The sequence below is a fragment of the Trachypithecus francoisi genome, unplaced genomic scaffold (assembly GCF_009764315.1).
Source record: "Trachypithecus francoisi isolate TF-2019V2 unplaced genomic scaffold, Tfra_2.0 Lachesis_group16, whole genome shotgun sequence".
Lineage (NCBI taxonomy): Eukaryota > Metazoa > Chordata > Mammalia > Primates > Cercopithecidae > Trachypithecus > Trachypithecus francoisi.
Window position 1 is genome coordinate 17,787,674 of NW_022681461.1, and position 72,089 is coordinate 17,859,762.

The window sequence follows — 72,089 nt, forward strand, 5'->3', positions numbered from 1 at the left end:
TTCCTCCTCACTGTGCTCTCCACTTTGCCCCTGAAGTTCCTACCCACCGAATGCTACAAATGTTCCTAAGTACGGAAAATTAGTAATTCTAAGGATTGGCAGGAAACTTTGAATCATCTAACCCAGAGGTGTCCACACAGAACCAGGGGATTAGAGGAATGTCAAAGGGGTCAGGTTTTATTTTCCCCCCTCACTCCTGCCTCCTCTCACATACACAGCAGTATTTGTGTTCTATATAATATTTTATTGGGGAAAAATAGTTTTAATTATAAAGGATACACTCATTTGGCAGAGGAAGAGGCAGCATTCAGCCATTCTACAACTCAGGACTCTTTGGGTAGCAATGAGAGGAATGCAAGTCAAACTGCCTTGAGGGGAAAATAAAGTGGAGGGATTTACCAGCTTCTTAAGGAAAACCAGAGGGCCCCCAGGAATCACTGGCTTCAGGCAAGGCTGGATCAGGGACTCACAGAGGGTTCTTAGTACTGGATCTCTCTCCATCTTGTGGTTCAGTTTTCTCTGTATTGGCTTCATTCTTGGTCTGACCATTCTCTGTGGTTCCAAGACAGCTGCAGCAAGCCCCAGACATTCATCCTCTCACCTTAGCAAACAGAGATCCTATAACTGTGCAATAGTTCCAGATTAAGTCCTGAAATGGAATCTCATTGTCCAGGGCTCTGTCATATGTGCATTCTTGAGCCAATCATTGTGAGCATGGAACATACTGATTGGCCAGACCTGAAGAACATGCCCACTGGAGCTGGAGCCGAAGATCAGCTCCATCTGAACTGTGAGAAGTAAATGTGAAGGGTGAGTGTTTTCTCAGAGTAAAGTCAGGGTACAGTTAGCAAAGACTATGAAACTGAGTGCTCTGAATAAACAAGTATTCAAGAACTGGACCCTACTGCAAATGGGAGGCTAAGTGATATGCCCAAGGTCAAATATAATTCAGGAGTGACAGAAACAAGACAAAACCCTGTATTTCTTTATTTCCAATCCAGCTGAGTATATGAGTTTGTTAGGACTGCCATAACAAAGTACTACAGACTGTGTGGCTTAAACAACAGAAATGTATTTTCCCACAGTCCTGGACACCATAAATCTGACATGACAGTGTTGGCAGGGCTGGTTTCTTCAGGAGCCCCTCTCTTTGGCTTGGAGACAGCCATCTTCTCCCTGTGTCTTCACGTGGTCTTCCCTCTATGTCTCTGCCTTAATTTCTTCTTCTTAGATGGACACCAGTCACATTGGATTGGAGCCCAAACATATGGCCTCATTTTAACTTAATCACCTCTTTAAGACCCTATCTTCAAATATGGTCACATTCTGAAGAACTAGGAGATAGCCTTCAGCACATGAATTTGAGAGGAACACAATTCAACACATAATGGTGGATTTTATTATACCAAGAGGGTAGTTTATGTAAATGAATGAACATATACACATAGAAAGAGGCCATGCACATAGATAAGGGTACAAATGCATACGCTGCCCTGGCAATATGTGCACAGAGGAACATACATGTGCCATCCAGATACCTGGGTGCATACACATACCCCAAAGATAACCAAAATGGATCAACTGCCATTTTCCCTCACAAATTTCACAAATTAAAGATTACATAAACCCGACTTGCCATAAATCTAACATTTTTTCTAAGTAAACTACAAAGTAGCAAGTTCTTATATTAAATTTTTATTAAATAAGATAAATTTTTATACTGTTTATACAAATGTCAGTATCAACATTATCTTTTTCACACTCCTTATGCACAGGGCAATAAGGAATGGAAAGTACAGAGATTAATTTAGGTAACAATTACCATAATTCACAATTGCATTAGCACCTATTAAGGTTCATTGTTCTGTGGAAATTTTAATGATACATTCCTGAGTGAATAAAAGCAGAAGATGATTGGAAATAAAATTGTTTCTATGTATGCTGACAGGACTGCTGAGTGTAATTATATATTTCGGAGGCGACCTGTTTGGAGTTTACTCCATAATTTTATGTAAATGTTAAATAACTTCACGTGTTCTTCCTCCTGGGTTAAATGCTAATTTGTGCTATTTCAACAAGGGGAGTGCTTCAGGATTATTAACGGACTTACTCTGCCAATGAAGCCAAAGTAGCTCCACATTCTTCTGAAAATAGCTCCCCCTTCTTAAAATTTGTAGCAAAAACCTCAAAAGTGAGAATTTTTTCTCCTAAATTTTTTCTCCTCAAGCTCATTCACAATGCTGGTTTGCATTGACTGCTTCCATCCAAAAGAAAACAGGTAGATAGAAGACCTTGAAATACTCTTCGGTACAACAATTTTAATATATGTAGGTACAGATGGTTCAGTATGTCTCCCAGTTCCTAGAGACTAAAATGAAACCAGCACATAGTAGGTGTTCTTAAGTATGCATTGACTATATATAGGAACCCCCCCACCTTTTCAAACCCTCTTTAAACAAATGAGAATTAAGCCTGCTGAAGCATAATAGATCTGCTCTGTTTCTGTAGAAATGTTCACCCTTATTACCCTCATGTATATTTCCCCAAGTCAACAAGGAACCAGAACAGGCATAAATGGAGAAGGAGTAGGACAGAAAAAAACCACGCATCCATTTAAGAGAGATGAAAAACTAATTGTAATTTCTCCTAAAATTTCATTATCACATTATCACTGAAATTTCATTGTCATTATCATCAGTGCATCGTAGAAATTGCACTGATGCCTTTTCCAACATTATATGTAAACACAACTATATTGTTCAACATCGTGATAATCTAGACTATGATTTTTTTTTTTATTCGTTTGCACAATTTTTAGTCTCACAAATCTCTGGAGATCGATATCCTACACTTCACTATTGCTTAGTCAGATCAATTATTTTTCTTTTGGATATCTGTCAATACCTAAGGTGTCAGGGAGAAAATGTTGATTTTTCTATTGGTATAACAGTTTGTCAGGTCAAAGCCCCACTTTGAAAAACGTTCCCCAAATAGAATATCATCATGAATGTCATCATCAAAATCACCATCAGCAAACATTAACTGACTTCCTCCATGAGGCGAAGGCTTTATTCCAAAAGGTGGCCGGGCGCGGTGGCTCAAGCCTGTAATCCCAGCACTTTGGGAGGCCGAGACGGGCGGATCACGAGGTCAGGAGATCGAGACCATCCTGGCTAACACGGTGAAACCCCGTCTCTACTAAAAATACAAAAACTAGCCGGGCGTGGTGGTGGGCGCCTGTAGTCCCAGCTACTCGGGAGGCTGAGGCAGGAGAATGGCGTAAACCCGGGAGGCGGAGCTTGCAGTGAGCTGAGATCTGGCCACTGCACTCCAGTACGGGCGACAGAGCGAGACTCCGCCTCAAAAAAAAAAAAAAAAAAAAAAAAAAAAACAAAAGGAGCTTAAGTCACTAGAAACCATAAGCCATAGTAGGTCTATAGTTGTCCAAACTGCAAGGTTGTTGCCTACATTGCATTGAAGTTCTCTACTTGCATTCTACTTTCCTTTGTGAGATCCTAGTTCTCCAATATCGCCTTCTCTGTTCTTTCTATTCCAAATGTGCTTATGCCTCCTGTTCTACTAATGCAAAACATGTTTCATAGATAGTTTCCTCTGTCTCAAGTTTTGCCAACTTTATCCCAGTTTCACAAACACATATACAGAGATGTCACATGTAGTGATAACATGGCCCAGAGTAAGATAAAACATAAGCCAATAGTGGATAAATTTTAAAACAAGGCACTATTTTGGTGATTCAGATAACAGATGTCAACTCAGAATATATAGTGACACATATCAGGAGGCAACTGCTGCTGAGAATTTAGAAACTACAAATAACTATTGAATCATTTCCCAAACAACTCACCATGCTAAGGGAAAAATCAAAAATAGAAGTACATTCAGTGCTTCGGTTTGTCTCCAAAGTTAGGGGTATTGATATATTTTTATTCTTAAACGCTCTTTTACTAATAAGAGTTAAATCTGTACTTCCTCGCCACAAGAACTAAAAGTGTCCTTCTTGTCAATATCTGTCTTCTTACACAGTTACATTTTCCAAGAAAGTACTTAAATTCTTGAAAATGTAATGTCAAGTTATTTTTTAATGTATCTGTCTTTCTCACTAGAACCAAGCTGAATGGCAGCAGGAACTGTCTTTATCTTATTTATTGCTATAGCTTCAGGACTAGAAGAGTCTCTGGCATAGAGTAGTTACTTGATAATTTTTTTTGAAAGAGTAACTGAACCGTGTGTGGTATTTGGTGGCAAGAGGGTTACTTAGATATCTGATCACCTGCAGCCATCTGGAATCACCAGCCTGTAGAAGGCAGAGGTTTGGGGGATCAAGTAGTGATACCATAGAACATTTTGGTAGAAATAAGGACCATAATGGGATTGGTTAGTTGCTTCTAAGTAAGATAGAGAACTTAGGGAAAGAAAACAATGAAGTTGGGGCTTTGAATTCCCAGCTCAAGGTCTGCATAAGGGAGTAGAATGCTTCAGTGAATACCTTTTTTTCTCCTGTAGACATAGGGCCAAGATTTCTGAAAAACAGATTCAAAATCTGATCTGTTGGCTGAATTACAAGGCAAATTGAACTCATGTTGAAGTTGGTACGTTGACTAAGAGTGGGACTCTCTCTAACAATTAAAAGGGGACACATGGACAAATTCCAGTGAAGCTGGAGACCACGAATCTCTAAATTCTTCAGAGCCCCTTTTGCAGATGGAAACCCTTCCTCCAAGACTAACGTTAGTATTCTTTGCCTAAAGATTGTAATAACTTCCTTCAAGGTAACTGCCTTGCAAAGGATTGCTAACCTTCCTGAAAACCCTCAGTGCCTCTTGTTTCTACATTTGTAACCAGATTCAAGTCTCCCCAGGCCCCAGAGTGTGAGTTTCAAGTTACTTGAATGAGAGTTTCAAGTAACTTGCATGAGAAGATGCAAGTTACACCAAAATATTGCAAGAGTTTATCAATTTATATAGACAGAAACCTAAGGAACACACATGGAAATAGATCCTAAGGGTCTGATCAGGAGGAAAGGAATATAATATTGGACAAGGATGAAATCAACGATATAGAAACTTTAAGCCAAGATTCTAGATTCAATGTGTCCTTTTGAGTGGCTCTAAGAGTTTGCTTGGTTAATTGACTAAAATCTGGTGACCTAGACTAAATACAGGTGAAATGCCAGAACTCCATTGGTATGTTGCAGAAGGTCTACAGGGCCCAAGGAAACCGAAATGCTAGAGTAGATTTCTCATCTAAGAACCACTTGCCTACCCCCTAAACTACATCCAAGTAGAGTCCAAAAGACCCTTTACCAAGGCAGTGAGAAATATAATTGTAAAGGGAGCCACAGCATCCTGAAAGGGATCATCAGTGGCTCTTCTCTGTACACCAGTAATGACAGTTAGAACAGTTGCAACAGAACTAAAACTCCCAGAATCCAGTTGTCTGGGTTGCAGGGTGGTTGGAGCTATAGGCAGTGAGCTGAGGCAGTCATCGGATGGCTTTACCTATGGAGATTTTTGTTGCTGGCTAATATATTATATATTCTTAGAACTGGTTTGATTAAGAAAAAAAGCTGTTGGTGTGGTGACTGGAAGTCTAACAACAATCACCACAATAGATATCTGTGGTCCCTGAACCACTTTTCAGGCTTGAATCTCTTTTACTTTTCTTCTTTCTTTCTTATTGTGTGTCTCCAAGTCCTCAGTCTACTGGGGTTATGTAGAAAAAAGTTTTAAACACTTTTTGGGAAATAATTGCAAAGTTACAGCTAAATTATAAGAAAAAAAGAAGAGTTCTATACATTTTCACCCAGGTTCTCAAATTTTTAAAATTGTGTCAGATTTGTTTTCTATATATACATATAATTATCAATATTTTTCCTTAAGCTTTGAGAATAAGTTGTATACAACATGGTCCTTCTCTAAGTACTTCAGAGTATAGTCATTCACAAAGTAGATACTTCGGTATGTACAGAGGTTATCAACTTCAGCAAATTTAACATTACTAAAGAAATTTTATTGAATCTTCTTTCTGCATGTCAATTCTGTCAGTTTACCTAGTAATGTCCTTTATAGCACTGTCGTCGCTGGAGTACTGGTCTACCATAAGACCACATGCCATAATCAGATAGTATGTCTCTATAGTCGCCTTTAACATTTGAAATTTTTCAGCAACTTTTTGCCTTTTAGAATACTGATTTGTTTTTTAGAAATATACTTCAGGCCATTTGTAGACCCTATTTTCTCACATGGAACTTCTCTCTCTAGATCTTACCTATGTTCAAACTTTGAAGGGTATTTTTAGATCTAAGAGATCTGGGTCTTTAAAGTCAGTCTGGGCCAGAATCAGGCTGCAAATGCCAAAGCGAGAGATGTCAGAAATGAGTTGCGGGTCTTTGCCAAACAGAGCATCCTCTGGCAGCGAAAGGAGAGCAGAAGAGGGGATTTCGAAGTGTAAGTCCTTTGATGGGGAGGGATTATGAACAAGCTGTCTTGCCAGAGAAAACAAACAAAAAGGGAGATACCAACTCTTGTGAGGTTTCATCACATGGGAGGAAAAAGTTTTGGCTGTGGTTGATTTATTAGAATTATCATGAGACTTGAGGAAATTAATGAGGAAATGATATGATGCTTGCTTCCACCAGGGTGGGATCTTAATAATGTAGTAGTGAGCATCAAACACTGTGAAACGGTGGGATGCTCACTCTTTTTAAAATGTACCATTGCTGGTATTCCATGGTGTAAATAGTCCACCACTCGATTGATAATTTCAAGATACCAACATGACAGCACTGCTACAGGGCACTGAGAAGGTGTGCGCAGTGGCTTTCAGGACCCAGCACACCAATGAATGGCAATGCTTTTTAAGCTACGCTAATCAAATCTATTAATATGAGGATATAAAATATGGGAGCAGTCGGGCGCGGTGGCTCATGCCTGTAATCCCAGCACTTTGGGAGGCCAAAGCGGGCAGATGACCTGAGGTCAGGAGTTTGAGACCAGCCTGGCCAACATGATGAAACCCCGTCTCTAGTGAAAACGCAAAGATTAGCCAGGCGTGATGGTGGGCGCCTGTAATTCCAGCTACTGGGGAGGCTGAGGCAGGGATTTCAGAATCACTTAAGCCTGGGAGGTGGAGGTTGTAGTAAGCCAAGATCGCGCCACTGCACTCCAGCCTGGGCAAGAGCAAGACTACGTCTCAAATATAAATAAATAAATAAAATATGGGAGCACGTGTGTGTATGGCATATGTATGTGCGTGTGCATACGTATGTGTATGTGTGTGTATACGTACACTCACATACATACACCTCATAAAACAACCCTTCATAGGGAAACAACCACTGATGTGATTCAAAACAAAACAAAAACATGGGGCTTTATATCACTGCAACTTCTCTCTTAAGTTATACCAAATAGAAGGCCTCCTATCTGTACTTCAAATCTAGATGGCTTTAGAACGTGCAGGTAGGCATAGGGACTCCTGGGAGCTGGCTTGCTCTGTATAAAAATGGAAAAATATTTTAGATTGTTGGGAGAGAGGGAGAGACCCTGAGCAAGGGGAGGAGGACGCTGGCAGGTTGGGACCACATGGGTACACGTGAGAGGGCTGAGAGCCCTCAAGGGCCAAGCAGTGCAAAAGGGACTTTAAAAGGAAATTATCACTCAGAGACAGTTTTAAATTTGGGGCTACAGTGCTCAGTGCTCCCTCCTCCTCTGTCGCTCTGATAAAGGCCCCTTTGCTCACTGATGCTTCTCTGTAGATGCAGATTTGGGGGCAATTGTGGAAGTAAACTGGGTGGCTGGGTTCAGCTTTCTCAGAACTCTGGGAAATAGCCCAAGGAGCTTCAATGGAGTGAAAGCTCAAGCAGCACAAAAGCAGCTTAAAAACAACAAGGCAGCTTTGCTGTGTGTTTCCTTGCCCTCACCCCCACTCTCTTTCTGCTTGGTGAGGGTCTTGAAGAAGGTGGCCAGGTTCCCAGGATGGGACCCTGGTCCTTGGTTCCCAAGGGAGCAGAGAACAACCTGTCTCATAGAATTGTGTATGTTTGTTCTAACCTGTCTGGGGGTTACCTGAAGGACAGACACAAGGCCGTTGCCTTTGTTTTACCTAACTCAGAACTCATTCAGAGCAGAAAATCTGTGGCAATGGTCTAGTCAAGATGTGGGAGGATGCGAACTTTGCCAGCGTCCTGTCCTGGGAGTGCTCCTGGCTGTAGTCAGTACCACCTGTCTCCTGCAGCCATCTGGGAAAGCTCCTGTTGAAAGTAGCCTTGTGCAAACTCCATCAAGATCTCTGCAGACAGAGGTGCTGCAAACCAGCTAGGGGAGCAGGACATCCTGTCGTGAGAGCTGGTGGAGGACGCTACTCCCTCTGTGTCCCCCTGGGATGACATAGCTTCCCTGTTAGAGTCCTTGCTAACCTTGGCCTTTTCATCTCTTGCTATCCACCCTCCCACATGACCCAGCCACCCCATCACTGTCCTTTCCTTCCCTTTATCATGGAGTTTCTTTGTGCCCTGGCCTTCAATCTGTTAATGGTCTAGTTCTCACGTCTAGGTAATAATGTTTTCTTTTTAACTCCAAGGCACAGTCAGACACTGGATTCTATTGCCCGTCCAAACCTCTTTTGGTCTCTGACCCAAGCTCCCCATGTGACCCACTTTCTGTCAGAATACCAATCTTTCACCTACTTTAACTCATACCAGGAGTCACACTGATTCACTGGACTGGGATCTGCACCTACCACCCTCTCTGCTCCTCCTTAGGCAAATTCTGCTTTAACTCTGACTCATGGGACTCAGTCGCAATCTTTGTTTTTTGTTTTGTTTTGTATTTTTTTTTTGTTTTTTTGTTTGTTTTGAGAAGGAGTCCTGCTCTGTCACCAGGAGGGAGTTCAGTGCTGTGATCTCAGCTCACTGTACTGCAACCTCTGCCTCCTGGGTTCAAACAATTCTCCTGTCTCAGCCTCCCGAGTAGCTGGTATTATAGGTGTGCACCACCACACCCAGCTAATTTGTTTTTGTATTTTCAGTAGATAGGGGGTTTCACCATGTTGACCAGGATGGTCTCGATCTCATGATCCACCCACTGTGCCCTGTCCTGAGTGCTGCTCTCTAGTGAGCCCTGGCTGGGTCGTCCCTTCCTCCCTGAAGTCTCAGGCAAAAAGCACCCAGCCTACCCCTTGCCCTGACACAAATGTGTTCCACCCCCTTCTCCCTCTCCATTCTCTTGCAAGAGCTCATTTCTAGCCACCTGCCAGAAGCCTGTCTCTGGGAGGCCCTGCAAGCAGGCATGTGGAAGCTGCTAGACTCCCCCTCTGTGTTGTCCAGGAGCACCTGGAGAGAAGTTACCCGGAAAGGGGATGTCTGGATTTGGGGGGACACAAAAAGGGGGAATCATTTCCAAAACTCCTGAGGTCAGGCTGTCAAGTGAAGACTCGAAACACCTGAGAGTCAGTTGTTGGTAAGCAGGACACCGCAAGTGTCCAAACTTTCAGGAGCAACGGACAATGAGAGCAGCAGCACAGGCCATAGTGGCCTCTGCACCCCACTGCCATGGGGCACCCTGTGCGGCAGGTGTGGCGCCAGCTCTTCAGGGTGTCCTCTGCCTGCACAGTGAGACTTAGGGCTGATTCTCCCCATCTCTGGTAGCTCTTCCCCACTAGGGTCCCCTCTGTCTTATGCAGGACAGCTCATGCACCCTCAGTCCTAAAGCAGGCTAAGTGGTCCCCACCCACTCCTTCCTCTCCCCAGAGCCTTCCCCACCCCACAGCTGTGCCACAGCTCTAGGTTGAAGCCCTGCCAGTTACCACCCCACATCCGGCCCTGGTACAGCCTCAGGCCCCACTTCCACCCCGATCCTATCTTGTGCATTACAGATTAGAGCCTGCACTAGTTTTCAATGCAGAGTTCCTACACATATTTTATGTTTATTACTAGGTATTCAATGTTTTTGATAATGTTTTTAAATTTTATTTTCTACTTATTTATTGCTAATATATAGAAATAAAACAATTTTATTCATTCAACTTGTGTTCTATAATATTGCTACATCCAAGTATTAGTTCTAGTAATTTTCTTTTAGATTCCATAAGAATTTCTAGCTACAAAATTATGTCATCTGCAGATAGCTTTCCTTTTCCTTTCAAATATTCATCCCTCTCATTCTAGTTTTTGTACTTGGTAGGCCTTCTAATACAATGTTGAATAGAAATGGTGAGAAAAAAACATCCTTTTCTCAGCATTCAATCTTTCATCATTATGAAATCTTTCATCATATTTACCATAGGACTTCTAGGGGTGCCATTTATCAGGTTGACTAAGGTTCCTTCTATTCCTAGTTTGCTGACAATTTTTATGAGCAATGAGTTGTATGTTTTGTCAAATGCTTTTTCTACGTATAGTGATTATATAATTCTCATTTTTTAACCTGTTAGTGTGGTGAATTACATTAATTGATTTTCATATGTTAAATCAACCTTGTAATTCTTGGACTAAAACCAATTCATTCATAAAGTATTGTACTTTTATTATACTATTGTAAGATTTGCTTTGCTAATTTTATGCAATATTATGTTAAAGATTGTTCTTTAATTCCAATAAGACATTAAAGTCTTATTCTATGAAAAGTGTCTTCAGTTGAGAATTACCACTGTAAAAGAGAAATTTTGTATTTATTGATAGAAAAATTACCCAAAATAGGTACGAGGCAGAAATCAGGCAATTATTGTCCTTCTGATATTATGATTGTTATTCACCTAATGGCTACCAGACATGTTTAACAACACTTTGAGTTAAATGTGCTCACTTTGAGAACTTACTGAGCAACAGCATAGTCATAAATATAAGCACAAATTAGATCCCTGAGGTTGAGAAGGGAGTATCCTGTTATAAGGGGATTATTCAGAGAATTAAAAGACAAATCTATTAAATTTGTAAATCTTCATTTTAAAAAAATGTAATAGTTTTTAGATTTCTCACATAGAACTCTTGGATCTTTGAGAAGATGTTTGTGGTTGAATCCCCAAGGATCTATAGAACCCAGTTTGAGAAAAGACAACTTAGAGGAATGTAGGGCTTCAAGGAAAGTGCTTAACAAATAAATATTTAGGTGAAGAAAAAATAGTACAGTATATATGAATGTTTGGTTGGCTAATTAACTTATTAACCTATTATTAAGGCAAAAGACCATTGAAATTTTATTAAATAGCCTTTCTTATTTGAAACATAAATTCCAATCAAAGGAATTTGTGACTATTTATTCCTGCACTGTCCTTAATAGGACACAGTATTATTGATAGGAAACAGTGTTATTCTCTTTAAGATGATAAGAAAAGTCAAGGTCAACATTTAAAAAGAGAGGACAGAAGGTGAGAAGACAGAAAAGAAGAAGAGAGAACAGCGAGAGGAGGGGAAAGGGAGGAGAGGAAGGGAAGAAGAGGTGAAAAGAGGGGACAGAGAGAGGGGAGAAGTTGGGGTGAAGAAGGAGAGGGAAGGGAAGAGGGGAGAAGGGAGGGAAAGAATAGGGAGGGGAGGGATTGGGAGGAAAGAGGAGAAGAGAGGGAAGGAGAGGAGAAGAGAGGAGAGGAGAGGAGAGGAAAGGAGAGGAGGGGAGAAGCTAGACAGGTGACTACAGTTTGTATGGAAAACAAAAGGATGGAGAGGATATTCTAGATTTTGAGGCCTGTGGAAAGAGAGATGAGGGAAACCATAGCCTTCAAGGCAGAAAGGCAGACAAAGATATAGAGAATACTATTCCATATTTTCAGGCAACTAGTCTTTGATGCAATATTTCATGCCTTGCTCACATTTCAGTTGGTAAAAAACGTATATATATTTACCCTCAACACTAGTGAAGAATATTTTTTTCTTAATAACTTGCTCTAATGCAATTGCCCCAATATCTTAACATTATTCTGTATTCATCTGAGTGCACTACTTGATAAGAATACACAACCAGAAGTACGCATTACAAAGTACTGCAAATTGACATATTTCATAGACTATATGTAAATTGAAATTCCCCAAGATCACCTGCTTGTTTTCCTACGAAGTCATTTCAGTGGCAATACCCAAAGTCTAGGAAATTACTCAGTCCCAAAGAATTCAGCCCCTACTTCTGTGTCTCTTGAATAGTCCCTGAATTTGGGATCTTGAGGATCAGGGAGTGTCACACACATAACCAGAATTTCTGCAGGTGTCTTTAACTTGCTGATTTGTAGCTCTTCATGTAAGCTGGACATACTGCAAATATCTACTTCAAATGACTTGCTTTCATTTTCTCTTTGGTGTGTTTACATGAAAAGAGAAATTCTTAACTTCTGTAAATTAGAACTTACCAATTCTGTTTGTATGTTTTACGTTTGTTTAAGAAAGCCCAACTCTGCACTCATAATAGTCTATAATTTTCCCTACAAATCCAACACTCTCATTTCTCAGATGTCCAGGTTACGTTGGTCTGTTCCTATCAGCGATGTATTCTGCTCCATTGGTCAATGTCTCCATCTCTTACAGTACAACGAAACCTTGAGTATTATAGCTTTATAACAACTCTTATTATCTAGTAAGGCAATCCCTCCCCCACTTTATTTTTGTTTAAGGATAATTTTGACCATTCTTGGTATTGATGTCTGCTATGTAAGTTTTAGAATCATCTCATCAAGTTCCTCAAAAATATTCTATGGAGATTTTGAGTGGAAGTTCTGGAATCCCCTATGGATTGCTTAGAACAAATTATCGTCTTTAACACCCTGAGTCTAATGAATATGAAATGTCTCATAATTTATTTAGATCTTCTATAATCTCTTTCCAGACATATTTTTAATTTTTTCTATAGAGGTTATGTAATTTTGATTCCAATATACCCATTTTTAAAAAATCAGTATTTCTAATTTCTTTCTGTGCCTTAAGTGTTACGCTTGTCCAATACAAATAGCATTTGTCAAGATTTTCCTTTTTTTAATCTGACAATTTGTTTTCTAACTAGCTAGTTCAGTATGTCTAAATTAATGTGGTTAATACTATATTTAGACTTGTCTATTCTTTTATCCTTGTAATGTGTCCCTTTGCTTCAAGAAATTTTTTTGCTTGCTTTCTTGCCTTTCTTAACTTTAAGAAAAACTTTATCTTATTTTATTGATTCATAATAGATTTAATTTGGGATTACATGTGATAATTTAATACATTCATATAATTTGTAAAGATAAAATTAGTGTACTTGAAATGTTTATCACCCTAAATATTTCTCTTGTCTTTATGGCTAGAAACATTAGAATTATTCTTTTCCAGCTATTTTAAAATTTAAATAGATTATTATAAATCATGGTCACCCTACTAGTCTATCAAACACTAGGTCTTGCCTCTCTTTTTCATTCAACTGTTGTTTTGTTTGTTATTTCATTCCTACATACTCAGAGGCTGAAAAGTTTTATATGCTATTTTAATTTTAGTTACTGATCTTAACTTGTTACCATGCATGCTTTTAAAAAGTATCTTAACCTCCCCTCAAAAACAGTATGAGAAATGTAATGCCTTGAACTCCTCCCTCCTGGTGTGTATGCCATTATTTTTATCATATTTTTGTCATTTTCAACACTACTAATTAGACAACACTATAATTACTTCATATGATATGGCTTAATTTTATTTAGCTACATGTTTATCTGTTTCTATGCCTTCTTGATCTTACATGTGAGAAATTCCTTCTGATGTTATTTTTTTCTTCTTAAGTATAACTTTTAGAAGGCGCTTTATATAAAAACTTCTAGTTTTTGAGTGCCTAAAATGAAATCTTAATTTTACATTTATTCTAAAATGTATTTTTCCTGAGTGCCCAGTTTGGTGCTGACAGTTACATTTTGTCTTCTAATTTCCATTGTTGCTATTAAGATGTTAATTGTCAGGTAGCTTTTGTAATTTGCTGGATTATCTATATTTTCTCTCTGGCTGCTTTTAACCTCTTCTCTTTGTCTTTGATAGTCTACAGTTTCTCTACAATGGATCTGGGTCTAGATTTCTTTTTACTTATATCTGTGAATTCATGTCTTTAATCATTTCTGGAAAAAATACTCCTCAAATATTTCCTCTCCTCCTTTCTCTCTTTATATAACTCTGATTAGATGTATGGTGAAACTTATGGCTCTGTCCTCCATTCCCATTGGCCTCTTTTCATGTTATACATTTTCTTATCCCTTTGTATTATGTTGTCTGATTTCTTCTGATCTAGCTTCCAATTCACTAATTTTTTTTTCAGTGTGCTAATCTTGCTAATCTGTTGTTTACAGAAGTCCTTGGGGATTTTTTTTTTACTCTGACAATACATTTTCATTTCAAAACATAGTACATGATTCCTTTTAATATCTGCATTGTGTTCTTACTGCTTGTTTAAACTTATGATTACTTCTTTTATTTATTAACATCTAATAAGAGTCATTTTAATACTCCATACTGAAATATTCAATATCAGAAGTACCTGCTTTTTCTCCACATTTTTACCCTTGGTGGCTTATTTTGGTGTATATTTGATGACCTTTGGCTGTGAGTTTATATGCGCTTGGTTGACATTATTCTGTGGTTTCACCTTTGTATCTGGTGGGAACCAGAGGGACTTCCTCTCTTGAACTACTTCCCTATTCAGGGTTTCTGGTTTTATACACACAACTATGGGTCAGATTTACTTCTTTACCATTAGCCTGTGGCTTAATTCACATGATATGATACTAATGTTGGTTTTGCCCTTGGGAAAATCCAATTTTTATTTGCTTGCCCTTCACTGCTCTACTTTCAGCACACAGATTTTTGCCTTTCTTTATTATCGATGTTTAGAGGTTTATCTGATGTCCTGGAAGACCAGCACTAAATCCAAAAGTATATTTAATGCAGAATCCAGCTGACTTCTAGCAGAAAGACCCGTGAGGGTACTTGTTTCACCACACTTGTTTTGAAGCCTGGAAACCCTCTACCTCTTCAGCCCATGGGTATCATTACCAATGTGCTGCTTGGGCCACACCTATAAAGGCCTCAACTCCAAGCTCCAGGAGCACCTTATTTTACTGTTCTGACTCCCAAAGTTCCACAACATGTCTTTAGTTCTCTTTAATTTTCTGTTCTTATGACACATCCATGATTGAAGCTGCTATTGAAAGAGTCTAGTCTATACCATCCAGCACCCTCTGTAAAGAAAACGGATTCCCACTGAATGGCTTGGGCTTCCGGTGCCACAATTATTTAATTTCTACCTACAAAACTCTCTTTTTAGCAGTGTTTAGGCAGTCTAGTAGAAAATAATGCAGACTAAATTCAGTCACAGCCTGACTCTCTACCCAAAATCATTATCCCTTTTGAAAAGTAGGTCTTATTTCTGAGTCAGCCCTGGTAGATTCAATCCCTTCTGCACTTTCAGAGATTTTCTGCCAGTCACTCTCTGAAATCTGACTTCCATCATGACTTTTCTAATCCACTAGTTTGTATAAATTCCGATTATGATGATGTCCAAGGTCTTTTTCTTGAGTGTATTTACTCCTGATAAAATCAGTGAGTGTAGCTTTTTCACTGACAGTTAATGATATTACTTACCAGTCCAATCACACGAAGGATCTTAAGGAGGGTAATAATTATTCCGTAAATAGGTGAATTTAAGCTTGGTTATTATATTCACTCCCAAAAGTGGCATTGAATCTGAGCAATACATTGCCATATTATTTGAGTACTTTTAAGCTAAGTTGATTATTGGGAAATGTATCAACCTAAGAGTAGTAATGAGATTTAACAGCATATTTCTTTTTCTCTTTTAAGACATTTTTAGATATCATAGTTAACTAAAGTTTAGACTAAAATATCAAATTCTTCAGAATCAGAGAAATTGTGTATAGATAAATTGTCTACAATGAACAATTAATCTTCGAAACTGTATTTAGCAATTTTTTTGATATTTGTTTTGTTATTTAAGACCCTGTATCACTGTGTTACTCAGGCTGGAGGGTAATAGCATGATCATGGTTCACTGCAGCCTTGAACTCCTAGTCTTAAGAGATCCTCCCACCTCAGATTCCCAAGTAGCTGGGACTACAGGCATGCACCACCATGCATGGCTAGTTTTAATATAAACGTTTTTGTAGAGACAAGGTCTCATCATATTTCCTACACTGAGCATCTTCCTTTTATAGTCACAAAAGTTTTAGGAGTATTTCTATTAGGCCTTTAGGTATAATTGTGTTCTTTGAACCCAATATGAGGAATTGGCATGAATTACATGAAGTGAACTAGCCAGTGAGACTAGTGTACACATTGCCTGCCCAGATGTATTTGTGAAACACTCTAGGTATCTAGATTTAAAAGTGTCATGCATCATGGATACTCATCTATCTGTTCATTCTTTGTGTAATTTCCTTTTGACATATTTCAGCTGAATGTTTTCCCTCCTTAAAGATATGTTAAAAAGCTTACAGAGCTCACACTATTTTGACATGGTACACTTTACTTGTCCTTAGCTAGATTATATAACTAAAGTAGGAAATGTATATGCAAAAGAGCAAAACAGGTAAACAGTGAAAACAATTTTCCCTCTCATCTTACTGCTTAAAAGTTTTTATGTATAGTTTCTGGAATTTTCTATGTAAATTATTGTGTCCTATGTTTCCTTCTTCTACAACTTTTGTTTTTCTCTTAACAATATAGCTTAGAGGAAATTCTGTGTCAGCATGTCAGAACTTAGGGAGGTACCTCATTTTAAAAATGGCTGTAAGGTGAGCCATTATATGAATGTACTGTAATTATTTTAATCAGTTTCCTATTAATGAGTCTTTTAAAATGTTTCCAGACCATTACTAATAATAACAATGGACACATATCTTTGCTTCTGTGTTAGACACATCCATAGGAGAGAGTCCTTGAGATGGAATTGTCAGGTCAAATAGTAAATACATTGAAAAATGTGAAAGATACTTCTAAATTGTGCTTCAAAGTGGCTATCCCAATGTGCATTCCTGTTAAAATTGCCTGAAAATTTTCATTTCTCCACATGTTCAGCAATGATTTTTTTGTATGAATATAAAACTAAAGATGATATTTCACAGTTATTTTAGTTTTAATATAAAATATGAATGCTACTGAGCATGTATTCATATGGTCTAAGCTATTTATATTTTCTTTTTTGTCAAACTATTCATGTCCTTTTCCTATTCTCTATGGATTTATTTGCTCTTAATGATTTATAATAGTACTTTAAATGATAGTTTAATTCTAAACACAATCGTATGTACTGCCAATATTTTTTCTTTTCTTTTTTCTTGACATTAGGATAGTTGGCCCTAAAAAATGTTAAGGTATTGAGATTTGTCAGCTTTCCCCTTGGGTCAGTGTTTAATTTTCTTTATCAAAAAACACAATAATATTTTTGGAGAAACAAATGACTAGATTATTCCATACAATTATAGACATGGAACAAAGTTTTAGTTGCCTTTCATTTAAGAAGAAAGACATTTTAGAAGAAAACACAAATAACTTGGAAACATGCTTGAAGAGATGCTAAATTTCACCCACAATTAAATAATAAAATTTAAAGTTTTTCATTAAAAAAATTAGATCATCATGATTTTCATCAATAGCATGTAAGAAAACCTTAGTTATTATTTTTGAGAGTATTAATATAAGATTTTACAATAAGAATTTTGTTTCTACTGGTTTTCTTCTAGATTGAAAAGTAGCAGTTGCCCTGGAACATGGCAGAGGTTAGGTAACACAGACAGCCCCTCATCTAAGAAGCCCTACAGGTTCCAGTTTGCTTGGCTGTGGGGACCTAGTGAATTCAATAGGGCCTGGAATATACTATGTCACGAGGCAGCCTCTCTTACGGCGCATTTTAAAGTTTAACTTGCCCTCTGTATCTTAACAACCTGTCTTACAGCTTCCTGCACACTTCTGACAACTTGATTGAACACCCTTGGAGAAGTCCATGGCGTCGCCTATGACAGAGTCCGTGTAGGCAAAACCCCAGCCTATGCTGGAATTTAGCTTTTAAAAAGCAACCTAAATAGAACACAAGATTGTAAACTATAAGGAGATTCTAACACCAAAAGACAGTGTGACTTGAGCCAATGAAATGCCAAAATCCAGTTCTAGCTGACAACGTCAGCAGTGGGGGACAGACTTCCAATGCCATTTGAGGACAAAGCATGTGGATTCGTGACTGTAACAGCAGATACCCCACTACCAATGACCAAATCCCGTGCACATTCCTGTTCTCCAGTCACCTTTTCTCCATAAATGTTTGTTGTATAAAATTAAAACCTTCCCACATATTAACAAGTAAACCTTTATTCTCTGATTTAATTCTCTAAACTCGTACTGCCTTCATATTCAGTGTCACTGACTTGCACCCAACAGTTCTCAGCTTATGTTGTAGGTGCTATCTCATCTTAAACTGATCCTGTTCTCGAGTTTCCAGAGAGAGTACAGCCCTGTCACCTCTGGAGTTCAGCCTAGTGAAAGTGCTTTCAGACTTCTGACGTCCAGAACTGTAAGAGTATACATGTATTTTGTTTCATGTCACCAAGTTTGTGCTAATTTGTCATAGTGGCCATAGGAGACTAATGCATACCTATCAGGAACTGTTACTCCAGTGAAAACATGTGACTGTAGACACAGTGGAGAGCCTGACACACAGCTGTTAACCCTGTTCTGGGCAACTGAAGCTTTGGTTTTAAGGGATTTCTGAAACCAGTACAATGACTGTCACTTTTCCCCGTGTTCATCCAGGGAATAAATGCCTAGACACCCGGCAGCAAGAGGTCTTTCCTTCCCCAGAGACCCTCTCTTCTCCTATTACTTAAAGGGAAAATGTTACTGCTCATCACTGAAGTCACATATTCTTTTCCTTTCTGAACTTTAAGGCAAACAGAGTTCTGTCTCAGGGGACTTAGGTGCCACCCCAAGTTAATATTCCAGCCACATCTCAGGCCCTCTCCTAGGACTCATCCCTGAGAACTTCTGAACTTAAATTCTCCCCAGGTTCCAGCATCACTCACTTTCTCATTTCCCTCTTCTGCCTTTAGTTCAGATTCTTGTCAATTTAGATCTTTCCCTACACATGGTTTATAATGAGGTGGTACAGCCAAGTGACAAAAGTTCAGATGGTCTGGTTATAAATCTGGGTTTTTGCAGTCTACCAACTGTGTGACATTGAACAAGGTATTTAACCTCTCTGGGTCTCAGCGTCCTTAAAAAATAAAAAAGTAGGATTATAAATGACACCTATCAATATAGTTATTATGAAGATTAAATGAATCAGAATTTGCTAGTGACTTACAATAGTGCTTGGCATAGAGTAAACACTATTTGTTAATAATAAACACAAATCCCAAGCTTATCACTTACTCCACTTTCTGTCATAAGTTTTGATGTCCATCAAGGTTAGGCTCACAAATATCTTTTTCAAGGCTTGCATTTTCTGTGCGTATATGAGATATATATTTGGTGAAATCATCAAACTTCAAGGGAAATCAAAAGAAATACTTTTTAGTGATTGTCCCTGTGGCTAACTTGGGCATTTCACTAGTCAGTGCTTCTAGCCTAGGCTAGTCCAATGCCAAATTAGAAATTGACCTAGTATGTGTTTTGAACCCTTATCTTCAATGCGCTCTCCCCACAAAGCCCTATCCTTTTACTCATAAATGTTCATTTTTCCCTCCATCCTGTGAGACCTACTTCCAGGAAAGCCTCTGATATTAGTCATTAACAAAAAAATAAGAGCTTAAAGAAAAGATGCTATTTACCTAAGAAGAACCATTTTTTAGCAGAGGTTCTGTTTGGTTTTGGTTTTCTTGTCCCTCCCACACCCTCTTCGCTGCCTTCAAAAAATCCAGGATCTAGATCATGACTCTAACACTTAGCTGCTATTTGATGCTAGGATCCTCAGTTTCCCTATCCAGAAGGCACTCCTGAAGATGACACTCCTGTCCTGGGACTTCTGGGAGAGTCATTCCCAGCTCTATCTCAGGAAAAGAATGCACTATTGTTCAGGAGGCCATCACTGCATCACAGTGCCCTGGGGTCACAGCAGTGACTGCTTCAGGGAGGGTCTGGGAACACTCCTTACAGCCAGGGGCAGTTTCTAGATCTCTAAAATGAAAATATTTAGGGCCAGAAAGGCATGCACCCACATCTCTGAAATTCTCACATTTCCCACATGCCACTTTCTAGTGCCTGAGAAGCAGATGCAGAAAAGATACTCTGCTTATTAATAACTGGGGTTTTATCCTCACTTCCTATAGAAAATTATTTATCTGATGAGATGAATGGGCCCTTGGTGAGCCTTTGCCTAGGCCTGAAGCAGCGTTTGGAGGAATATGAAATGTGGACTGTCTGCATCATACTTACCTGGAGTGCTGGTTGAAGTCCAGATTCTTGGCTCTACCACAGATCTAGGAAGTTAGGATGATGAGGTGAGAATTAGCCATTTTTTATAATGAGTGATTAGTGAGCACTTCTGGCCTAATCTAAAAGCAACGTGAGTGGCCCCTTTGGCCCTCTTTCTTCTGAGACTATGTCCTTACTTTGGCATTAAAGCTTCCAAATGGAGTTGGGGAGGCACAAGGTTTCTGGAAAAGGGAGTGATCCAGTCACATAAACAATATTGAGTCTGAAAATATGAAATACTCTTCTCGTGGCAAAGAATGCAAGCATTTAAAAGAGAAAGACAAGTCAAATTGTAGGAAAAGCAATGACATCTATATGGAAAAAGATAGTTGAAGTAAAATGCAAACTGGAATACAGCAACAATTGATGGAAAAGACATAAGTTGGGGCCTTCTACCTACAAAGAAGAAAATATAATCCTATCCCACTATTTTCCCCAGGACTGAGCAACACTTAAATTGACAGAGGTGAGTTGTGCAAGGGAAAAGGAAAGGCAGAGGAGTCATGAGAATACAGTTTTGAGCATAAAGTCCTAAGATTAGAGTAAACATTAATAAAACAAGAACTTAATAATAATAGAAAATACTCGAGATTGTGTATTGGACGCTAAAGTCTACAAGTGCATTACTCCACTTAAGCATCATGAGCAGCCCATATGGTGGATATGGTGGATATCAGCCTTTCCCCTGATTTACAAATAAGGAAACAGACATAGGAAGGCTCTGTAAATTACTCGGGGTTGCAGAGCTAGTAAGCTAAAGAGCAAGGATTCCAAACCAAGTGGTCTATTTCCAGAGCCAATGCTTTTAGTCACTATGCTACCATTTTCCCTCATCCAAAAATCTTACAAAACTACATGAAGTTATAAAACAAAAGCAGCAAAATTAATAAAATGAATATGACACATGGGAAAGAAGAGATGGGGAATATGAGTGGAAGTGGGAGTTTATCGTTCTGCCTCATGTTAGAGTGGTAGAACTATTTTCTAAAATGGATATGTCACGATACAGCAGAATAAGCATAAAGTTTAGAAACATAGGGCTAAGAACAAAGTGGCTAAAGACTATCTTTGGAGAGGGGAACTGGAGTAGGAAGGGCTGAATTTCAGTATTATTCAAATTTATATTATACTTATTTTAATAAAAACAGAAGAACCTTTCTATTTGTTTAGAAATAGTTACAGCTGTGTAAGTGTATCAAAACATAAAAATCAAATTCATTTTTATATCTCTCACGTAGTTTTTAAAGTTTGTCTTGTCAGAATAATAATTTTCAGAATATAATTCTCTAAAATGTCAAAAAATATGAGTTTTTAAAATTTGTCATCCCTGGTAATATTATTGCCAGGCATGGTAGAGACAGGGGGCAAGACTATTAAAAACAGACAGATTTTGTCCCTCCTTCTGTGAGGCAGTTCTGACCACAAAGGGCAAGTGATTCTCTGCACCCATTGTGCAGGAACTTTGACCCTCCAGAACTGTACTAAGCAACTGAGAATAAAGGAATCAGGCAGCAGGGTGCCTAGAGGAGTCCATTAGTCTCTTTGTGATGGTTTTGTTGTTACAGGGCTAATCTCATACATATTGCACTAGGCGCAATGCTGTGCATTTTCAGTCCTATTATATTTTTACAGGTGCTTACTTCATAAAAGTAAGCATTTTTATGCTCCCTTTAAAATAGGGTTCTTCTATTTGCATTGCCTAGTAAAGGCAATCAGAGGACCACTGCCTAAGGAACTCACTCACGGAGCACACATATATAAGTATCCGCTCTCCATCTTCATTATGTATCTGTCTATTTACCTATCAAGCTACCTAGCTACCTTCCTACCTACCTACCTATCTGTATTAGTCAGCTTGGACTGTGTATTAGAGTTCTCTAGAGGGACAGAACTAATAGGATAGATATATAGCTATAGCTATAGATATATAGATATGAGTTTATTAAGGAGTATTAACTCACACAATCACAAGGTCCCACAATAGGCCATCTGTAAGCTGAGAAGCAAGAAAGCCAGTCCGAGTCCCAAAGCTGAAGAACTCGGAGTCTGATGTTTGAGGGCAGGAAGCATCCAGCATGGGAGAAAGCTGTAGGCTGGGAGGCTAAGTCAGTCTAGTCTTGCCACATTTTTCTGCCTGCTTTACATTCTGGCAGCACTGGCAGCTGATTAAATGGTGCCCACCCAGATTAAGGGTGGGTCTGCCTTTCCCAGCCCACTGACTCACATGTTAATCTCCTTTGGCAGCACTCTCACAGACACACCCAGGATCTTTGCATCCTTCAATCCAATCAAGTTGACACTCAGTATTAACCATCACAGGCTCCTGTAACAAAGTGACAGAGACTGGTAGCTGCAACAATAGACATTTATTTTCTACAGTTCTGGAAACTGGGAAGTCCAAGATGAAAGCAGATACTGTTTCTTGTGATGACCCTTTTCCTGGCTTAAAGACGGTCACCTTCTTGCTATGTCCTCACGTGGCAGTGAGAAGAAGCTCAGGTGTTCCCTGCTCTTCTTATATAGGCACGAATCCCTTCACGGGAGTTCCATCCTCATGACTGCATTTAAAACTAGACCCCTCCCAGAGGCTGGTAACAGCACATTGAGGGTTAGGGTTCCAAAATACGAATTTTTGGGGTAATGCAAAATTTCAGTCTGCACCTCTTCATCTATCTATCCATTCATCCATCCATTTATCCACAGAACAATAACAACAATGGCTTCTAAGTTACTTCCTTATATTATTTCATTTTATCCTTTTAGAAATTTTCTCAGATAAACAGTCCATAGCATAAGAACTGACTTCATTGAGACTCTTGAAGGTTGACTCTACTGTTTGTACAACTAATAAATGGTGGCGCAAGAAATTTACCCCACATCTTCTCTATCCTCCTCCCCTCCCTCTCTCCCTCTCTCCCATGTACTGACTCCATTCCAGCCACATTACCTCACTAGCTGCTCCCTGAAGACCCCAGGTGTCCTTCCCCTGAGCCTCTGCAGTGACTATTATTATCTGGGATGCTCTTTGCTCAGATATCTGGCTCAGTTGCCTCTGAGGTTCACATTTCACTTTCCCAGTGAGGCTTGTCTTGTCCACAGTTCAAATGGAAACCCCTGCTTCTCTCTATCCACAATCTCAATCCTCCATGTACTTCTTTATTCTCCATAGCATTTGTTACTGGCTAACCTACCAGATAATTTCCATGTTTGTTGCTTCTTTTCTCCGCTTCAACTAGAATGCAGAGTCCACAAAGTCAGGAATTTTTCCTTTCTTGTAATTGACACTACTACCTACAATAGTCCTCAGCACATCCCAGATGCTCGACAGATACGTTAAATTGATAGAGTGAATGAACTGCTTTCCAAATCGAATCTGGATTTTCCATCATCATCTCACACTATGAAAAGTAGAACTTACATTTTTGCCAAAATCACTCATGTTCGTTTACTCAAGCCAGATGATGAGGAGAGACCTGGGCTTGTTGCTGTCACCCAATTCACTTCCCTCTTCTCTGACCTCCTCACCATCCCTGCTGTCAGGTCCTTTGCACCAGGAGCTCATTGCTTCATCTTTTCTTGCCCACTGAAGTATCATTAAGCTTCCTTGCCTCTGCCCTGGCACCATTTACTTCTTCTTTCTTACACTGTCACAGGGAGGTTTCTAAAAGCTACATATAATCTTGTCATATCTTGCCTACAATCCCTTCATGACTTTTCATACTTTCAGAAACATGAACAGATGCCCTGTTGTGGTGTTTAAGTTTGTTTTCTTTCCACCCTTGTTGAACCCTGCAGGTGCACCTCCCACCTTTGGTTTCATCTTCAGACACACCTGACTACCCGTCTATTGTCCCACTGACTGGTCATCTCCATTCTTTCTCTAGCTTTTTAATCCTATGGCTTTGACCCTGAAGTAGCACTTCTCCACTTAACTGTCCCCTTCTCTTCCTTGAAGGTGCAGTTCATCCTTCATTACCCCAGAAGTAGTTGATGTTCTTCTTACCTGCTTCCATTATCTCAGCACCTAACTATCCAGTTAGTTGTTTGGTCTGGTCCTCTGTTCCCCCCAATTACATTGTAAAGTTTCTGGGACAAGAGATGTCTTTCAACTCTGTATCTTCAGAGCCTAGCACAGAGTTTATTATAAAGTCATCATTAGCAAATGTTGAATATGCTAGAAGCTGAAGGAAATGCTGGTACTTTTCTCCTTTCCCCATCTTGAGATGGTTCTCCTGGGTTGCAAAATAGCTTAGAAAAGATTGTATTTTCAGCAATTCAGTCTAATGGAGACCTAGCAGAATGCTAGGGTCAACCAGATCTGGGTGTAATTGTAACTCTTGTGATTTGATATCTTGGTGATTTAGACTAGAGCCAGAGCAGTTCTTAAAGAGAATCTTTTCTGATCGTTTTAAGCAGCATGATAAATTTTAAGTAAACACAAATCTTCAATAATTACAGAGTAGGCATGAGTGCTTCCTTTCTCGGTGCCTCTACGTGCAAGAAGCTGGATGCTAAGCCCAACCCCTCTGGGTGAAGTGGGAATCTGTAAGAATGACATGCCTAAGTCTAAGTTAAACAAAAAGACACAGACGAAAGACATTTAAACACTTTTTTTAAATGAAAATGAGAAAGTGTAGGTTCCTAACACACATCAGGAAATATATTGTTTCCAATGAGGTAGGAGTGCTTGGAGAGAAGAACAGATGGAAAAGGCAAGGATGGGCCACCTGGTCGCTCCCTGGTCTGAACCTCATGTCTTACTAGCTTGTCATCCCCGGTGCTCAAACCTCACACAGAGGCTTTAGGACTCAGCCTGTGAAGTCAGAAAGGGTGGCTGCTTCCACATCCACCCTATTCCCTGGCACACAGAAAGTTTTGGGTAAAGTCAGCCTCAACCCATCATTCCTCATACATGTCAATTCTTCCTCCACAATCGAGTCAAAGAGCAAAGACACATGAGCAGAGGCACATTAGCAAGAATAAGGTTTTAATACAATCGGGAAAGACAAGGGCCCATTGAGAAAAACGGGCAAGTGGAAAAGTAGCACCTGTAAATAGCAGGGGGTATTCTGCCAGTTCAAAGATTAGAGAACTGGCTGAGGACTTGGGGCAGCCAGGTTAACAGTCAAGCCAGGGGGAGTACAGCAGACACATGCTGGTTTCTTCTACCTTCCACAGGGGAGTGTCTCAAATACACTGTGGTTCTGACTGGGCTTATCAGCCTCCTCATGCCCTCCAATACACACACACACACACACACACACATACATACACACACCCATTGAGGTTTGGGGTCTCTGTCTTCTAAAAGGAGAGAGCAGCTTTAGTTTAATTTAAAGGGACTGAGCCCCTTCCTCCAGGGACAAAGTTTGTTCATGGAGATCACATGTGGAGAAGAACTTGCTTCTTATTTGTCCCCCATCACATCACCTGTGTGTACCAGGTGGGCCTCAGGTGCTCTTTGTGAATGGGGGAGTATAAGTGTGACTACTCACAGCATTTGTGGTGCTGTCCCCCACGACACCATCTGATCATTGTCCAGGTGGCCTTGGGTGCTTGGCTGCTGTGCCGGCACATGAAGGCCTCTCATTATAGCTATAGTGGAATTCACTATAGATGTACTACCTGTGTTTTGTCCAGGTGAGCCGACCATGGACTGATGGAAAAAGGAACCACAAGGACCTCCAACAATAAGAATGTGGTTGCCTCTTCCTGGTGCAACACCTGGGTTCTGGAGTGGTGCATGCCAGGTATTTGGCATGAAGGTGGAACAAGCAGGGATGGTGCTGATGTTTGTAGCCACAACCAATGTGGTGTGAGCAGGTGAGCCCCAGGCTACCTGACCAAATGGGGGATCAGACTGGTGCTGGCTGTTTCCCTCCATCCTGGTATAGTTTTCGGTGTTCTTGATGTGGAACTGCAGAGACGTGCTAACCCCAGTTTTCACCATGGCTAAGGTCTCCAGGTCTCATTATCCCCCATGGGCCTAGAGTAGAATTGTCGACTGATGCAGTTACTGTCTCCAGTGCCAGACATCCTGGTGGTATCTCTAAATGTAGATGACTTGGCTGTGCCAATGAGGAAAGCATTTGGGTTTTTAATCATATCTGGCTGCACATTGATAGGCAGGCCAAATGCAAAATATGGTAATGTCACAGTGGTGAGATCTGCTGCCTTTATGCTGCCACTGTGTGGCTGGGCTGCAAGAACACCTTAGGCCTATAACTGGTGCTGGGGTTGCTGGGTTTCCCAGAATAAAAGAACGCTCTGACTTATCCTGCCCATGAGAAGCCCCAAATATGGGCTGGGAAGTGGAGCATGGATTTACAGCATGGTGGGAAGTTGGGATCCGACCCATGACTGACTATGCAGGTAAACTGGTGAAGATGTGGGCTGAGACAATGTTGCCACTGGGTTCATGGTCCAGAACCATATGAAACACCAGACAAGATAGGATGCACTTCTTCCTTGAGACAGCAGCAGACTGAAAGACAACAGCTTTTCTTTGTTTTTTTGTTTTGTTTTTGTTGTTGTTTTTTTTTTTGAGACGGAGTCTCGCTCTGTCACCCAGGCTGGAGTGCAGTGGCCGGATCTCAGCTCACTGCAAGCTCCGCCTCCCGGGTTTACGCCATTCTCCTGCCTCAGCCTCCCGAGTAGCTGGGACTACAGGCGCCCGCCATCTCGCCCGGCTAATTTTTTGTATTTTTTAGTAGAGACGGGGTTTCACCGTGTTAGCCAGGATGGTCTCGATCTCCTGACCTCGTGATCCACCCGTCTCGGCCTCCCAAAGTGCTGGGATTACAGGCTTGAGCCACCGCGCCCGGCCGAAAACAGCTTTTCAATAAGGAGTCATATCCACAGTGCTGCTGCCAATGGTAGGAATGGATGATGATGATGCAGAGGTTCTACTCCCTAACTGGAAGTGTCTGGAGGAGCCATCACGGGAAGGCTCAGGAAAACAGGGGTACTGGGGAGACAGACTTTCCAATGCTGTCCATCAGGGGCCACCAGTGTGAGCTGAGTGGTGGCTTCCGGATTTATAATGTGATTAGAAGTTACAGTCGGTCCTATGACTGTGCAGGCAAACTGGTGGAGATGTGAACTGAGGCAATGTTTCTATTGAGTTGTTTGTTTGTAGAAGCAGAGAGCCCCAGATAAGACAGGATGCACTTCTTCCTTGAGATAGCAGCAGAGTGGAAGATGGCAGCTTTTGAAAAATGGGTGGTATCCATAGCCTCGCTGTCGATGGTAGCAAGGAAAGATGATGTTGCAGAGGTGCTGCTTCCTAAACTGGAGGTGTCTGGGAAGTCTCAGAAAACCACTGAGGAGAGAGGCTTTCCACTGCTGACCATCAGGGGCCCACAGTGTGAGCTGAGCAGTGGCTCCCTGATTTTACAGTGTGGTTAGAAATTACAATTGGTCCTACCACTGACTGTGCAGGCAAACTGGTGGAGACACGAACTGAGGCAGTGTTGCTACTGGGTTGTGTATTCCCAGAACCAGGGAGCCCCAGATGAGACAAGGATATGCTTCTTCCATGAGACAGAGGCAGACTGGAAGATGGCAGCTTTGGAATAAGGGTGGTATCCACAGCACTGCTGTCAATGATAGGAATGGATGATGATGTTGCAGGGGTGCTGCTTCCTAAAGTGGATGAGTCAAAATGGGATGACTTAGAATAACAGGGGTAGTGGGGAGACAGGCTTTCCACTGCTGCCCATTAGGGGCCCCCAGTGTGAGTGGAGCGGTGGCTCCCAGATTTACAGTGTGGTTAGAAGTTGTCATTGCTCTCATGACAGGCTGTGCAGGCAAACTGGTGGAGACTTGGGCTGAAGCAATGCCCAAGTCAGGGGTGGGAGGAGGAGCTAGGACCTGGGAAGTGTGGGTGGCCAGGCACAGGGAGTATGAAGTCTCTGCAGGTGTGGAGACAGCAGGTGCAGGCTGGGGGGTGCTGCAGTTTGCCTTGGCCAAATCAGGGGTCCCAAATTTGGGCTGAGGGGTGGGACTGGGGAATATAAATGTAGCTGGGTGGATGTAGGTTGAGTCTTACCAGGGGGCCCCTGCTGTACACGGCTATCAACTGGGGAAATTGGGAGAGCTCTCATCCCGGAGCTTGAGGAAGTTCTGAACATTACAGCCTTAGGTGGGAAAGTCGTGTCCCTATCGAGGACCTGAGGATCTGAAGGAGGCTGCAAGGTCTGGTGGGCAGATGTTTTTGCTGTGATGGTGGAAATGACTGCTGTGGAATTCATCTGCTTGCTGGTGATAACACAGATCCTGGTGGAAGGTCCTGGAAGAAGAGTAGGAGAGGAAAGAGAAGGAAGGGAATGCACACATGTGACTGAAGGGGACTCCCTTCTGAAGGGAAGCTGGAAGGAGAAAGATGTGGGGCTAGGTGTCGAGGGGTCAGAAGTGGGAGGTGCTGAAGCTACTCCAGAATGAGAAGAACCTCCTTCCTCATTAGGTGCAACCCCAAAAATGGGAACAAAGTCAGTGGGAAGAGACAATGGAGAGTTAGGGATTTTGGATATTCTTGGTGTGAAGGACAGGCAGGATGGGGGATCTGGTAGTCAGCTCAGCCAAGTCAAGAGTGGAAGGAGGAGCTGGGACCTGCCAAGTATAGGTGGCCAGGGACAGGGAGTCTGAAGTTCCCGCATGTGGGGAGATAGCAGGGGCAGGCTGGATGGTGCTGCAGTTTGTCTTGTTTTATCCTTCAAAATTTCTGTTTTATCCTCCAAGATTTTGCTGTTCTGTTTACACCCCATGCTGTTCTCCAAGTTGCCAGGTATCCCTCAATAGACAGGCAGGGAAGCTTAGCAGGTGGAGACAGCTCACCTCTATTCCACATCAATCACAGGCTGGGGCCAGGGGCAGCAGTGGTAGAATCCACATTTTCCTTTTGCAGGGCCTGTTGCTGGCAGTTCTGGGTGGAGAAGAGTTCCATGATGGAAGAGCTGAAGGCTTCTTGCCCTGCATCTTCTTCCCCTACATCAGCAAGCTTGGAGAGCCGCGTGGGTGGTCTTCATCCAGTACCTTTCTGGCCACCTTCACTGACAGCAGGGAGCAGCCCGGGGCTGGGGCTGGGGCCGGGAGCACTGCTGGGGCTGGGTCAGGCTTCCCAAGGGGAAGGCCACCTCCAGCAGGGCTGTGTGAGCTGAGGGCTTTGTGGCCCTTCCAGAAGGAGCTACTCACTTACTGGAGACAACTGGGCCTTCTCCCTCAAGTGGTTTTCCGACAAGTAGGGGTGGGCACTTCCCTGCAGAGGCCCTGGCCTGCACCCCAAAGATGTGAGGTCTCCCTGGGTCTCCAGGTCCCTAGTTGTGGATGACATCTCACTGCCGTGGCTACGGGGGCCCTTTTCTTGTCATCCTGCCCCTGGGTCTCTAAGTGATGCTCCTGCATCACTGTTCTGGGCTCCTCTTTGGCCCTTCCCTCGGTCTCCTTCGGGAGCCTGGCTGGGACCTGCTCAGGTGGTGAAGGCAGCCGGAGAGCGATCTTGCGGCCAGGAGGGTGCAGCAGCCTCCAGGAGTTCCTAGCAGGCGGCTCAGAGGTCACAGCCTGCAGGAACCCCAGAGGGTTGCCCTTGTCATCCGGGAGAGGACAAGGGGTGCCACACAAGCTGCCTGGAGAGGAGGGCCTAGGAGGTCACAGCGGGTTGCATAGGAATCAGAAAGGGCCTGGGTGTCCCAGGCAGGCGCAGAGGCCTTGAGGGTGAGGGGCAGGCGCTGGCCCGGGAGCCTGCAGCGAGACCAGGGAAGAAATATGTGAAGTAAATTGCCCATCTCGAGCGAGGGACAGAAGCAGAGGCGACGAACCTCCATCCAGCTACAGGAAAGATTGAGAAAACACCATGTCTCCACGATAAGGAGGCACACAGGCCAGAGCGTGAGCTGTGGAATCACACAGCCTGGGTTCACAGCCTGGCTGGGCCACTGCCACCTGAATGACCTGGAGAAGAGTCTCAGGCCCAAATGTTGTTTTAGCAACATCCAGTACAAAACGAAGGAGTGTTTTAGCAAATTTGTAAAAAGAAACGAGCACAACTTGCTCGAGATGGGCAATTTACATGTATTTTCTCTGGGTACTTTACATGGTGGCATATATGTAATAAGCACATACACTCCCAGGATGAAGCCTTTACCTCAACTCATAAGTTGACCCTGGCCCACACTGGGCTCCAGTCCTCTAAGAAAATGTAGGGCAGGGACCAGCAATTGTCACATGGGGCCATGCCACATGTCTCTTCTAATGGAGCCTTGCAGCCCAGATGATCTTTTTGGTCCTGTGTGAAGTATCTAAGTATATAAAGATTATGTTCTAGATCCATTATGGTCTATCCAGAAAGAAATTCACCAGTGGATTATTTCTTATGGATAAGAATCCATGCTCTCCAATGAGAACAGTTGGACACAGGGTGGGGAACATCACACACCGGGGCCTGTCGGGGGGTGGGGGGTGGGGGAGGGACAGCATTAGAAGAAATACCTAATGTAAAGGATGAGTTGATGGGTGCAGCAAACCAACATGGCACATGTATACCTATGTAACAAATCTGTACGTTGTGCACATGCACCCTAGAACTTAAACAATAATAAAATAAATAAAGAATCCATGTTTTCTGGTCTTCCTGCAATATGTCTAGAAAGCAACAATATCATTTACTTGCCAGTTAATATTGGAGTAATGTGTTGAATTAAAATATGATCAATACAATTTGGTCATTGTGAACATGCCAGCTGGACCTACTCTTCACCACACGTTATTGTCACCTAAGTATCACTCTAAACCTTCTTATGCCCAAGAGAGGAGACATGCTCTTCAGTGTCAGGACAAGAGAAATGTGTGTGACTGTCCTAGGAGCTAGAAGCTTCAGCATGACAAGAAAGATCTGAAAATCCTACAGGAATTTGTCTAGTTCAAATCTTATTTCTCAGGCTTATTTCAGTGATGTATTTTTCTCTCTTAGGGCTGATGTGGTGTATGAGATATAAGACGTGCAGAAGTTTCAGAACCAAGAACAGAGCTCTCTAAAAATTTTTCATATAATGCTATATTTTAAAACATCTATTTAAAATAACATTGGACATAATTAACATACTATAAAATTGGTTTTAGCCCTCTCCTCATAAGACTCCTTTTATAGCATGTCAGAGCAAATTTGGAGTTCTATTCCCAACAAGGCTGAGGTTGGTAGAACACAAAAAGTTTTGCTCAGACCCAAATTCTGTTTGAAAAGAGAAGAAATATTATAAGCCCTTTCTAACCAGGGCATAAATGGATTACAGTTATGGCATTTTACCATAATTCCTTGCTATCATTTGGAGAGTTCAATTAGGAATAATCTCTTGGTTCTGTTTTCTGGAACAAAACAAACTGGTACAAATTTTGGACAAAGATTTCCTAGAGGAACTATAAAGAAAGATAATCATATGTCAGACTTACTTACAAATAATAAACTACTATCATATTATTTTCATTTTTTCTTCAAAAAGGAAAAACATTATTAAACATATAATGCATATTTGGACTTCAGGACAATACAAGGAAATTTGGACAAGGATATTCCACAAAAAAATCACCTCTTTCTTTTTTGAGGAAAAAAAGGAACAATTTTCAATCATCAAAAACGAACCTGGGGTTGGCCGGTTTGGGATGGAATTGTGGTAGTGACAATAAACCATAGCTGGCAAACTGGTTGACACTCTTACTTGCCCTTTTCCTGTCTTGATCACCAACAATCCATTGTAAGTCATATAGAGTCAACATGGGGACATACTGGGTCCTCTGGACTTTCCTGACCTATGGAGTTCATTAAATAAACATTTTTCCTCTAAAATACCTTTTGTCTCCTTGCTGTCAGTCACTACACACTCCTCTCCTATGAACAAAAGTTCTCTGAACAAGGAATTTGGTGGAAAGAGACTTTATTCCAATGAATAGTTTGGAAACTATAGCCTCCTGTGTAAAACAAAGGAGTGTTCCAGACAACAAAGATAAGGACTAGGATGGATGGTTTTTAGGTTTGGTGTTGCTTCTATCTTTTTATGTTAGATTTCGGAGGCACATGAGCAGGTTTGTTACCTGGGTATATTGTGTGATGCTGAGGTTTGGGGTACAAATGATCTCATCACCCAGGTACCGAGCATAGTACCTAACAGTTTTTAAAGTCTTGCCTATCCTCCCTCTGTCACCCCTCCAGTAGTCCCCAGTGTCTATTTGTTGCCTTCTTTATGTCTATGAGTACCTGAGGTCTAGCTCCCACTTATAAGTGAGAACATGCAGTATTTAGTTTTTCTGTTCCTGCATTAATTTGCTTAGGATAATGGCCTCCAGCTGAATCCATGTTACTGCAAAGGACATGATTTCTATTTCTTTTTTATGGCTGTATATTGTTCCATAGTGTACATGTACCACATTTTCTTTATTCACTCCACCACTGATGGGCACCTAGGTTGATTCCATGACTTTGTTATGGTGAGTAGCACTGAGATAAACATGTGAGGGCATATGTCTTTTTGGTAGAATGATTTGTTTTCTTTTGGATATGTTCCCAGTAATGAGATTGCTGGGTTGAATGGTAGTTCTGTTTGATGTTCTCTGAGAAATCTCCAAACTGTTTCCTACAGTGGCTGAACAAAGTTACATTCCCACCAACACTGTATAAGTGTTCTATTTTCTCCCCAGCCTCACCAACATCTGTCATTTTTTTTTTACTGTTTAGTAATAGCCATTCTGACTGGTGTGAGATGCTATCTCATTACGTTTTTAATCTGCATTTCTCTGATGATTAATGATGATGAGCATTTTTTTCATGTATGTTGGTTCCTTGTATGTCTTCTTTTGATAAGTGTCTGTTCACGTCTTTTGCTAATTTTTATGGGGTTGTTTTTTACTTGTTCAATAATTTAAGTTCCTTATAAAATCTGGATATTAGACCTTCGTCAGATGCATAGTTTGTGAACATTTTCTTGTATTTTATAGGTTGCCTGTTAAGTCTGTTGAGCTGAGCAGAAGCTTTTTAGTTTAATTAGGTCCCACTTGTCAATTTTTGTTTTTGTTGCCATTGCTTTTGGGGACTTAGTCGTAAATTCTTTTCCAAGGCCCCTGTTTGGAATTGTGTTTCCTATGCTGTCTTCTAGGATTCGTATAGCTTGAGGTCTTATAGTTAAATCTTTAGTCCATCTGGAGTTAATTTTGTCCAGTTTTATTCTTCTGCATGTGGTGAGACAGCTATCACAGCACCATTTATTGAATAGGGAGTCCTTTCTCCATTGCTTATTTCTGATGGCTATAGGTGTGCAGCTTTATTTCTAGGTTCTTCGCTCTTTTCCGCTGGTCTATGTGTCTGGTTTTGTGCCACTACCATATTGTTTTGGTTACTGTAGCCTTATCATATAGTTTGAAGTTGGGGAATTTGATGCCTCTGGACTGTTCTGTTTTTTATTAGAATTGCTTTGGATATTCTGGCTCTTTTTTGGTTCCATATAAATTTTAGAATAGTTCATTTCAATTATGTATAATTAAGCTCTGATTTTAGTGAATTTTTTTCTTCTACTAGCTTTGGGATTCATTTGTTCTGCTTTCTAGTTGCTCTAGGTATGGTAGTAGATTATTAATTTGACATCTAAGTATTTAAGTTAGATCTATAAACTTTCCTCAACATTGTTTTTGCTATATCTGAGAGATTTTGGTATGTTGTACCTCTGTTTTCATTTCTTTCAAGTAATTTTTTTTATTTCTGCTTTGATTTTGTTGTTTACCCAAAAGTCATTCAGGAAAAAGTTGTTGAATGTCCGTGTAATTGTGTAGTTTTGAGAGATCTTCTTAGAATTGATTTTATTTTTATTCCACTTTGGTCCAAGAGTATGGTTGGTATGAACTCAGCTGTTTGAAATTTATTGAAACTTGCTTTATGACTAAGCGTGTGGTCAATCTTGGATTATGTTCTGCATGCAGATGAGAAGAATGTGTATTTTGTTGTTGATGACTATTCTGTAGAAGTCTATTAAGTCCAATTCATCAAGTGTCAAGCTTATGTCCAGAATTTCTTTGTTAGTTTTCTACTTTGATAACTGTCTAATGCTTTTAGTGGGGTATTGATGTCCCCCACTATTATTGTGTGGCTGTCTAAGGCTTTCAGTAGATCCAGAAGTACTTGTTTTATGAATCTTGGTGCTCTAATGTTGGGTACACATATATTTAAGATATTTAAGTCTTTTGTTGAGCTGAACGCTTTATCATTATGTAATGCTGTCTTTTTTTTTTTTTTTTTACTATTGTTGGTTTAAAGTCTCTTTTATCTGATATGAGAATAGCAACCCTTGCTATTTTTTGTTTTCTATTTGTGTGTCAAATCTTTCTTTAACTCTTTACTTTAAACCTATGGGTGTCATTATGTTTGAGATGGGTCTCTCAAAGGTAGCAGATGGATGGGTCTTATTTTCTTATCCAACTTGCCACTCTATGCGTTTTAACTGGGGCATTTAGCCCATTTATATTAAAGGTTAACATTGATATATGAGGTTTTCATCCTATTGTGAAGTTGTTAGCTGTTTGCTTCATAGTTTCTATGGGTTTTGTTTTGTTTTGTTTTGTTTTTTTGAGACGGAGTCTCGCTCTGTCACCCAGGCTGGAGTGCAGTGGCCAGATCTCAGCTCACTGCAAGCTCCGCCTCCCAGGTTCACGCCATTCTCCTGCCTCAGCCTCCCAAGTAGCTGGGACTACAGGCGCCCGCCACCTCGCCCAGCTAGTTTTTTGTATTTTTAGTAGAGACGGGGTTTCACCGTGTTAGCCAGGGTGGTCTCGATCTCCTGACCTCGTGATCCGACCATCTCGGCCTCCCAAAGTGCTGGGATTACAGGCTTGAGCCACCGCGCCCGGCCTCTATGGGGTTTTTGCTTTATAGGGTCTGTGGGCTATGTACTTAAGTATGTCTGCGTGGTAGCAGGTATTGTGTTTTCATTACCATGTTTAGAACTCCCTTAAGGATCTCTTGTAAGCCAGGTCTGATGGTAACAAATTCCCTTAGCACTTGCATTTCTGGAAAAGATTTTATTTCTCTTTTGTTTATGAAGGTTAGTTTGACAGGATATGAAATTCTTGACTAGAATTTCTTCTCTTTAAGAACAGTGAAAATAGGCCCCAAATCTCTCCTGGCTTGTAAGGTTTCTGCTGAGAAGTTTGCTGTTAAAATGATGGGGTTGCCTTTCTTCATGATCTGCCCTTTTTCTCAACCTGCCTTTAAGATTTTCCTTTAGCATTGACATTGGATAGTTTGGTGACAATATGCCTTGGTGATGTTCATTTGGTATAGTGACTTACAGGTGTTCTCTGGACTTTTTGTATGTGCATGTTGATCTCCCTAGAAGGATTAGGTAAGTCTTCTTGAATTATTCCCTCAAATATATTTCCCAAGTTATTTGCTTTTTCTCTTCTCTCGGGAATACCAATAATTCATAGCTCTGGTTCCTTTACATTATCCCATATTCGTTGAAGACTTTGTTCATCTTTTTACATTATTTTTTCTTTATTTTTGTCACACTAGGTTAGTTCAAAAACTGGTTATCAAGCTCTAAAATTTTTTCTTCTGCTTGATCCTGTCTATTGATAAAGTTTTCTATTGTACTTTGAAATTCCTTAAGTACAATTTTCAATTTCAGAAGCTCTGGCCTTTTCTTAAGATGTTTATCTCTTTCTTCATTTCCCGGATTGCTTTAGCAGTTTCTTTGTGTTGATTTCCAGCTTTGTCTTGGATCTCATTGAGCTTCCTTGCATTCCATGCTTTGAATTATTCACCTGTTAATTCTGAGTTTCCATTTTGGTTAAGAATCAAACCTAACTAAATCTCCATCCACTGATAGATAGCTAGCGTAATCCTTTGGTAGTGTCACTACATTCAGATTTTTCATGGTTCCAAAATCATTTGACTGGTTTCTTCTCATCTGGAGACACTGGCACTTCTAACTTTTGTAATTATTTCCATGCAGGTACTATTTCTTCTTTTTCTTCTTTCTTTCCCTATAATAATAGTATTATTGGTTTTTTTTTCTTTCTTTCTTTCTTTTTCCCTTTCTACCCTCACCCCTCTTCCTAGGGTCTAGGGGGTGTGACTGTAGAGAATGCTGAGTAGAATCTTTTTTTTTTTTTAAGACAGAGTCTCGCTGTGTCACCCAGCCAGGCTGGAGTGCAATGGCGTGATCTTGGCTCACTGCAACCTCCTCCTCCCAGGTTCAAGCCATTCTCCTGTCTCATCCTCCCGAGTAGCTGGGATTACAGGTGCCCGCTACCATGCCCGACTAATTTTTTCTATTTTTAGTAGAGATGGAGTTTCACTATGTTGGCCAGGCTGGTCTCGAACTCCTGACCTCATGATCCACCTACCTCAGACTCCCAAAGTGCTGGGATTACAGGCATGAGAGTATAATCTTCTGACTTTGCTTCTATAGCCCCATGTAATTCTTTTGGTGGGTTTTACATTAGGCTGCACGTTTCAACCTACAAGGAAGGCTTGAGTTTTAGAGCAGAAATTTTCTGTCTAGGTTCCCATTCAGGTCCATTTACACAAATGAAAGGTTAGAAATGCTTAATTCAGATTGGTCAACACAGCTGAGTTGCAATAGTTTGATGTAACTGAGCTCTAATTAGCCGATGCAGACAACCCCTGCCTGGATCATACAGCTGAGCCCTGATTGGCTTAGGCAGGCAAGCTCTAATTTGTTGGTTCAGTTGAGCTCTGAAAGTTCCAAAGTTAAAATGGTGTGGATTTTGAGGGAATTCAAAGTACCTATGTGACCTCTAGTCAGCCAATGGCTGCTTGGCTGTATTTTAGATTTAGGCCCAGGTAGCCGATCAGGGTCTAGGATTGAATCTTTCAGGTTCACTTTCTTCACACACTTCTGCCTTTGACTATACGCAAGGTTCAGCAAAAACAGACTGACTTCGTGCGGTTGCTTCTTAAGATATTCTTCTTGATTGTTTTATTAATTACCCCTCCAGTTCTCTTTTTGTTTTCCAGACATGTAACAAAACCTTTCTATGGTTGATGACTTCCACAATCTCTTGACTTTTATTGGTCTACTAATTTTGGTATCTCATATTTTCAGGAGGAACACAAGGCTAATATGTGTTCATGGTCTATCCTTTTTTACTACAAGGGCCTGCTGATTAACAGTAGAAAACCAACCTGTGTTAACAGATGTAGCATTTATGATTTCAACTTTTTTTGAGCAATCAATCACTAAGGATTTAGGATACAGTAATTTCTTCTTATTATTATTATTATTATACTTTAAGTTCTAAGATACATGTGCACAACGTGCGGCTTTGTTACATATGTATACGTGTGCCATGTTGGTGTGCTGCACCCATTACCTCATCATTTACACTAGGTGTATCTCCTAATGCTATCCCTCCCCACTCCCCCGACCCCACAACAGGCCCCGGTGTGTGATGTTCCCCTTCCTGTGTCCAAGTGTTCTCATTGTTCAATTCCCACCTATGAGTGAGAACATGTGGTGTTTTGTTTTCTGTCCTTGCGACAGTTTGCTCAGAATGATGGTTTCCAGTTGAATCCATGTCCCTACAAAAGACATAAACCCATCCTTTTTTATGGCTGCACAGTATTCCATGGTGTATATGTGACACATTTTCTTAATCCAGTCTATCATTGATGGACATTTGGGTTGGTTCCAAGACTTTGCAATCATGAATAGTGCAGCAATAAACATATGTGTGCATGTGTCTTTATAGCAGTATGATTTATAATCCTTTGGGTATATACCCAGTAACGGGATGGCTGGGTCAAATTGTATTTCTAGTTCTAGATCCTTGACGAATTGCCACACTGTCTTCCACAATGGTTGAAGTAGTTTACTACTTCATAGGGTAATACAGGGTAGGTAATACAGGGTAACCCCAAAGTATTTTTAAACTACTTCACAGTGTAAAAGTGTTCCTATTTCTCCACATCCTCTCCGGCACCTGTTTCCTGACTTTTTAATGATCACCATTCTAACTGGTGTGAGATGGTATCTCATTGTGGTTTTGATTTGCATTTCTCTGATGGCCAATGATGATGAGTGTTTTTTCATATGTCTGTTGGCTGCATAAATGTCTTCTTTTGAGAAGTGTCTGTTCACATCCTTCGTCCACTTTTTGATGGGGTTGTTTGATTTTTTCTTGTAAATTTGTTTAAGTTCTTTGTAGATTCTGGATATTAGCCCTTTGTCAGATGGGTAGATTGCAAAAATTTTCCCCCATTCTGTAAGTTGCCTGTTCACTCTGATGGTAGTTTCTTTTGCAGTGCAGAAGCTCTTTATTTTATTAGATTATGTTTGTCAATTTTGGCTTTTGTTGCCATTGCTTTTGGTGTTTTAGCCATGAAGTCCTTGCCCATGCTTATGTCTTGAATGGTATTGCCTAGGTTTTCTTCTAGGTTTTTTATGGTTTTAGGTCTGACATTTAAGTCTTTAATCCATCTTGAATTAATTTTTGTATAAGGTGTAAGGAAGGGATCCACTTTCAGTTTTCTACATATGGCTAGCCAGTTTTCCTGGCACCATTTATTAAATAGGGAATCCTTTCCCCATTTCTTATTTTTGTCAGGTTTGTAAAAAATCAGATGGTTGTAGATGTGTGGTATTATTTCTGAGGGATCTGTTCTATTCCATTGGTCTATATCTCTGTTTTGGTACTAGTACCCTACCGTTTTGGTTACAAGATACAGTAATTTCTAATAAGGAAATTATACCTATCCTAAGGAGTTGATTTGAAGGTGAAATGAGATAATTAACAAGAAAATGCTTTGTAAAATTTTAAGTTCCATAAAAATGCTTTGTGTTATTATTTTTGTTATTACTGTATCAATGTTATGTATGATATTGTCTAGGTGACACAGTGCCTTTTTGTTTATTCTTTTACAAACCAACCATATTTTTCAATATCTCAATGGAAATGTATGACATTGTGAAGGTTGGGAATGAAACCATAGACGTTTCTTGACACCTATCACTTCACAATGTTTTTAGCAAGTATTTTCTCATGTATCCCTCTTTCCAATTTTATTGAGGACCTACATCCAGTTATATCGTTTACTTGAAGATTTAGCAAATATTTTCCAGACTTTAAATATTTTAGGCTTTGTAAGCTGTATGCAGTTTCTGAAGTTCCCTTTCCTCCTCCTTTTTCTTTTTCTTCGACAACCTTTCAAAATGTAAGAATCATTCTTAGCTCACAGGTCATACAAAAAGAGCTATGGGCCATTTTTTGCCCATCACTGATCTATTTCTTTATGAGTAGAAAGCAAATCTTTTGAGTAAATCACTTCTGTAAAGGAATTGATCTCCCTGATCTTTTTTTTAAACTTGCCTACAATTTTTAATCAACATTGCATCCAGAGAGATCCTGTTAAAACCTAAATCAGATTGTATCACTCAAATCTCTATAATGGCTTGCTCAGAGCAAAAGCCAAATTCCTCTAATTGCCTCCAAACCCCTAGCAACCCATGCTCTCCGTTTCCTTGCTGACATCATTTCCTTCTCCTCTCCACTCTGATCCCTGTCTCCCTCACACACTGATGCCCTTTCTGTTCCCTAAATACTCAGGGACACTCTTGCCTCATTGCCTTCCCATTTGGCTGTTCGCTCTGCCTGTAACGTGCATTTCCCAGACAAGCCCATTGTTGTTTCCTAGAACACCCTCAGGTTCCTTCTTAAATTTCACCTCCCCCATAATTTCAAATTGCAACCTCCCTCCACCATCTAATACTGTTTATCTCCTTTCCCAGTTTTCTATTTCTCCGTAGCAATTATCTGATGTACTATTTATTTGACCCATCTATTTTTATTCATATATTTATGCCTATGTTTATAAGATTGTTCGTTTGTTTATTTTTGTGTCCCCCTCCAACAACAAGGTGAGGATATTTATCTTTTTTTGGTTATGGCTATATTTCCTCAACATACCTGTGAAACATATCAAAGGACAGTACCTGGCATTTGGTAGGGGATTAATAAATTATTGAATGAATAAATGTGTGCATGGATTAGTGAATGAATCCCTATAGTGTCTGAATTGAGGACTAGTGTGAAGAAGAAGGTAGCATGGTTGGGACAGGGTACTGCAAGAAGCAGTGTTTGGAATTCTCTTCTACGTATGTAAATATATAGGGTTTTGTTCATTTAGGTAATTTTAATGGAGTTTGGAACTATATGAGGGAGACACATCACCATTTTTTATAGTGCATTCTATAGAATTCATTTTAAGTGCTTGTAAATATTGGAAATATATGCAGGCATATACACCTCTATTGAGTTTATTATAAGAGCCCCTTGAGGTAGAGACAACAAGTATAAATATCTTTCTTTTTTTGTTTTGTTTTGTTTTGTTTTTGAAAATTGAACAACCATTCTTTATTTAAAAAACAATCTCAGCAAACTAGGGATACAAGAGAATTTCCTCAACCTGTTGAAGGGCATCTTTAAAATATCTACTGCTAACATCCTATGTAATGATGAAAGACTGAATACTTTCCCTTAAGGTTGAGAATAAGACAGAGATGTCAGCTCTTACCACTTCTATTCAACATTGTACTAGAAATTCTAACCACTACAATCATTTTTAATTCGGAGTGGGGAGAAAGAGGGAGGGAAGGAGGAAAATAAAATGCCTTTAGATTGGAAATAAATAAGTAAAACCATCTATCCACAGATATTATCATCTATGTAGAAAACCAAATCCATTATCAAGTTACAGAAACCAGCCAGTGAGTTTTGCAACACTGCAGGATGCATAATCGATATACAAAAATCAATTGTGTTTCTATATGTTAGAAGTAAACAATTAGGAATTGGAATTTTAAAAATAATACTATTTTCAATATCATCCAAATATAAAATTCTTGGGAATAAACCTGACAAACTATGTGGAATATCTGTACACTGATAACTAAAAAGCATTGCTAAGAAAAATTAAAGAAGACCTAAGTAAATATCTTGTTCATAGGTTGAGAAACTCAACATTGTTATGATGTTAATTCTTTTCCATATTCATCTATAGATATAAAGCAATTCCCATTCCATGCCAAGCAGGCTTTTTTTTTTTTTTTTTTTGTAGAAATTGAAAACTGTAAGATTCACATGGCATGCAGATGATCTAGAAGATCCACAATAACTCTCCTGCCGTGTAGCCTGGTTCCTAACAGGTCATGGACCTGTCTGTGGCCTGCAGGTTGGGGATCCCTGCTATAGAAGATCTAGATTTAAATTCAGAAGAAGCTTCATCTACTTCTGTAGTTTCATTTTCTTGCAACACTTGCTCCATCAAACTTGAACTTTGCAGGATTTTCTGAATCCGCTCAATGTGGTCATCTTGCTTTTTAATTGTATTTCTTAACATGGAATTTTCTACGTCAAGCTTTTGTACATAGCCTTGCGTCTCCTTGGTACGTCTTATAGTCGCTGTAAGTTGATCCTGTATTTCTTGAAATTAACTTCTCATCAGGCCTAATTTCTCCCTTGAATCCTGCATCTCACATTCCAAATGGATGCAGTGACGCAATGAAGCATCCAGCAAAGCTTTTGTTGTTGTTTGTTTAGGACATCATCCCGTTTTTGTTGAAGTTGTCTCTCAACTACTCTTTCTGCTTTCTCTCTTTCATATTGACATTGTTTGTCTTTCAAATGATTAAATTCATTGCTCAACTTCTTATAGTCTTCTCCTAGCAAAAGACGGCGCTTTCTGCACTCAGCTTCAAAGTTTTGTACTCTAGCATCACATTTGGCTTGAATATCAATTATTGCTTTTTCTTGATTGTCAGCTTTGTTGTGAGCATCACCCAGTTACTGTTGAAGTAACATATTTTGTCTTTGTAGTTGACATAATTTTATTTGCTTTTCTATGCGTTTTTCTACTTCCATTTTTGTACATTTTTTCAGTGCCCTTCATTTGACACTGTGTTTGGTTTAGCTCTCTTTGTACGTACGTGTTCAAAAACCAAAGCCTTTTCTTTCAGAGCCTCTCTTGTGTAATGGAGCTCAGTTTCGAGGCCCCTGCACTTACTCTCAGCTTTAGAAAGTTACTGAGAAAGAATCAGAATACGATAATTCAAATTTTCCTGTAAATAACACAATTTATCTACCATGTTAGTATCTTTCTTTTACAGATGAGCTTAATTTGCTCAAGGCTACATTACAATTTTGTTATAAATGTAATACTAGACTGAGGGTTTTTCAGCAGATCTTCCCTAGAAACTTGTGACTTATAAAAGTGATCCTGGTAACCCACAAAGATTTATTCAGGTTTTGACAATACATACACTACAGATTCAATTATAGCCCATCCGTTTTAATGAACGGAAAAAATGATTTAGCAGAAAACAATATTAAATGTTGTACTATATTAATTAGTAATGGGAAATAGGCTCCATCCCTTGTAACACAACTTGAGCTCATCATATCCACATTATGGTCATGCTGATATTTAGTCAGGCTGCCCTTCTCTGTCTCTAGAAGAATTCTCATATAATTGTACTTATTGAAACAGATAAGGGATATTGGGTGATTAAGAGTTTGTCACCTTGATTTTTCCAGAAGTCTTGCCTACAAAGCAAAGATAGTTGGTCTGGACACTTTCAGCTGCAAAGAGGTTGTTAGGTTATTAATTTTCATAGTAAATGAAGTGAGCTTATTTCATCTCTGTAGCCTTCCATATACCTATATTCAGTCCCTGTTCTATGTTTGGAAAGAAGGAAGTAGAAATTAAAAATGAAGAAAAGTAAATGATAATTTAAATGATACATGGGATATTTTATTGATTTGCATCAGTGTATGTAGATGTATGCATGTCTGCATGAATGCATGTAGAATTCAATGTGATCTAGTTCAAAATTTTATTTTGTTTTAGAGTTGTAAGTTGGGGTGGAGTCTTCAAGGTACCAGAAGACAACAATTCAACTATCCTATTACAAACTACAGTCCTCATACACCTTTATTTACCAGTTCTGCTCATCCACAGTATCAGAGGTCTGTATCCTACTTTGTTTTCAGAATTTTCCAAATGCCTGCTACTACTTAGTGTGGCAATTTCAATATTGCCAAGCCCTGTACCAGTTACACAGGACAGAAGGATTTTATTTTCTGTTTATGCATCTATGTTCAGGGCCCAATGAAAGAACAATTGTGTGGAATTGAGGAGGTCTAGGTTTTTGTCCCAAGTTGGCCAGAAAATAATTGTGGCCCCTTGGAAAAGTCAGTTATTCTGGGGCCTCTTTACTTTTGTTTCCACAGAGTCTACTAGATGACCCCAAATAACATTTGAGTTGTCTGCAGTAATAGTTTAGATGTCCTTGGTATTCTAAGATAAATGAACACAATTACACATAAAGCTGTGCAGCATCTCTCACTATGTTTTTAGAGCTTCCTCCGTTTTATAGATGATAAGCTGACAGAGATATAGCAGAATTGGATAATTTGACCAGAGGCTCCATAGTAAATGGAACTAAAACACAAGTTTCTTTGCCTTCTTGAGCTCACTTAGCCAACGCATAGGTTGTTGAATATTTAACTGCGTTTTAAAGAAGGCTATTATTATAGACCTTCCAACCAACAGCAGAAACTATTGAAATTCCTGAAAGATCCCTAACTTTGTGAGATTTCCAGCTCTATTTTCATGTCAAGCATGTTGTATAAGTGTCAGATAATAACTTCTCAATGCTTCTCTGAACTAAAGTTCTTGCTAGCTTAAGTTTATCCCAGATAGCAAGGAGCAAACCAAGGAGAAAAGAGAAGTTTTCTATTTCAAAATAGAAAAGTGGTTAACTGGGTTTTGATGCCAAACAAGTATTTATATGTTTACCTATAACACATTAATTTATTGTACCTACTAATTGTGTTCTCTCTGGGAAATGCAAAGGTATTTGAGGCATAGGCTGTTGGATTTTTTCTATTTTTCTGCAGACTGTAAGCTTCTCAGGTAGAACTATATTTCACTAGCATCTGTAACCAGAACCTAACACAATATCTATGAAACAGTCAATAAATATGCAACAGATAAGTTAACAGATAGAGACACGACTTTATTTCCAAATGAACACATTATTAAGAAAGATCCAAGGCATAAGCAAAGAGAAAAATTGTATTTCCAGTCACAGAGTGGCAACTGACATATAAATGATACAGATAACAAGTGCTACAGCGATTTGAAAGAGACATAAAAGTTCTTACTGGATTTCCATAGGATAAACCATGTGGAAAAAAAGGGAGAGATGGATTTTGAGTTATTGGTGGGGGTTGGGGTAGTCACAAACCTAGTCTTGATTTAAAGTCAAATTTGCAAAGTGATTATATTACAGGTAATGCAATGACACAACTCACTGTACTGAGACTTGCAGAGTTTATGATGGTCGTCCAAGATACAAAAACAAGTAATCGTGGGCCAGAATTTTAACCAAGTCCTGATGATCTCAAAACCCCAAGCCCTTTATCTGTCATTAAGTTGATTTTGACAGTAATTTTTGGTGGAATGGTAGAAACTGGCTATAGGATATGGATGGAAAATAATAGCATTGAGGACTGGCGAAATATATATAGGTGGTGCTTTAGAATGAATGGCCCCTGTCCTGTTATCAATGAATGAAGAGAACTCATTAAAAGGTTTAATGAAAAGACTGACAAGAGTGACATTAGCAAAACGGCAGACTGGGAATCTCTAAGCTCTGAAAACACCAAAAACACCAAGGAAGAACCAGAAACTGGCTGAACTAACCTTATAGAAGCTCTGAAAAAAAGTCAAAGATTTACAGCAAATGAATGTATGCTTAATCAGGAAAAAGTCACCCTATATGGCAGGACATTTTATGGTGTTTTCACCTGCCTTTGCCCAAATTCCCATTTCCCTTCCTTATTTCATGGTCTTGGCCTAGAAGAGGTAGCAGCCCAGTTACCAGTTCTCCCCCTCAAACTGGAGAGACTGGAGAAGATTTTATTTGCAATGTTCTAAACTGTCCAGAGGCTGCTCAAAGGCCTGGTTTCTATTTCTCATAACTCACATTTTAGGTGGTAAAAGTATCAGATTCCACTTTTGAAAGCTGCAGGGAGACTTCAGACCTGATGATGTCTATGACAAAAGATTATAGGTGGAGATATAGAATAGACCATCTAAGGCCCTGATGAGAATCTAGGGTAAGACTCTTTGGAAAATTAGGACATTTGAGAGACGTCATGCATAAGAGTTGAGAAGGCCAATTTCAGACCCTCAAAAGATGAATACTCAGAAAATACCTTAAACTTCCACCTTTGGCTGATCCCTAGGCTCAGAGAAAATCCAGCTCATCAGTGAAGTGCTATCCTAGACGGAGTCTTTCTTCAAAAACTGGAAGATGTGTCTGTTTTTCAGATGCCCAGTTTTCAACACTTACAACAAATTACAAGGCATGCAAAGAAACAAGAAAACATGACCTATTCAAGGGAACAAAATAAATGGTCAGAAACTATTGATGAGAAAGCTTACAAAAAAGAATGCAAAAAGTCAAAAAGGCTAAAGATACCTATGGTATCCCATTAAGAGGACCAATATATGCATTTGAGAGTTCAAGAAGGCAAAGAGAGAGAACAAAGGGCAAAGGGATTATTTGAAGAAATAATGTCTAAAAATCTCCAAATTTGATTAAAGGTATGAATCTACCAATCCAAGAAGCTCAGTAAACTCTATGCAAGCCAAACTCAAAGAAACCACACTGAAACACATCATTACCAAACTGTTGAAAAATAAAAGCATGGAAAAAGAGAGGAACATGAAAGCAGCAATAAAGAAGTGATTTATCATGTGCCAATCATTAGCAGTAAGATTATCAACCAATTTATTACAAAGAAACTTTGAAATCCAGAGTCAGTGGGCTAATATATTTAAAGTACTAAAAGAAAAACAACACTGTAAACTCAGAATTCTATGTGCAGCAAAACTGTCTACCACAACGAGGGAAAAATTCAGACATTTTCAGACAAGCAATAACTGAGGGGTTTATTCCCACTAGCTCTGCTTTACAAGAAATGATAATGGGAGACTTTCAGATTGAAATTGAAGGATGCTACACAGCAACTCAAAGCCAGTCTTTATCAAACTTTTCTAAAACTCAAAGAGCAGGAAATGACTTTCCAGCTTTTCCTATGGGGCCAGCATTATCCTGATGCTGAAGCCAGACAAAAATGCTACAAAAAAAAAAAAAATACAGATCAATAAGTCTTGTGAAAATTAACATAAAAAAAGTTTAAAACTTCAACAAAATATGAACAAACTGAATTCAGCAGCATAAGATTATACACCTGTGATCAAGTAGGATTTATTTCTGAAATGCAAGGATGTTTCAACATATGAAAACTCATCAAATACATCATATGATTTAGCAATTCTGCTTCCAAGTATACATGCAAAAGAATTGATATCAGGGACTTGAACATGTATTTGTAAACCAATGTTCATAGAAGCATTATTCACAATAGCTAAAAGCTGGAAACTGACCAACTGTCCAATTATGGAATAATGGATCAATAAAATGTCATATATACATGCATATCTTATTTTATTAAACTTTGCATTATTGTGCTTCACAGATATTGCATTTTTTGCTACTAGAAGATTTGTGACAACCCTGCATCAAGTAAGTCTATTGGTATCATTTTTCCAATAGCATGTACTCACTTTGTTTCTCTATGTCACATTTTGATAATTGCCACAATATTTCAAACTTTTTCCTTACTATTTTATCTGTTATGGTGATTAGTATCAGTAATCTTTGATTTTGCTATTATATTAATACTTTTATAGGTCTGCCATAAGAAAACTCAGTTGCCGCTCTATATTTGTGGGAAATTGGTTCCAGTACCCCATGAATACCAAACTCCAGGGATGCTCAAGTCTCTTATATAAAGTGGCATAGCATTTATTAGTATAGAACGCAAAAATGCAAAAGCCACAATTACGTTTGCACCAACCTAGTAATTATTTTGGAGCATCACAAACTTCACCCATATAAAATTGCCAACTTAATTAATAAATGTTGTATGTGCTCTGACTGTTCCATGACCAGCAGTTGCCCTGTCTTTTCCCCTCTCCTTGGGTTTTCCTATTCCTTGAAAGACAATAATATTGAAATTAGGCCAATTAATAGCCATATGGTGGCTATAAGTGTTCAAGTGAAAGAAAAAGTTACAAGTCTCTCATTTAAATCAAAAGGATTATGCTTAGTGAGGAATGCATGCCAAAAGTTGAAATAGGCTAAAAGCTAGGCTTCTTGTACCAAACAGCCAAGTTGTGAATGCAAAAGAAAAATTCTTGAAAAAAGTGTTACTGCAGTGATAAGAAAGTGAAATAGCCTTATTGCTGATATGGAGAAAGTTTTAGTGGTTTGGATAGAAGATCAAACCAGCCATGACATTCCCTTAAGTCAAAGCCTAATCCAGTCCACATCCCTAAATGTCTCCAATTCTTTGAAGGCTGAGAGAGGTGAGGAAACTGCAGAAGAAAAGTTTGAATCTAACACAGGCTTGTTCATAGGTTTAAGGAAAGAAATCATCTCGTAACATAAAAGTATAAAGTGAAGCAGTAAGTACTGATGTAGAAACTGCAGCAAGTTATTCAAAATATCTAGCTAAAATAATTGATGAAGGTGGCTACACTAAACAGCAGACTTTCAATGTAGATGAAACAGCCTTCTATTGGAAGATGTCATCTAGGACTTTCATAGCTAGAAGAAGTCAATGCCTGGCTTCAAAGCTTCAAAGGACACAGTGATTCTCTTGTTAGGGGCTAATGCAATTGATGACTTTAAGTTGAAGCCAACGCTCATTTGCTATCCAAAAATCCTACAGCCCTTAAGAATTATGTTAAATCTACTCTGTCTTTGCTCTATAGATGGAGCAACAAAGTCAGGATGATAGCACATCTGCTTACAGAATGGTTTACTGAATATTTTAAGCCTACTGAAGAGACCTACACCTCAGGAAAAGAAAGATTTCTTTCCAAATATTACTGTTCATTGACAATGCACCTAGTCATTCAAGAGTTCTTGAATGGAGATGTACAAGGAGATTAATATTGTTTTCATGCCTGCTAACACAACATCCACTCTGCAGCCCATGGATCAAGAAGTAATTTCAACTTTCAAATTTTATTATTTAAGAAATACTTTTTGTAAGGCTATAGCTGTCATAGTGATTCCCCTAATGGATCTGGGCAAAGTACATTAAAAACTTCCTGGAAAGGACTCCCCATTATAGATGGCACTATGAACATTTCTGATTTATGGAAGGAGGTGAAAAATCAAAAAGAACAGTAGTATGGATGTTCTTATCCTAACACATTGCCACAGCCACCCCAGCCTTCAATAGCCACCACTATGATCTGTCAGCAGCCATCAACATCGAGGCAAGACTGTCCGCCAGCAAAGATTACAACTCGGCCGAACAAGGTGGCTCACGCCTGTAATCCCAACACTTTGGGAGGCCGAGGTAGGCAGATCACTTAAGGTGAGGAGTTTGAGACCAGACTGGCCAACATGGTGAAAACCTGTTGCCAGTGACAGAGCAAGACTCTGTCACTTCAACTAGGTGGGAGGGAGGTAGCATCTAGGACCAAACTCTAGTTGACAGAGCTTAAGATTATAGCATCACAGATCTAAATAACCACAGTAGAGTCAAGAGTACTTTTTATCCAAGAATTGGGGAGGTTAGCAGAGTAAGAAGATTTCATTAAGAAGCTCTCATTTAGGTAGACTAGAAAAAAGAATACAGATGCTTGGAGCTAGTTTAATTTTTTTATTTTTTGGAGAGACAGGATCTTGCTATTCAGCCCAGGTTGATGTTGAATTCCTGGCCTCAAGCAATCTTCTTGCCTTGGCCTCCCAAAGTTCTGGGATAACAGGCATGAGTCACCACACCTGGCCTGTTTGTGTTTATTTTTATAGTGAACAAAAATATACCACACCAATTCTCCTCTTTGCTCTTTAACCAACTGGAGAAATACAAATTTGTTATACTTTAACAATTCATAAACATTATTCAAAGCTTTTAATACATTTCTTGCATTTTGATAACCAGCATTTCTGGTTAGAGAGACTTTTGCCACAACTTTTTACTGGTGGAAAGTTGTTTGGAAAAACTTTCTTTCCACCAGTAAGATAGTGATCTATTAATATTACACAAATTTGATAACTTTATAAGCAGGAATTAAAAGAGCCTCCATGGTGATGATATTTCAGTCTAAATATCTCTGTTGTCAGCTATGATGACATAAAAATAACTGAAATCCCATTGACAATATCAACAATTTTATTGCTTATAAATTTAATTGACTTAGTCGTAGTCTTTGGAAGGTTGATTTTTTTTTCTTGAGCTTTGTCAAGATGGCTGACTACAAACAGCCAGGAAGAGCCTCTCCCATCAGGAGAGACCAGACCATCAGGTAGACTGGTACACTCTGAGCAGATCTGAAAGTAGTTTCTGAATGACTTTTGGGCATTGAGAGTTGACAGAGGGAGGATGCAGGCTGCAGGCTAAAAGGAGAGGTTGCTGGGAAACCTGCATGGGGTTGCTAAGAACCAACACTCATACCTCACCCTTAGCAGCTCCTAGGGAAGGAGCAAGTGAAACAGGTGTGGACTGGCCAACTGTAGCCATGGTCCTCTGGGATTGTAGCTGCAGGAGACCCCCATGATCCCCACAGACATCTGAGCTGGTAGAGAGAACTGCCCAGAGAGTTTGCACAGGCAGAACTCCAGCCTGCACAGAGCCCAGGAGGTTTGGCATAGGAATGGCTGCAGTGGAGAATGTTTATTGGTGCCCATCCTCCAAAGGTCAACATACTCTCCCAGGTGGCTTTAGCTTTTATTAGCTGCTAGACCTGGACAAAGCCAGGCTGTCTTGCCAGTGGGGTGAGGCTGGAGTGATCTGAACATCCCTATATCTGCCAGCCTCTCCCAGGGTCCCTGCCTGGCTGCACCCATTAGCAGCACAGCCCTGGCTTGCTAGCGGCCACCACCAGAGTTCTTTCACTGACAGACATCACCTACCTATTACAACACTTTTGAAGTTAAATCTCCACCAGCATGGACCCACCCACAGCCTTCCTTGTCCTGTGCCCACTCACACTCAGCCTCCCCACAACCAACCCATTGCTGCACATGTGCATGGGGCCAGCCACTGCCCCATCAGCATGCATACATGCACAGACTTACAGATGCACATGTACCTGCAGATCCACAACCAGTGCACATGCACACAAGGACCCCTGCTGCTTTGCTGGGATGCATATGTGAGGGAGGTCACCACTGCCCCCCTGGGGTGCTTTTGCCAGCAGCCTCCATTGGAGTTTTGATGCCAGCAGACTGGGAACCCCTTAACCCCTCTAGTATAGCAGGTGCTTAACCTTGAGGGAACAGAGAACAAAGCTGCAGGTGACCTGATCCCAGCCCCCAAGAGTTAGGGCTTGCAGCCCAGGAAAGCCAAGACAAAATTTGGTCCCCTAAAAGCATGTAGAAATGATGCCACTTGACTAAACCCAACCCATACCACAGTCAAATGCCCAAAGGCATCAAAGAATACAAAAACAAAAAGCCTCATCTAAAAGACAACAACTTCAAAGAATAAGGGAACATTAGATCACCCAGATCAAAATGAACCAGCACAAGAACTTTGGCAACTCCAAACGCCAGACTATCTTCTTACCTCCAAATGACTGCACTAACTCCCCAACAGTGGTTCTTAACTAGGCTGAAATGACAGACATAGAATTCAGAATATTGATGGCAAAGAAACTCATTGAGATAAAATAAGGTTGAAATCCAATCCAAGGAAAACAATAAAATGGTCCAACAGTGTAAAGATGACATAGACATTTTAAGAAGGCACCAAACTGAACCCCTGGAAATAAAAAATTTGCTATGGAAATTACAGAATTCAACTTGAAGCATTAATGACAGGATAGACCAAGCTGAGGAAAGAATCTCAGAGTTCAAAATTCCTTTGAGCTAGCAAAGGCAGTCAAAAAAAATTTTAATGATTTTTTAAAATGAACAAGAACTCCAAGAAGTATGGAATTATGTAAAGAGATCAAACCTATTACTCTTTTGCATTCCTGAAATAGATGTGGATGAGAAAACGATTTGGAAAACATTTGAGGATACTGCCCATGAAAATTTTGCCCACCTTGCTAGAGAGGGTGACATGCAAATTCAGGAAATTGAGAGAAGTCCTGGAAAATGCTGTACAAGATGGCCATCCCTAAGACACGTAATCCTCAGATTCTACAAAGTCTACACAAAAGAAAAAATAATACAGGCAGGTAGAGAGCATGAGCACGTCACATGTAAAGAGAACACCATCAGACTAACAGTAGACCATTCTGCAGAAAACTTACAAGCCAGAAGAGATTGGGGCATGTGTTCAGCATCCTTAAAGAAAAGAAATATCAACCATGCATTTCATATTCAGCAAAGTTAACTTTCAGAAGTGAAGTGGAAATAAAATCCTTTTCAGAGAAGCAAATGCTAAGGGACTTCATTATCACCAGTCCTGCCTTACAAGAGTGCTTAAGGGAGTGCTAAACATGCAAACAGAAAACAGTTCTCTGCTACCACAAAAAAATGCTAAGTACATTGCCAACTGACACTATAAAGCAACTACATAATCAAATTTACATAACAGTCAGCTAACAACACAACAACAATATCAAATCCTCACATATAAATATTAACATTGAGTATAAACAGGTTAAATGCCCCCACTTAAAAGGCACAATGCAACAAATTGGATGAAGAACTAAGACACTACTGAATGCTGTCTTCAAGAGACCCATCTCACATTCAATGACATCCATAGGCTCAAAGGCAAGCAATGGAGAGAGAGCTATCAAGCAAATGGAAAACAAAGAACAGAAGTCACCATTCTTATTAAAAAAAAAAAAAACAGATTTTAAACCCATAACAATAAAAAAGACAAAGAAGGGCATTACATAATGATGAAGGGTTCAATTCAATAAGAAGACTCAACTATCTTAAATATATATGCACCCACACTAGGGCACACACATTCAAAAAGCAAGTTCTTAGAGACCTAAGAAGAGACTTAGGTAATGGCACAATAATAGTGGGAGACTTGAACATCACACTGATAATGTTAGACTGATCATCAAGATAGAAAACTAATTAAAATATTTAGGACCCAAACAACACTTGACCAAATGGACCTAACAGACATCTACAGAACACTCTACCCTAACAGCAAGAGAATATATATTCTTCTCATCTGCCCATAGCACATACTCTAAGATCAACCTCACAATAGGCCATAAAAATATTCTCAAAAATTCAAAAAAACCAAAATCATACCAACCACACTCCTGGACCACAGCACATTAAAAACTTAAATTAATACTAAGAAGTTATTTCAAACCACACAATTAAACAGTAATTAAACAGCTTGCTTCTGAATGACTTTTGGGTAAAGAATAAGATGAAGGCAAAAATTAAAATTTTCCTTGCAACAAATCAAAACAAAGATACAACATACAAGAATCTCTGGGACACAGCTAAAGCAGTGTTAAGAGGAAAGTTTATAGCATTAAATGCCTAAATCAAGAAATTAGAAAGATTTCAAATTAACAAGATAACATCACACTTTGGAGGAACTAGAAAAACAAGAGCAAACTAAAAGTTACCAAAAGAAAAGAAAGAACCAATATTAGAATTGAATTGGATGAAATTGAGGTTGGAAAAGCCATACAGAAGATGAAACCAAAAGTTGGTTTATTGAAAGAATAAGATTGGTATATCTAGACTAATGAAAAAAAGAAGATCCAAATAAACACAACCAGAAATGACAAAGATGACATTGCCACTGACCCCACAAAAATACAAAAAAAAATCAGAGTTTCTTATGAATACAGCTATGCATACAAACTAGAAAACCTACAAGAAATGAAGAAATTCCTGGAAACATACAAGATCCCAAAGTTGAACCAGGGAGAAATTGAAACTCTGAACAGACCAATAACAAGTTCCAAAATTGAATCAGTAATAAAAAGCCTGCCGACCACAGAAAACCGTGGACCAGACAGATTCACAACTAAATTCTGTCACTTGTATAAAGAGCAGGTACCAACCCTATTGAAACTATTCCAAAAAAATGAAAATAAGGGACTTCTCCCTATCTCATTCTATAATGATAGCATCATTCTGATACCAAAACCTTGCAGAGTCACAGTGAAAAAATAAAACATCCGGCCAATATCCCTGATGAACATAGATGCAAAAATCCTCAACAAAGTACTAGTACACCAAATCCAGCAACATATCAAAAAGCTAACTTACCACAAACAGGTAAGATTTATTCCTAAGATGCAAGTCTTGTTCAACATATGCAAATCAACAAATGTGATTCATCACATAAACCTAACTGAAAACAAAAAACATATGATCATCTCAATAGATGCAGAAGAGGCTTTCTATAAAATTCAACATCCCTTCATGTTAAGAAAAAAATCCCCAACAAACTAGGCATTGAAAGAATGTACCCCAAAATGATAAAAGCCATCTCTGGCAAACCCACAGCCAACATCATAGAGAGCAGACAAAAATTGGAAATGTTCCCCTTGAGAACCAGAACAAGAGAAGAATGCCCACCCTCACCATTTCTATTCAACACAGTACTGAAAATCTTAGTCAAAGCAGTCAGGCAAGAAAAAGAAAAAGAAATATAAGGCATCCAAATAGGAAGAGAGGAAGTCAAACTATCTTTCTTCACAGATTATATGATTCTATACCTAGAAAACCCCATAGTTCTCCTCAGAAGCTCCCAGAATAAAGAACTTCAGCAAAGTTTCAGGATACAAAATCAATTCTATACACCAATTACATCCAAGTTGACTGCCAAAGCAAGAATGCAACCACATTCATAATAGACACAAAAATAATGAAATGTCTAGGAATACAGTCAACTAGGGAGGTGAAAGATCTCTACAATGGGACTTATAAAACATTGCTGGAAGACATCAGAGATGACACAAACAAATGGAAAAACATGCCATGGTCATGAATAGGAAGAAGCAATATTGCTAAAATGGCCTTATTGCTGAAAGTGATTTACAGATTCAATGCTATTTCTATCAAACTACCAATGCCATTTTTGACAGAACTAGAAAAACTATTCTAAACTTTATATGTTACCAAGTGAGAGACGTAATACCCAAAGCAATCCTAAGCAAAAAGAACAAAGCCAGAGGCATCAGATAACCCAACCTCAAAATATACTACAAGGCTACCATAACCAAAATGGCATGGTACTGGTACAAAAACAGACACACAGATCAGTGGAACAGGATACAGAACCCAGAAATAAAGATGCACATTGACAACCATCTGATCTTTGGCAAGGTCATCAAAAACAAGCAATGAGGAAATGAGTCCCTTTTTAGTAAATGGTGCTGGGATAACTGGCTAGCCATATGCAGAAGATTAATATTAGACCCCTTCCTTTTGCCATATACAAAAAGCAATTCAAGAGGGAATAAAGACTTAAATATATGACCTAAAACTATAAAAGCCCTAAAAGAAAACCTAGGAAATATCATTTTGGACGTAGGCCTTGGCAAAGATTTCATGATGGAGATGCTGAAAGCAATTGCAAAAACCAAAAATTGACAAATGGAACTTAATTAAACTAGAGCTTCTGCACAGCAAAAGAAACCAGAAATAAAGTAAACAGACAGCTACAGAATGGGAGAAAATGTTTGCTAACTATGCATCTGACAAAGGTCTAGTATCTGGAAACTATTAGGAACTTAAGCAAATTGACAGGCAAAAAAAAAAAAAAAAAGAAAGAAAAGAAAAGAAACCCAAAAATCTCCATTAAAAAATGGGCAAAAGGACATGAACACTTCTTTAAAAAGACATGCATGTGACCAACAAGCATATGAAAAAATGCTCAACATCACTAATCTTTGGAGAAATGCAAATCAAAACTACAGTGAGATACCATCTCACACCAGTCAGAATGGTTACTATGAAAAAACAACAACAACAACAAAAGAAAATAACAGATGTTTGTGAAGTTACAGAGAAAAGGGAACACTTATACACTGCTGGTGGGAATGTAAATCAGTGCAGCCACGGTGGAAAGCAGTTTGGAGGCTTCTCGAAGAACTTAGAGCTACCATTTAATTCAGCAATCCCTTTACTGGGTATATACCCAAAGGAATATAAATCATTCTACCCAAGGACACATGCACACATATGTTCATTGCAGGGCTATTCACAATGGCAAAACATGGAATCAACCTAGATGCCCATCAACAGTGAACTGGATAAAGAAAATGTTGTACATGTATACCATGGAATACTACATAGTCATAAAAAAAATGATATAATGATGGCTGGAGGCCATCATCCTAACAAATTAATGCGGGAACAGAAAACCAAATACCGCATGTTCTCACTTATAAGTGAGAGCTAAACATTGATTACACATGGACACAAAGAAGGGAACAATAGGCACTGGGGTCTATCAGAGGGTGGAGAGTAGGAGGAGGGTGAGGATCAAAAAACTACCTATCAGATACTATGCTTATGACCTAGCTGATAAAATAATCTGTACACTAAATGCCTGCAACATGTAATTTACCCATGTAAGAAACCTGCACATGTACCTCGAGTCTAAAATAAATGTTGGAAAAAATGAATCCTATAAAAAAAAAATAGACATTGAGGACTGCTAGAGAGGTAAGTGAGGGAGGGGAAAAAGTGCTAAAAAATTACCTATTGGGTACTATGCTCGCCACCTGGGTGACAGGGTAATTTATACCCCAAACCTCAGCATCATGCAGTATAGCCATGTAACAAACCTGCATATATATCCCTTAATCTAAAATAAAAGTTGAAATTATAAAACAAAAAGTAGTGCTGAAATTAAGAAACCCTGCTCTAGGATATTTAAAGAGCTAAATCATGACTCGCTCATCATTGTATCTCCAGAATGGTGTCTGGCAATAGAAGGAATTAGATAAATCATTTAAGAGGACCAAAGGCAGTAAGTACTCCATAGAAACTCATCATTTAGGGAGTTATTGAAAAAGAGCATGCACTTTCAGGTCATCTGATTTTTATGTCATTCACAACATGCTCTTTCCATTGCAATCCTTTAAATGGTAAGGACCCTGAGAATTTTCTCATTGGTCCTTTTCTTTTATTGTATTCTCTTATTTCCTCTTTTCCTATTCTTTTTGGAGTCTCATGCTCATAGACTTCCTAAATAATCTCTTCCAATTGTATAACTCACTATGAAATATATATTAAAAGACCACAAAGTTCTATTTTCAGCTCAGACATCCTCTGGGGCTCTAGTATTGCCTACTCACATGTGAATGCTCACAGTCTCCTTTTGTACAGAATCCTTGTACACACCACTCATGATGAGTACAAGGCATATAAATCAGATCTCCCTCCAAATTCCCTGTTTCTGCAGATGAATGACCAAAAACCCTGTTTGTTGCCCAACACCTACACTCTTCTCTGATCTCTCAACCCCATTTTCAATCCTTACCATGTGCTGTAAATTCTACTTCTTAAACAGACTAAATTGATGGTGAATTTATACCTTCTCTCAGCTTGACCCCCAGAAACACATTTCTTACCTGGATCCTGTCCACTGTCTCTTAGCCTACCTTCATATTTCCATTTTTCCTCTTGCAGTCCCTTCTTCAAGTCACCTCCTTGATCTTTCTATAATATATATCTTCTTATATCCCTCTCTGTCTTAAAATTCTAAGATTTAAGTATATGGATAAAATCTAAACTTCCTAGCTCTAAAATGCGAGACAACTTATTTTTTCAGCTCACCTTTAGAAATCTTTTCCTTCATTCTGAGCCCTTCTGCCCTTCCTTCCTCCCTCCCTCCCTCCCTCCCTCCCTTCCTTCCTTCCTTCCTATTTTTGCCACCTTCCATCCCACCTGCAACACTCTTTCTTTCAGTGCTTCTATGCACATGCTGTTCCCAGTGTACGAAACACCCTCCCCTCACTGTCACCTAGTTAGTGGAGAAAGCTGGATGTTTTCCTCACTATTTGTGATGGTCCATTTCCTGTATCAACTTGGCTAGACTATAGAACCTAGTTATTCAAACACTAATCTAGGTGTTGCTGTGAAGTATTTTGTAGATTTGATTAATGTCTATAATTAGTTGGCTTTACAGGAGGGAAATTATCCTGGATAATCTGGGTGGGCTTCATCCAAGTAGTTGAAGGTCTTAAGAGCAACACTGAAGTTTCCCTGAGGAAGCAAAAACTCCCCCTGTGAACTGCATCAGCTGCTGGTTGAGATTTTCAGTTTGCCCTTCCTGATGATCCACCCTACAGATTCTTGATTAGCCTAGTCAGTCTCCACAATCACATAAATCTCATTTTACACACACACACACACACACACAAAGTACATTCTACTGGTTCTGTTTCTCTGTTGAAACCCTGGCTGATATACTACTCATGCCTCTCAATCTGACATTCTGCACACAGGAGGAAGCATTATAATAAACACTTAGGCTTGTTCTCTGTCTTGCTCTCTCGCTCTCTCTCTCTCGCTGTCTCTCTCTCTCTCCCTCTCTCTCTCTTTCTCCCAACTGTCCCCCAAGCTCACTCTTTTCCAAGGAAAGAGGTAGTGACTATGGTAACCAATTTAAATAGCCAGGGCTGGTATTCAAAGGCTCATGCTGTTTTAACCAATGAGTAGAGTTACTCTGTCTTGTAACCTGAAGGAAGACTAGCATCCTGCTCAAGCATGTACACCTGGGCGGATGCTTCTGTGGTTTAGATATGATTCGTGTGATCCCTGCCAAGTCTCATACTGAAATTTGATCCTCAGTGTTGGAGATGGGGGTTGATGGGAGGTGTTTGGGTCTTGGGAGTAGAATCCCTCATGAATAGCTTGGTGCCATTCTCATGGAAATGACTGAGTTCTTGCTTGATTAGTTCTTATGAGAACTGATGGTTAAAAAGAGCTGGTACCTCCCTGCCTCCCCTCTCTCACTTCCTTTTTCACCATGTGATTCTGCACATGCCAGGTCTCCTTCACCATCCACCATGAATGGAAGCAGCCTAAAGCTCTCATCAGAAGCAGATGCTGGCACTATATTTCTTTTACAGTCTGCAGAACTGTGAGTTAAATAAACCTCTTTTCTTTATAAGTTTCCCAGCCTCAGGTATTCCTTTGTGGCAACAAAAATGGGCTAAAACAGAAGATTGGTACCAAGGAGTGAGATGTTGCTGTAAAGATACCTGAAAATGTGGAGCAGTTTCACAGCTGGATAATGGGCAGAGGTTGGAAGAGTTTGGAGGGCTTAGAAAAAGAAAGACAAGGGAAAGTGAAATTTCTTAGAGATCGGTTAAGTGGTTGTAACTAAAATGTTGATAGAAATATGGACAGTGAAGTCCAGGCTGACAAGGTCTCAGATGGAAATGAGGAACTTATTGGGAACTGGAGTCAAAGCCATTCCTGTTACACTGTAGCAAAGAACTCGGCCACATTGTGTTAATGCCCTAGAGCTTTGTGGAAGGCAAGTTTATCAATCTTAGTATCAGCCTTCCACAAAGGCTGGAGTGTACAACATGTTCACCTAAACTCAATTGGAAAAATTTTCCATCATGAGGTTCAACATACTACCATATGCTCCTACCCGAGCCTTACATAAGGCCAAAGCTTCCTTGCCTGAGCCACTGCTGAGAACTTTCTTGTTTTGAATCCTTGCAAGTGAAGACCTCTGCCTGCCATGTGATTCTCTTCCCAAACTTGCAGTGACTGGATTTCTTTAGCTCCATCTGGCCGACACAACCTCCCCAAACCTGTGGCTCAGTGGTCCCTGAGAAATAATGAACCTAAAAGCTTTTCCTTTTCTCAATTTTCTGGAACAAGAAATGTCTGAGCAACAAAGCATTCAAGAAATGTCATAGCTGCTTTTAGCAGCTTATGATCAGATATGGGAGCAAAGAAATGACCTAAAATTGGAATTTATTATTAAAAAGTAAACAGTGTAAAAATTTGGAACAACTTGCTAGAGAGATTAGCAAGAATAAAATGGAGCCAGGTGCTAATAGTCAAGACAATAAGGAAAAGGCTCTGAAGGCACTTCAGAAATCTTTGAGGCTACCCTTTCCATTATAATCCCAGAGGCCTAGGAGGAAAGAACAGTTTTGGGAAACTGGTCCAGGGTGTCACTGCCCTGTGCCACTTCAGGATGCTGCTCCCTATCTCCATGCCACTCCAGCTCCAGTCACAGCTCAAAAGGACCCCAGGTATTATAGAGGCTGCTGCTCCAGAAGACACAAGTCATAAGCCTTGGCAGCTTCCATATGGTGTTAAATCTGCAGACTCCCAGAATTCAAGAGTGATGGAGGCTTAGCAGCTTCTACCTAGATTTCAGAGGATATATAGAAAAGCCTGGGTGCCCAGGTAGAAGCCTGACACAGGAGCCCATGCAGAGAACCTCTACTAAGGCAATGCCAAGCAGAAAGACAGAGTTGGGGCTCCCACAGAGAATGCCCTCCAGAGCCCTGCCTAGTGGAACTGTGGAGAGGGCTGCCATGCTCCAGACCCCGGAATGATAGAACCACTGGCAGCAACATGCACCCTAACCCTGGAAGCCTCAGGCTCCAGACTCCAACCCATGAGAGCAGCCACATGGACTGCACACAGCAAAGCCATGGGGGGTGTGGACACCCAACACCTTGGGAGCCCACCGCTCACACCAATGTGCCAGCACATGGAGTCAAGGGAGATTATTTTGGAACTTTAAGAATTAATTTCTTGGCTGGGCACAATGGCTCCTGCCTGTAATCCCAACACTTTGGAAAACTGTGATCAGAAAACTGCTTGAGGCCAGGAGTTCAAAACCAGCCTGGGCAACATAGTGAGAGCCCATTTGTACAAATGGCTTTTTGTTGTTGTTGTTGTTGTTTAATTTGCCAGGTGCGATGATGCACGCCTGTGTCCCAGATACTCAGGAGGCTGAGGTGGGAGGGTTGCTCGAGCTTGGAGATTGAGACTGCAGTGAGCCATGATCATACCACTACACTCTAGCCTTGATAACAGAGCAAGACCCTGACTCAGAAAAAAAGAAAAAAAGCAAAGGAAAACATTTAATGTCTCCCCTGCTGAGTTTCAGACTTGTGTAGGGCCTATTGCCCTTTTCTTTGGACTGATTTCTCCCTCTTGAAATGGAAATGTTCATGTCCTTTGCCCACTTTTTGATGGGGTTGTTTGTTTTTTTCTTGTAAATTTGTTTGAGTTCTTTGTAGATTCTGGATATTAGCCCTTTGTCAGATGAGTAGATTGCAAAAATTTTCTCCCATTCTGTAGGTTGCCTGTTCACTCTGATGGTAGTTTCTTTTGCTGTCAGAAGCTCTTAGTTTAATTAGATCCCATTTGTCAATTTTTGCTTTTGTTGCCATTGCTTTTGGTGTTTTAGACATGAAGTCCTTGCCCATGCCTATGTCCTGAATGGTATTACCTAGGTTTTCTTCTAGGGTTTTTATGGTATTAGGTCTAACATTTAAGTCTCTAATCCATCTTGAATTAATTTTCGTATAAGGAGTAAGGAAAGGATCCAGTTTCAGCTTTCTACTTATGGCGAGCCAATTTTCCAGCACCATTTATTAAATAGGGAATCATTTCCCCATTTCTTGTTTTCTCAGGTTTGTCAAAGATCAGATGGCTGTAGATGTGTGGTATTATTTCTGAGGACTCTGTTCTGTTCCATTGTCTATATCTCTGTTTTGGTACCAGTACCATGCTGTTTTGGTTACTGTAGCCTTGTAGTATAGTTTGAAGTCAGGTAGCATGATGCCTCCAGCTTTGTTCTTTTGACTTAGGATTGTCTTGGCAATGCGGGCTTTTTTTTTGGTTCCATATGAACTTTAAAGTAGTTTTTTCCAATTCTGTGAAGAAATTCATTGGGAGCTTGATGGGGATGGCATTGAATCTATAAATTACCTTGGGCAGTATGGCCTTTTTCACGATATTGATTTTTCCTATCCATGAGCATGGTATGTTTTTCCATTTGTTTGTGTCCTCTTTTATTTCACTGAGCAGTGGTTTGTAGTCTCCTTAAGATGTCCTTTACATCCCTTGTAAGTTGGATTAAAGAAGACATTCATACAGCCAACAGACACATGAAAAAATGCTCATCATCACTGGCCATCAGAGAAATGCAAATCAAAACCACAATGAGATACCATCTCATACCAGTTAGAATGGCAATCACTAAAAAGTCAGGAACAACAGGTGCTGGAGGATGTGGAGAAATAGGAACACTTTTACACTGTTGGTGGGATTGTAAACTAGTTCAACCATTATGGAAAACAGTATGGCGATTCCTCAAGGATCTAGAACTACAAGTACCCTATGACCCAGCCATCCCATTACCGGGTATTACCCAAAGATTATAAATCATGCTGCTATAATCACATGCACACGTATGTTTTTGCGGCACTATTCACATAGCAAAGACTTGGAATCACCCAAATGTCCATCAGTGACAGACTGATTAAGAAAATGTGGCACATAATTTTCTCCCATTCTGTAGGTTGCCTGATCACTCTGATGGTAGTTTCTTTTGCTGTGCAGAAGCTCTTTAGTTTAATTAGATCCCATTTGTCAATTTTTGCTTTTGCTGCCATTGCTTTTGGTGTTTTAGACATGAAGTCCTTGCCCATGCCTATGTCCTGAATGGTATTACCTAGGTTTTCTTCTAGGGTTTTTATGGTATTAGGTCTAACATTTAAGTCTCTAATCCATCTTGAATTAATCTGCGTATAAGGAGTAAGGAAAGGATCCAGTTTCAGCTTTCTACTTATGGCGAGCCAATTTTCCCAGCACCATTTTTAAATAGGGAATCCTTTCCCCATTTCTTGTTTCTCTCAGGTTTGTCAAAGATCAGATGGCTGTAGATGTGTGGTATTATTTCTGAGGACTCTGTTCTGTTCCATTGGTCTATATCTCTGTTTTGGTACCAGTACCATGCTGTTTTGGTTACTGTAGCCTTGTAGTATAGTTTGAAGTCAGGTAGCGTGATGCCTCCAGCTTTGTCCTTTTGACTTAGGATTGTCTTGGCAATGCGGGCTCTTTTTTGGTTCCATATGAACTTTAAAGTAGTTTTTTCCAATTCTGTGAAGAAATTCATTGGGAGCTTGATGGGGATGGCATTGAATCTATAAATTACCTTGGGCAGTATGGCCTTTTTCACGATATTGATTCTTCCTATCCATGAGCACGGTATGTTCTTCCATTTGTTAGTGTCCTCTTTTATTTCACTGAGCAGTGGTTTGTAGTTCTCCTTGAAGAGGTCCTTTACATCCCTTGTAAGTTGGATTCCTAGGTATTTGATTCTCTTTGAAGCAATTGTGAATGGAAGTTCATTCATGATTTGGCTCTCTGTTTGTCTGTTACTTGTGTATAAGAATGCTTGTGATTTTTGCACATTAATTTTGTATCCAGAGACTTTGCTGAAGTTGCTTATCAGCTTAAGGAGATTTTGGGCTGAGACAATGGGGTTTTCTAAATATACAATCATGTCATCTGCAAACAGGGACAATTTGACTTCTTCTTTTCCTAAGTGAATACCCTTGATTTCTTTCTCTTGCCTGACAAAGGGCTAATATCCAGAATCTACAAAGAACTCAAACAAATATACAAGAAAAAAACAAACAACCCCATCAAAAAGTGGGCAAAGGATATGAACAGACATTTCTCAAAAGAAGACATTCATACATCCAACAGAACATGAAAAAATGCTCATCATCACTGGCCATCAGAGAAATGCAAATCAAAACCACAATGAGATACCATCTCATACCAGTTAGAATGGCAATCATTAAAAAGTCAGGAAACAACAGGTGTTGGAGAGGATGTGGAGAAATAGGAACACTTTTACACTGTTGGTGGGATTGTAAACTAGTTCAACCATTATGGAAAACAGTATGGCGATTCCTCAAGGATCTAGAACTAGATGTACCATATGACCCAGCCATCCCACTACTGGGTATATACCCAAAGGATTATAAATCATGCTGCTATAAAGACACATGCATACGTATGTTTATTGCGGCACTATTCCAATAGCAAAGACTTGGAATCAACCCAAATGTCCATCTGTGACAGACTGGATTAAGAAAATGTGGCACATATACACCATGGAATACTATGCAACCATAAAAAGGATGAGTTTGCGTCCTTTGTAGGGACATGGATGCAGCTGGAAACCATCATTCTTAGCGAACTATCACAAGAACAGAAAACCAAACACCGCATGTTCTCACTCATAGGTGGGAACTGAACAATGAGATCACTTGGACTCGGGAAGGGGAACATCACACACCGGGGCCTATCATGGGGAGGGGGGTGGGGGGAGGGATTGCATTGGGAGTTATACCTGATATAAATGATGAATTGATGGGTGCTGACGAGTTGATGGGTGCAGCACACCAACTTGGCACAAGTATACATATGTAACAAACCTACGTGTTATGCACATGTACCCTAGAACTTAAAGTAAAATTTAAAAAAAAATTTTAAAAAAATAAAATTAAATTAAAAAAAAAAAAAAGAAAATGTGGCACATATACACCATGGAATACTATGCAGCCATAAAAAAGGATGAGTTTGTGTCCTTTGTAGGGACATGGATGCAGCTAGAAACCATCATTCTCAGCAAACTATTGCAAGAACAGAAAACCAAACACCACATGTTCTCACTCATAGGTGAGAACTGAACAATGAGATCACTTGGACTCGGGAAGGGGAACATCACACACAGGAGCCTATCACGGGGAGGGGGGAGGGGGGCGGGATTGCATTGGGAGTTATACCTGATGTAAATGACGAGTTGATGGGTGCTGACAAGTTGATAGGTGCAGCACACCAACATGGCACAAGTATACATATGTAACAAACCTGCACATTATGCACATGTACCCTAGAACTTAAAGTATAATAATAAAAAAAAAAAAATTAGCCCTTAAACATACCTCCAAACTTAAAAAAAAAAAAAGAAATGGAAATGTTTACCCAATGTCTGTATCATCATTATATCTTGGAAGTAAATTACTTTTTATTTGACAGGCTCACAGTTTAAGAAACTTGCCTTGAGTTTCAGATGCAACTTTACATTTTGGACTTTTGAGTTGATGCTAGAACAAGTTAAGACTTTTAAGGACTATTAGGATGGATGATTGTATTTTGCACGTGAGAAAAACATGAGATTTGGAGGACCGGGGCAAAATCCTGCGGTTTGGGTATGATTTGTTTGGCCCCACCAAGTCTCATGTTGAAATTTGATCTCCAATATTGGAGGCGTGGCCTGATAGGAGGTGTTCGTTTTGTGGGTGCAGATCCCTCATGAATGGCTCGGTGCAGTTCTCAGGTAATGAGTGAATTGTTGCTCTATTAGTACTTGTGAGAGCTGGTTGTTAAAAAGAGCTTGGCACCTCTCTCCCCTCTCTTGTTTCCTCTCTTGCCGTATAATCTCTGCACATACCAGCTCCCCTTTGCCTTCCACCATGAGTAAAAGCTTCCTGAAGCCCTCACCAGGGACAGATGTTCGTCCCATGCTTTCTTTGCAATCGGCAGAATGAAGAGCCAAATAAACCTCTTTTCTTTACAAATTACTCAGCCTCAGGTATTCCATCATAGCAATACAAACTGGCTAATACTGACACATATCTGCACAGGACCCACAACTGTCTTTTACAGGCAAGCTTTTCGTCCTTGTTTATGGAGCTATTTGGGACAAAGGACCAGAGATTCATTTGACCACTTTTAGTAGAAGGCAGGTTCTCCATGCTTCCAAAGCAGAAACTAAATGATCAGCTTCCTTTTTCACTCTCACATGCTCAACAGAAGCATGAGCTTTTTTCTAGTTCCATTGGTTATGGTGAGTGAGATGCAGGCCACACTCCTCTCTCTGTTCCAACTCTTCCGCTGCTTACTCTGTAGATCATTATGGCAGCTCTAGAAATGACAAGGCCAAGAATCTGGACCTAGCAATCACAGGCCCCAGCAACTGAGAATCGTCTGCATCCGTGCCAGGGATCCTAATGCAGTTGGCCACGGGTGGAATTATAACTAAAAGGAACTCACTATTTATTTGGAATATCAAAATGAAAAAGCAGGGATTTGGTCTGGAGCAGAGATACAGACTTCTCATCTGGCATCAGTTAAGTTTTCTTGGACCGTCTAATTTCTCCAGGAATTCGGGATCTCACAAGGTCTTTCACAGACTACAGCCCTAGAAAGAATAAGGCCTTAGTTCAGGCGCAGTGGCTGAAGTCTATAATCCCAGCACTTTGGGAGGCTGAGGCAGGTGGATCACCTGAGGTCAGGAGTTTGAGATCAGCCTGACCAACAATCCCAGGAGGAGGAGGTTGCGGTGAGCTGAGATCACGCCATTGCACTCCAGCCTGGGGAACAAGAGCGAAACTCTGAAGAAAAAGAAAGAAAAGGAAGGAAGGAAGGAAGGAAGGAAGGAAGGAAGGAAGGAAGGAAGGAAGGAGGAAGGAAGGAAGGAAGGAAGGAAGGAAGGAAGGAGAAACAAAAAGGCCTTTAATAGAGTTAAAGAAGACTCATCTCAAAGGGCCTAGAAACATTCAAATGTTGGAGAATTGACATGGATGAGATGTTTGGAGAGTTGAGCAAGTGAGAGGCAAAGTTACTTGCTTAGTTGTTCCCCTTCGTTCATTGCTGTGGATTTAACGTATCAGGACATGGGTGGTTGACAAGGGATTTTGCGCTGCCTCTTGGGCAGCTAAATTTATTCTAAGCCTGGGGGAACTAAGAAAAAAAATTGGAAAAAGGAAAAGCTTTTGGGGTTCTTATTTCTCAGGGACCACTGAATCACATGTTGGGGGGGTTATGTCAGCCAGAATGAGCTAAAGAAATCCACAGTTACTGCAAGTTTGAGAAAAGAAGCACATGGCAGGCAGAGGTCTTCACTTCTCAGGATTCGGAAAGAGAAAGTTCTCAGCAGCGGCACAGGCGAGGAAGCTTTGGCCTTATGTAAGGCTCGGGTAGGAGCATATGGCAGTATGTTGAACCTCATGATGGAAAATTTTTCCAATTGAGTTTAAGTGAACATGTTGTATACTCCAGACAGCTGGCATAGAGTAACTGGCACACAGGCAAATCCAAAGACAAGATGATTTTTCCTTTCATACTTTTTTTTTTTCCTCTGTGCTACTTCCTCCACATAACAACACCAACTCTCTGCTTTGATCCATTGCTGGCTAAAGTAAGAGGGGAACATCGCTTCTATTTGTGAAATGCTTTTGCTGTGGGGATTATGTATAAATGGTGTTTGTACAGGTCTGATGCTCTGATCAATCATCTTATGAGTCAGGGTGACTTTTTGACCCTTTGGGAACCTGGGACACACTGGAGCTCTGGGGTTGGCTGAATCTACTCTTAGGAGGATACAGCAGCTGCAGCACTTCCCTAGAAATCAGAGCAGCCTGCAACAGCCAGGCAAGACTGACTCTGAGCAGAATGGGAGATGGAGGAGGAAGGTATTTTAGAATTATACATCTTTGGTTGACAAGGGAAAGGGGAGTTCCATTTTTATTTCACTTTTGAGTTCTAATTTCTTCTAGGACTTTAGTAGGGAAGTAAGTTATCTATTCTTGATATTGGGGAATCAATATTGCATTATTTTGATCCAGTCCCTAATTTTGGATAAGCTATTTTGGTTAGTGCGCCTGAGTATTGGCTGAGGAATGAACTCAGCCTAAAATTCAGCTTGGCCTTTGAAATAAGTTAACATCCTTTTGTTACTCTTCTCTATTCTGCTGGAGTAAAAACTGAACTGAACTGCATGGCACTCTAGGGCCAGGAGACAGTCCTCAGAGTCTTGTCAGGTATTGGGCAGTGGCCCAGGAGAAGGAGCAGAGTGGCCCTGGCGCTGCTGACCCCTTCTCTCTGGGGACAGCTGTGTCCTTCGCTGATCATACCTTTGACCATCAGTCCAAAGGTTTGAGAGAGAACAGAAAGCTGAGGAGAATTTGGGAACACCTGGCCACCTCTCGACCTGTTTGTGCTCATGCTGTCTCACCATGCGGGGAGGCGTTGGCAGGAGAGACTTTGTTTTTCCTCCACTCACATCTTTATCCACTCACCCTTCAGGGATGGAGAGGAAGTCGGTAGCCTAATAGGTGAGAATTTGAGAACCTCAGTTTGCCTCCCACCACTAGTGGGTGCAGTTACTGGACTCACACTCCCACCTCAGCGTCTGGGCCAAGGGAGTGAGATGGTGGGTACTGGGAGATGATAGGAGATGTCCATGTTCATGTTGAGGAATGTTCTATCCCAAACATTGTCTAGAAGTGTCAGAGCATGATGATAATATGAAGCAGAGGACTCTGAGTCAGTACTACCATTGGCTTTAAATTCTCTCCAGACAATGTACCTCCTATTGCAGGCACCAGGACAGACCACGCCCACTGCCCTTCCCGAGTGCACCACTGGGTAGAGGTTCCCAAGGCTTCCCTCTCATCCACCACATTATATTCCAGATTCACCCAGCCCTCTCTGTCTCTTTCTTGCCACCCTAGCTACCACCATCGTCTGTTTTCTCTTTTGGACTTTTTTTTTTTTGAGATGGAGTCTCACTCTGTCTCCCAGTCTGGAGTGCAATGGCACCTTCTTGGCTCACTGCAACCTCTGCCTCCTGGGTTCAAGCAATTCTCCTACCTCAGCCTCCCGAGTAGCTGGGATCACAGGTATGTGCCACCAGGCCTGGGTGATTTTTTTGTATTTTTAGTAGAGACGGGATTTCACCATGTTGTCCAGGCTGGTCTCGAACTCCTGACCTCAGGTGATCTGCCCACCTCGGCCTCCCAAAGTGCTGCGATTACAGGCATGAGCCACCATGCCCAACCTCTTTTGGACTTCTATAAGATAAGGCCTCCTCATTGTCCTTCCTTCTTCCTATTTGCCCATTTCATTCCATTCTCCTCACAGCAAGTAGAGTGAGAATTCTGAACTTAACCTCTGCCCCCGTAGTGTCCCATCACACTGAAAACCACATCCAGTATCTTTCCGACAACCCTCAAAGCCCTGCTCATTCCAGCCTTCTGGTACCTCGTGGTCACGTGGCTTCAGCCACACTGGTTGCCTTAATCAGTTCAGGCTGATTAACAAAATACCACGGACTGTGTGGTTCACACAATAGGTGCTTATTAAATACCACGGACTGTGTGGTTCACACAATAGGCGCTTACTAAATACCACAGACTGTGTGGTTCAAACAACAGACGCTTATTAAATACCACGGACTGTGTGGTTCACACAATAGGCGCTTATTAAATACCACAGACTGTGTGGTTCAAACAATAGGTGCTTATTAAATACCACGGACCGTGTGGTTCAAACAATAGGTGCTTATTAAATACCACGGACCGTGTGGTTCAAACAATAGGTGCTTATTAAATACCACGGACCGTGTGGTTCACACAATAGGCGCTTATTAAATACCACGGACCGTGTGGTTCAAACAATAGGCGCTTATTAAATACCACGGACCGTGTGGTTCAAACAATAGGTGCTTATTAAATACCACGGACCGTGTGGTTCAAACAATAGGTGCTTATTAAATACCACAGACTGTGTGGTTCAAACAATAGGTGCTTATTAAATACCACGGACTGTGTGGTTCAAACAATAGGTGCTTATTAAATACCACGGACTGTGTAGTTCAAACAACAGATGCTTATTAAATACCACGGACTGTGTGGTTCACACAATAGGTGCTTATTAAATACCACAGACTGTGTGGTTCAAACAATAGGTGCTTATTAAATACCATGGAACATGTGGTTCAAACAATAGGTGCTTATTAAATGCCACAGACTGTGTGGTTCAAACAATAGGTGCTTATTTTCTCACAGTTCTGGAGACCGGACATGCATGTCAAGGTGGCTGCAAGTTTAGTCTCCTCACAGGGTCTTTCCTCTGTGCACATACATCCCTGGGTGTCTTCCTATAGGGACACCAGTTCTACTGGATTAGGGCCCCACCTTTATGACCTCAGAACACTTTACCACTTTAAAGGCCCTGTCTCCAAATACAGTCACAGTGAAGATCAGGGCTTGAACATATGAATTTTGGGAGAACACAGTTCAGTCCCTAACACTGGCTTCCTGCCCCCCAGGACCTTTGGCCATGCTGTACCCTCTGCTTGTAGGACCTCTCCAGGTCTTGGCATGGCCAGCTCTCTCTTGCCATTTACCATTTAGCTTGAATGTCGTAACTCTGGAGTGACCCTCTGGTCACTGATCCCAATATCCCCCAGCCACTTGCCATCACTTCGCCTGTTTTGATTCCACCACAGTACTTGCTCTCTCCTGCTATTGATCATATATCTGTATGTTTGCTTGTTGCCTGCCTTCCTCCATCAAAACAAAAATTCTTTGAGAGCAAAGGCCTTGCCTGCCATGCCCACTGGTCGCTACTGTGTTCCCACAGGCACACAGCAGATGCCCAACAAATATCTATTAAATGAATGAAACAAAATTGCCTTTGCCTTCAGAGTTAAACAGATACATTGATTCATAATGAGGTAAGTCAGACAGCTTTCCAAACTGAAAAATAAACTATCATTGGTGCCCAAAGAAGATCTTCCTCTGATCTAGCGAGCAGAGTGTAGCTCCAGGCCAAGTTGCAGGGCATTAGAAAGTTAAAACACTGGCAAAATTCTTGCTGAAGTGCCTTCCAAAACAAGTGAGATGGTTCACACCACCATCAGGAAGGCACGCGTATGCTGGGTTCCCACCCTCTCACCAATGCCATGTGGGATCAAACTCATAAATATTTATCAATTTTACGAGTAAAATGATATCCTGTTTTAATTTTCATTTCTTCAGTGATGAGTAAGATTGTGTATCTTTTCATTTGTTTATTAACCCATTGTATTTTTTCCCTGCCGCTTATCTTTTCTTTTACCTAGTTTTACATTTTTAAATTCATCGTTTACTTATTGGTTTGCTGGAACACTGTGAACCTAAAATAAAATGCCTTATTTATCTAACCAAAAATATACGCATACATTCTTTAAACCAGAAATTATACTTTTAGGTGGTTAACCCGGAGATAGATTTGCCTTAGCACACAAAAATACATCTGCACAAAGTCCACTGCAGTTTTGCTGTAGTAACCACAAAATAAAATCCACCTAAATGTTCATCACCAGGGACAGGTTGCCAAAAGCTGTTCCTATTAATGAAACTGTTCACAGTGGTTAATAGTTACAGTAATAGAAGAGGAAGCAGGTGAGAAAGAGATCTTAAAGATTCAAAGGGTTTTATGTTTTTTATGACTTTTTTTAGAGCAATTCTAGGTTCATAGCAAAATTGAAAGGAAGATACAGAAATATCCAATATATCCCTTGCCCCCATAATGTGAATACAACCTCCCCCATTATCATCATCCTCCACCAGAGCAGTACACTTGTTGTAACTGACGAACCTACACTGACACATCACATCACCCAAAGTTCATAAGTATACAACAGGGTTCGCTCTTGCTGTTGTACATTTCATGGGCTTGGGCAAATGCATAATGACACATATTCATTATACATTTGTGTAATTACAGTATCCTGCAGAGTATTTTCACTACTTTAAAAGTTATCTGTGCCTCACCTATGCAACCCTAACCCCCAACCCCAAACCCCCTGGCAACCACGGACCCTTCTACTGTCTTCATGGTTTTGTCTTTTCCAGAAAGTCATAAAATTGGAATTATACAGTATCGTTTCATTTTTAATACAGCCCTTAAAGAAGCAAATCTCTTTCCATCATCCCTCTAGCTCTGCAGATATTCAATATTGCCGATAGACTGTTCTCCATTACCTATTTCTTTGAAAACATAGAATACTTCTTTAAATTCTAGAATCAATCTTGACTCATTAAAAAGTATTAATTTTTGCATCAGGCCATTCTCCTGCCACTTATTAAGCCTAGCTGTGAGGGAGGAAGTGCATTAAAGCTTGTAGCTCTGCATGCAATATTATGCCACTAAGGACACATTACAAGAATCCTACTTGCATTCAAGCATTTCCACACAAAGCAGTGGCTCACATACAGTGTGAAAATTGAGTGTGCACAGCTCTCAAAACTTGGAATTCTTGCCAGGGTTGAAGAGGTTTCCACTGGAGCTAGCTGTTCTGAAAGTATTTGGCATCCCAGCCAATTGCTTTTTGGTAGACCCCTCTCTGCAGTCCAGGTGTGCATCCCCAGAAAACTATGCACTATTGCATCCTTGGCACACTCCTCACACCCAGGACCTGTGCTCAAGCCACCAAACCATGCTGGTTCCTAAGAGCATCTCTGCAAACCAGATGTCTCTTTGTATGAAACATGCTGGGAGGATGAGTGGGCCACCAACGTGGAATGAAGTTGTCTTTCCTCCTAGAAATTATACCAGTGAATGCACTTGAGGTGCAACTGCTTGATCTCACAACAATGAAAGGATAAATGGACACAAATTCAGCTGCTTTTGATATGTTGAAGACAGGCCCCCACTTGGATTTATTTCTGAGGCTTAACGATGACAAGAATAGAAAAGTGGAACTATTATTACCACCCTGTGAC

General features: G+C 40.2%; 1 long non-coding RNA gene and 1 pseudogene across 1 annotated transcript; one reads left to right on the forward strand and one right to left on the reverse strand.

Annotated features, from left to right (window-relative positions):
* The first annotated feature begins 20,365 nt into the window (after positions 1-20,365).
* Positions 20,366-29,424, forward strand: LOC117098430. The gene is made up of 3 exons (XR_004443402.1): positions 20,366-20,454; positions 26,069-26,178; positions 29,334-29,424. It is a non-coding gene; the product is annotated as an uncharacterized LOC117098430 (long non-coding RNA).
* A 9,870-nt stretch (positions 29,425-39,294) lies between these two features.
* On the reverse strand, positions 39,295-59,276 carry LOC117099219 (annotated as a pseudogene).
* Positions 59,277-72,089: the final 12,813 nt, after the last annotated feature.